General features: G+C 33.8%; 1 protein-coding gene and 1 pseudogene across 2 annotated transcripts; both read right to left on the reverse strand.

The window, feature by feature from the left end:
• Positions 1–21,463: 21,463 nt before the first annotated feature.
• LOC131183249 (ribonucleoside-diphosphate reductase small chain C-like) lies at positions 21,464–47,916 on the reverse strand (annotated as a pseudogene).
• Positions 47,917–51,114: 3,198 nt separating this feature from the next.
• LOC110651554 (thaumatin-like protein 1b) lies at positions 51,115–53,811 on the reverse strand. 2 transcript variants are annotated; one of them, XM_021806920.2, is made up of 4 exons: positions 53,483–53,811; positions 52,694–53,390; positions 51,626–51,729; positions 51,115–51,514 (listed from the first exon to the last, which is right to left on the reverse strand). In XM_021806920.2, exons 1-4 carry the CDS (start codon positions 53,544–53,546, stop codon positions 51,507–51,509), a joined length of 873 nt encoding a protein of 290 aa, XP_021662612.2. In that variant the 5' UTR covers positions 53,547–53,811; the 3' UTR covers positions 51,115–51,506. The 2 variants fall into 2 exon arrangements, with proteins under 2 accessions (XP_021662612.2, XP_021662611.2); XM_021806919.2 differs by having other exon boundaries at positions 51,115–51,729; positions 53,483–53,810.
• Positions 53,812–72,089: the final 18,278 nt, after the last annotated feature.

Genomic DNA, 72,089 nt, shown 5'->3' on the forward strand with positions numbered 1-72,089 from the left:
ACTTAGAAATTGTGTAAAATGAAACAAAATGATATGTTAAGGAACCTTATGAATTTCGGCCAGCCTAGGGTTGATGGGAATTAGAGTGTTTGATGAAGTTATAATATGATTTGGAGCTTGGGTAATGTTGAATATGTGATTAGTGTAATGATTTGATTAGGAATTAATCAATGGCATGAACTAGGGTTTTGGCACCTAGGGTTTGGAAGACAAAAATGTGAGAATATGTTAAATGGTGTGTTGGACTTGGTTTGAGGTGAGAAATGGTCATTTGTGACCAATTGGAGTATGTTAGAATTGTTGGAACCAAATGCAAATTCAGATTGCTTAGGGTCATGCTGCAGGCAGTAGGACCAAGGTCCATTTTTGGGACCAAAACTTAAAATTTACAAGTCCAATTGGTATGATACCTATTGGGAATAAAACTAGACACAAAATGACACATTTTTCATTTAGGAATCATGCCCAAAAAGTGACTAAAACCTAGTGAACAAATTGACCAAATCCGGATTAGGCAATCTGACCTGTACAAAAATGACTAAATGAACAATGTTTGTTCATTTATCCATAACTTGGGCTAAGTAGGTCTAAATGACCTGAAATTTTACCAGTAGAAAGCTGAGATATAGACCTAAAACTTTTATGAAGAACACAAATCCAAATTATGCACTTAACCAAGTCATTTAGCCACCTAAAGTTGGTGACTTAAAACTGCCAGAACCAGTTTTGGTGCCCATAAATCTGGGTAAGTCTAATCTGGCAGCCATGATTCAAATGGCTATAACTTGAGCTAAAAAACTCCAAATGGAGTGATTCAAAAAGGAGAATAAAGTTAAGACAATAAGGAATAATTTCTATGAAGAAAATTTTACCAAATTCTAATAGCAAAATGACCAATAGAATAGTGCAACATAAGACATCAAAACTAAAAATTTAAAATTTTGCCTAAAGGACTTAAAATTTGAGTAAACAACTAAAACCAACAAATTTAGTAACCAAAATGTGGTATGTGAGTGAAATTAGAATTTCCATACCTATTAAGCTTTAGAAAGTCAACAAATTGACTTGAATAGTGCAGTGAATAGTAACCCTGAAACACAAATTTTAAAGAATGTCAAGTTTAGCATATTAAAGCTAGGTAAAAGTAAATTTGAATTTATAATAAGTTATAATACTGAAACACTGTGAAACTGTGTGTTTCAATGAAAAAGAATACCGGGAAAGAATACCGGGAAAGAACCCGAGGTGTCGAGTCAAGGCCAAGATGCGACTCGTATAAGGTTTGTGCACAATATAGAATTTTTGTAAATTTTCTTTTGCACATCGTTTTGAATGAATTGAAATATTGAATTGTGATCTCATTGTCTTGAAATGTTTATTATGCTTTCAAATTAAATTGTTGAAAGTTTAATTGTATATATTTGAAATGGCATCAAATGTTTAGTAAATTATTAAGATAGTTTTGAAACCACAGTGTCATGACCATATATTTGAATACCTCACTAGCATGACTAGTGGGGGAAATCAGTTTCGAATTTTGATTCCTTCTCTGGCTGAAGTATTGAGGTGTGTGCCAATAGAAGAAGAAAAAGAATGGGTTCCCATATATTTGAGCTAGCTAGCTTTGTGATGTGATTTCTCCTTAGCCTCTAGCTATTGAGATTATATTTGTTTCGAATGGCATGATATAACTGTGTGTTTTTATGAAATGTGTTTTGAGACTTTTGAAATGAAATTGTTTGGATTAAAATTTTATAAGTCATGTTTTGAATGTATTGCTCATGTTCAATTTAAATTTTGAATAAATGTGATTTAAATTCCACATAAAGTTTATTTTAGTATGTTGTGCACCACTGAGTCCTAGTACTCAGCGATGGCTATTATTGCTGTCGCAGATATAGAGACTAGAGGAGCAGCAGATTGAGCTGCTAAGGATTGAGGAGCTACCTGCTTTGAAGTTATCGGGTATATTTTATACCCTGATTGTAAAAATTTATTTTGATGTATGTAATGTATGTAAATGTATGGACACGTAAAATTGGTTATGAGCAGTTGTATAAAGCTTGTAATAAATTTTGGTTTGGATTTCTCTTAATGTAAATTCTTGTAATGATGTATATAAATTGTTTTATCTTTAATGAAATATGAATGAAAGTATTTTATTTTAATCTGAATAGAATTGATTAATAGTATTTTGATGATTGTTGAATTTTGGGAATTGATAAATGATGTTGAAATTGATTGAGATGATTGTGAATTTGAAGAAGTTGTTGAGACAAATTATTGGAAGTGCTTTTTACAGGAATTTGAAGAACTGTTTTCTCAAAATACAGACGGCACTCTGCCGAAATTTTTATAAAATTTGCGAAAAAATAAAATGGGATAAAAATTTTACTAGTTTTAAAACTTTGAATAAATGATTTTAATATCTATTTAGAAATGCTCACCACTTATAAAAGTAAGAGAATTGTTTTAAAATCCCTTGTAGGGTACTTAATAAGTTATTGGAAGGTGAAGTTTGGTAGTTCATTAGGTATTCTACAGGATCATGTTATGCCTTACAGAGGGGTAAGGTGTGACATGTAGTCTTTGCACTAAAGATTTGGAGATATTACCTGTATAGTGAAGTGTGCGAGATATACACCGACCATAAGAGTTTGAAGTATATCTTCCAACAGAGGGATTTAAATTTGAGACAGAGGAGATGGATGGAGCTTCTGAAGGACTATGATTGTACCATTTAGTACCACCCTGGGAAGGCCAATGTAGTAGCAGATACTTTGAGCAAAAAATCTTCTGGCAGCTTGGCGCATATATCAGCAGAGAAGAGACTGCTGATTCAGGAAGTACATGAGTTGATGGATCAAGGTCTGATCTTAGATCTTTCAGATGAGGGGGTATTATTGGCCCATTTTTTAGTGAGATCAGGCCTGAGAGATAGAGTCAAAGTTTCCCAGCACAGAGACCAGCAATTGATGAAGATCATAGAAAGAGTGCAGCAGGGTGAAGGTGGTGAGTTTGGATTTGCCAATGATGGTGCCCTTATGCAAGGTTCCAGGATATGTGTGCCCGATGTGGATAATCTCAGAAATGAAATCATGCGAGAGGCACACTATACACTATACAATGTCCACCCAGGCTCCACTAAGATATACCATGATGTGAAAGATAGCTATTAGTGGAATGGCATGAAGATAGACATAGCAGACTTTGTGTCCAAGTGCTTGACATGTCAGAAGGTGAAATTTGAACACCAGAGGCCGTCAGGGAAGCTGCAAGAGCTCCCTATCCCAGAATGGAAGTGAGAAATGATTATTATGGATTTTGTGACTGGGTTACCTCGTACCACACAGGGATATGATTCGATACAGGTAATTGTAGACCATCTGACTAAATCAGCTCATTTCTTGCCTGTGAAGACCACATATTCTATTGCACAGTGCGCCCGGCTCTATATTCGAGAAATAGTCAGATTGCATGGAATTCCTACTTCCATAATATCTGACAGAGGGCCCCAGTTCACTTCTTGGTTTTGGAGGAAGTTGCAGGAGGCACTTAGCACACAGTTGAACTTTAGTACCGCTTTCCACCCTCAGACAGACGGACAGTTCGAAAGGACAATCCAAACACTGGAAGACATGCTTTGCATGTGTGTTTTGGATTTTGGAGGTCAATGGGATGATTACCTACCCTTGGTAGAGTTTGCCTACAACAACAGTTATCATTCCAGTATAGGGATGGCACCCTATGAGGCGCTATTTGGCAGAAAGTGTAGGTCTCCTTTGTGTTGGACGGAAATGGGAGAAGCGAGGGTGCATGATGTAGACCTAGTGTAGTACACTTCAGAGATAGTTCCTTTAATCAGGGAACAATTGAAAATAGCTTTCAGTAGGCAGAAGAGTTATGCAGATCCTAGACGGAGGGATGTAGAGTTTGCAGTAGGCGATCACGTATTCTTGAAGGTTTTATGGAGGAGCCAGTCAGTGGAAGAGTGCACTTGGGAGTCAGAGTGGGACATGCGTAGCAAGTACCCTTATCTATTCCATGTGTAATTCTGTACTTTATTCTGCCTTGTATAAAATTCGAGGATGAATTTTCTGTAAGGGGGGAAGAATGTAACACCCCTAATTTTAAATTTATTATTTTGTGAGTAAATATTAATATTTTATTTTATTTAAATTTTAGGAAATTATTTGAAATTTTTCGAATTTTAGAAATTGGGTTCGATTTTCTGAAAATATAAAACTTTGATAATTTCTAAAAATTAATTTAAAAACCATATGGCAAAATAAAAAATATATTTGGACTCTACGAATTTTTTTGGGTTTTCTAGAATTTTTTTGGAATTTTTGGGCATCGTTTTCAGTCCCAAGGCAGAGTAAAAATTCAAAATTTTGTATCTTGAATCAAACCGGCCGAATCAAACAGGATCGGATCGGACTGATCGAATTGGACCGGCCTTTTCTTTTTCTTCTTCTTTCTCCCTCGCGCGCGCCTGACGTCCCTCCTTCCCCTCCCGTTTTCTCTCTCCTCTCACCTCCCCTCGCTGGCCAGCCGCTACCCCAGCCTCCCCACCTCGCCGGCATACCCCCCTAACCCTTCCCTACTGCAGGCTAGCGCTCCAAGCGGCCGAAAACGACACGTGAAATCCTCCCCTGCTCACGTGCGCGGTTTCAGCTTCCCGGCCAAAATTCGGCCACCGATCGGACCGGGTCTTGTGTCAAACTTCATCTACACCTCGAGAGCTTTCCATAGACACCAAGAACATCAAAATCCATTGAGCGGTTTGCCTAATTTTTATTCGAGAAATTTTAGCCCATTTTGACTTTTGGGCTAGATTTCTCGCAAACCGTGAACCCCACTAGAAAACCGAGAGTACCAGAGCGCTCCACTCGTCGAGATCTTAGCGACAATATAAATTTCAAAATTTTCTTACAGTGTTTTTCGATGGGTCCCACAAAACTTCGCAGTGTTTTTTTGAGCACTAAATGAGCTTAGAAAATTTCGTAAAAATTATATACTAACCCTAGTGTTGTGGGCTTCGTGTAGGTACCTTCAATTCATGAAAATTCAACGATTACCCGGCTTTGTAAATTTTCGGCCAGACAGGCAAGCTACAGAAAAAGTCTTGGAATTGGGTCGAGATTCTGGCTACCCTACCATTTTCAGACATCTCGAGCTCGTCCCCGGGGTCGGAAAAGGCATAGGTAAACCCAAACCTTACTTTTTCTTAATTGTCTAGTGCTTGAATTGAATTAAAAATCCATAAAATATTGGTGGTAGCTTAGAAAATTATGATTCTTTTTGCATTTGCTTAGTAATATTGCTAAAGTCCGCGGGGCAAAGTTTTAGAATTTTTAGAGCTTATTTGAGTAGCATTTGCAAAAGGGTCAATTATAAGGACTAAACTGTAATTTTACATATTATGATTGATGACTGTTTGGATGCGCCCAGGAGGGACTGTGTGATGTGATTGAGTTGTGGATGCATGGTTTGTAGATATAGGAGTGCATTTTAAGCACTTTTGCAGGTTGGGTAGGTCCTAGGTATAGGGGAGACTCTGCTAGATTTTCAGCACGACTTAGGACATCTTTGGTTTTTTCTCAATTTGTATTGAGTAAAATGTATTAAATAATTATAATAAAATTATCAGGTGAGCCGGGACAGCCTTCCTCCTTCGCCCAGCCACCACAGTGACTGCGGTTAAATCTATGAGTAAAATATTAATGTTAATTGTAATTTCGATATTACTATACGTTCAAGCATGCTCATGCATCACTTATATGTATATATCTATTTAGTTAAATACTAGGCACATTTTATATTGCATTCTTAATTGATGAATTGCCATGGGTGTTGTTTGTGGCAATTTGGAGTAGTGTGCATGCGTTCGTGTGCGTGTGATATGGTACTGGATATGGACAGGACGGGTAGACACAACTTGAGATCTTTGCTGGGACCTGGTCCTTCGGGGTAGACACAGCTTGAGATCTTCGTTGGGACCCCGTATTTGGTTTATTAAGCGAAAGTTCGGCTTTAGATCTTCGCTGGCAGATGTTGGATTAAGAGGGCTGTATAGGGGATCAACTCCCATATATGTATTGTTTGACATTATCGGGTGTGTGAGTACTCCAAATTACCTTTTTGATGTGACTTATATGAAAATTATGATGATGTTGCATTTTACTTCACAGGGTGCATTAGCTTTAGATAGCTATAGAGATTATGGTTAAAATTGATATTTTACTCTCTGAGTCAAATGCTCACCCCTGTTCACCTTATTTTTCCAAGATACAGGTTTATTGTTGAGTTCTAACCTGCTTCTCTCATTCGCAGGTCGTCTATTAATGTTTGTATAATTCTGTTAACTCCTAGAATTTTGCATATGTTAGAAATATTTATTTGATTTGGGTCTGTAATATAATTTCCTTGTTAGACCTGTAAACTTATTAAATGCATATATGTTGGACTGGTGAGGGAGCCGAGCTCCCATTTATTTTTATGGCATCGTGATTATATAGAGGGTGAGCTGAGCTCCCCAGATGATTATATATTGTGTTTACAGGTCGAGTGAGTCAAAAACTCCCCGTTAAATGGTCCATTTTATGGCCAGACTCTGTCCGGTTCAATTCTTGAAATTGGGCCCAAATGGGCCTTAGAGTTGGGTTGAGGAATAGTTAGGCTTACTACGGGCCTCGGGGGCTTTAGGCTGGCCCAGGTCCTAGTGCCGGTTCGGCCCATAGGTTGGGTCATGACATATAGCTTGAATTACATGTGACTATCTTCACAAAAATGTTTTTACAAGCATTATTTTTGCAGATAATTTCAAAAAAGCCAATAGCTCCACGGCGATAATTCACCATTTTCAAGGAAACAATCTACCATGCTAAAAATAAGAGTGCTTATCCTATCCACGGTGATAGTTTGCCAGGCTAAATAAAGTGAGAATGTTTAACCCATCCAACGTGATATTCCGTTAGGCTAAATAAATTGAGGATGCTTAGCCCATCCACGACAATAATCCGCCAGGTTAAATAACTAAGGGTGCTTAGCCTATCTATGACGATAGTCCGCCAGAGCGAAAAAATAAAAGTGCTTAGCCTATTTAAGGCAATAATTCGCCAAGGTAAACAAATGAAAGTGCAAGCCCACCTAAGGCGATAGTCTGCTAGGATAAGTAAATGAAAAGTGAAAATCCAACTAAGGCAATAGTCCGTCATTATCAAGTTCAAGGTGATAATTCACACTCCAAAAATTGTAAGGCGATGGCAAAAACTTTATTGTCTAAGTACTACGAACCTAAAGATTCGTACTCAATGGGGGGACTAATGATATAGCTCCCCAAAAAAATATATCTCTATATATATATATTTGATCCAGTTACTAGAGTTTTCGGATAGCCCATGAGCCTAATCATGTTTAATGATTCAGCTATGAGATTTGTTTAGTTGATTCAACCACTGTAAGACCCACTCAATAAAAAGAAAGAACCTTGATTAAAAATATACAACAACTAAAATGCCCCTAATGTATTAACTATTTATGTGCATAATAAATTATTTATAGAATGCATGAGCATGCCAGATATATAATTAATATTGAAATTATAAAAATAATTAATATCCAACTCATAGACTGATCGACTTGATTGTAGCTGGTCCAGCTGAAAGGAGAAGATGGCCGGCACTGATCACTTAAATATACACATTGACCTTTATCAAAAGACTAACAAAATTAACCAATTAATTTAGTTAAAGAAGCAATAATAATTCCTAAGGTCATACCGAAATTTTGGCAGAGTTTTCTCTATAACTGGACCTAACCTCCGTGCAAGAAAAACACAACAACTGCAACAAACAGGGTCTCAGGCCCACAATAACAATTACAATGCCTATCCGGGGCCTACAAGGATTCTAATTTAGGTTCAAACCTCTAAACTCCAACTTAGGTCCCTAATTCCTCTATAGTCTAAATAATTATTCTTAGCACTTTGAAAAATTATAAAAATATTTTTAGAGGTCCTCTACATCATTCTTGTATTAATTAAAGTCATTTTACTTAATTTTACTAAGTCAGGAATATTTTACAGATTTTACCAGCTAGCTTAAACAAAGAAGAAACTATAAAATTTGAGTTAGGGACTACCTTTGCAAATTCTGCTACTTAGAACACGTTCGGAATGTTTGAAAATGCTAGGAACAACTGTAAACACGGCCCCTTTCTGAGACAGCTCATCGGACACTCAGACTGGGCTAAAAACTCGATCCTGAGTGTTGGTGAGGTAGTGCCGATCTAATTGCATCTAAATGAAGCTAAAAAATTATTAATAATTATCATATAATTATATTTAATTTTCAGGCATCCAGAAAAGTCAAAAATCTCACTAAGTGATTTGGACCATCTGATGATCATCTTTTTCAAATGTTGTCCGATCAGAGCAGGGTCAATCTCATCTCGAAGGTTTTGATGCACTGAGTTCATCAATGGTCTCGGATTGCTAATCAGACTGTCGGATTGGCCAGAATCGGCCCTAGAAGTTTCTATTTCTCTCCTAGGTTTGCCAGATTCCGGTGACGATAAGGGGTGGGGTTGGTCAAATCTGGTGGCCTAGAAGAAGAGGAGTTGAACGCTGGTGGTTTTTGTTCGATTCACTGTCGGAATCACCAGAAAAAGGTGAAAGACTATTCGCCTTCCTCCTTGTGTGCTTCACAGGAAAATCGTGCCATCCACCACCATTCATCATCCATGGAGGGTCGCCGGTGTAGCTGAGGGCCGCTAGAGGTTCGTCGGAGCTTTTTTGTCCATCACCCACCATTAGTCTGGCTAGAGACACAATGAACGGAGAGGGAGAGGGAGAGGGAGAGGGAGAGGGAGAGACGCGAGAGAAAAAGAGAGAGGTTTTGTTGGGGGGGGGGGGGGGTTGTTCTATTTGCAAATTAAAATTTATGGTTTTTTTTTTTTTTACTTTAAATTACGCTTTTCAGTCCCTGAACTTTTTGGGTATATTCAAATGGGTCCAAAATCCTTTTTAATTGGGTCCCTAAAATACAAATATAGATATAATTAAATAATAAAGAAAATACAATAATAATAATAATAATAATAATAATAATAATAATAATCACATTAATAACAATTAAATTAAATCTTAGAACTAAGGTTAACAATAATGTAATAATATATTTTGTTAATTGATTTAATATTAATATTTATAACTAATTATTTTAATTAAAATTAGACTATTAAATAATTTATAAAATATATTTAAAAATAACATTAAAAATATATAAATGAAAGTTTTATTAAAATTATAAATTAGTTAGATAATATTAAAATAATATTTAAATACCATATATGAAAATATAAAATTTATATTATTAAAATTCAGGTTATTACAATTATTATTATTTAAATTTATATATTTAATTAATAATTTATATAAAATATATTTTTATTAATAATTTTATTTTAAAACTAAATATTTAATTTTTTTTTATCAAAGATAAATATACACACACGCTTAGGGAAGGCCCGACAACAAAATATATAAAACAAATTATAAAGTATATTTAGTGTACTCCTATAAAAGCAATTACACTATAAAAATAAAAAAATGGGACACACTGTGTTGTGACTAATTAGTTTAAAATCTTTATTTATGTTTGACTTATTTAAAATAAAAATCATGCTTTTAAAGGCAGTTTAATGTTTTATAAACATTTACAATTATTTATTTATTTTATTAACATGTTATGTAAATATTATTGTTTTTCTTAAGAAAAATAAATAACATCATTATTTTAAGAAAAATAATATGATTTTTTATTTGTTTTAATTGAGAAATGAATTTTAAAATAATTTAAAAATTATATTTATGACCGCCTATCTATCAATAATAACTAACATGAAAAAATAATTATTAATGTATGACGTCAATTTTCACTAACAAGATAAGAGATAAAGTAGCAGTATTACATTAAAAAATTTTATTTCCTTAAATAATAAATTATGAAATTGGATAATACATTTTTAAATTACCCATGAAATTTGGCTTATGATATCCCAACTCACTCCAAAAGGCAACCAGCTACAGGTAGGCTTTTTTTTTTTTAAAAAAAAAAAAAAAAAAAAAAAAGAGAAGTTAGAGGTAGGGCTCACAGAAAATTTTAAGAAATTAATAATATTAATATAAAAAATTGTTTCATATTATCCACATAATTTGAGCTTTATATAAAATTTAAATAAATTTTAATTCCTTAAACTAATTTTTGGGTATAACTAAATTTGATTTATTTTTTCTATATAATATCATAATCTATCATATTTTAATATTAGATCACTCATAGCTATATTTACTTATAAATTTCATACACTAGATTTTCATATATGGGCGTGAGGGGGTGTGTTTTGTTCTAGATTAATTTGGAATGAAGTATTTAAGCTATATATAAAATTTGGATAAATCTCCTCTCCTAAAGTTACTTATTAAGTAAAGTTATGTCCAATCTATTTTCTCTACATTTATTCATGAAGTTGATGATTCTATTATAATTTATAAATTATTGCCTAAAATTTGAGGCGCATAATGTAATATTTTAAATTTTGTTATTTTAAAAAATTTTGTTGTTATTTTCAAATAAATTTATAGTATTTCTTTTAAAATATACAATATCATTAATTTAAGAAAATAATATAATAAAATATACATGTTTAATAGTAATAAAAACTGAAAAATTTATATCAACAAAAAATAATTTAAAAATGAAATACTTATTCATATTAAGAATAATAAAGAGTAAATATTTTATTGAAATTTTAATTTAAAATAAATACATACAATTAAATTTGACTTCATAAAAAATTTAAAAAATCAACTGAATAAATAAATTAATTAGCTAAGTAAATTTATTGAAATTAATTAACGACATTAATAAACAAAATGGAACAATATCCGTCCAATTTGTAATGGCATAAAATAATTTAGATGAGTTTTGTTTAGAAATATGCATAGTTTTATAGTATTATTAAATTCGATTCAAAGATTGATTCAATAAAGAGTTCAGCGAATATACCAGTAGTCTAATTAATCGATTAATTGTTCAAAAAGAGGAACATTAAAAATTAATTAAATACATATAATATAATTAAAAATTAATTAAATATAACACCTATTATATAATTAATTAATTAAATTTTAATTATTTAAAATAAAACATTAATATTTATTAAGTTATATATTTAAAAACTATTTTAATCTACATTTCAACCTATAATTAGTTTGCCATTTTATATTATAATATAAAATCATGGATATACAGTAAAATTACTCCTTTTAATGGTTTGATTTACTGTACACTCATTTATACTACTTTCCACTCATAAAAATAAATTTATTTTAAATTTTATATAGTTTAAAAAATATAATTAAATAATAATAAATTTTATTAAAATTTTTTTAAATATTCTTCATTCTGCTGCTCATCCTGTTCGGAGTATATATTCTTCTGAATCGATGGAAGGTGACAAGTCTAAACCCAGGAAAGACAAGCAACCCATATTTCCTAATTATCTCATAATAAATATTTATTTTAATTAGACAGTATGAGACAACAGAGGACGAGACAAATTTCTTATCAGAATTATAATATATTTTAAAACTAATAAATTTTTAATTTTTCAATGCATGTTAAATGAGTATAATGATACATCAATAAATAAACTAGCATTAAGCCCATAATTTAAGGAAAAAAAATTTCCATCTTTATGAACTGGAGATGATAGCTAGGGACGACAATTCAAATTAATAGATATGTCCATGTCATGTGAATACACGACACAAATAATATTAGGTTTAATATGAATATGATAAGATTAATGTAATATAATAAAATTTTAAATATAAATATGATCTTTTTATTATATAAATTACATAACATAATACCTATATTATAATTATTATTAAATCATTTCAGGTGGATTAGATATAATTTTATTCATTAAACATGCATTTAATACTTTTTGACATTATCCATCATAACTCGTTTAACATGTTTCAACATAATTTTTTGATATATTTTGGATACAATTCAAGAATTTTTTATATTTATGAAATAATATATATCATAAAATTTAATAATACGTAAAAAATAAAAAATGAAACAAGTAAACAATATTTGAACATTTAACTATTCAATATTTTAATTTATAAATAAAAAATAATTAATTATAATTTCAATTTGTTATATAAACACGCAAATTAATTAAATTTTAATTAAACAAATTCATTAATAAGATAACAAATACAAACCAATTAGAATAAAATAATAAATCTATAAATATTTATAAATTCACTAATGGATGATTATAGTCAAAATATTTTAACAGATCACGAATCGAGTCATGACATAATTAATAAAGCATATCATAGCATATCATAAATGTATCAAATTGAATTAGTGGATCAATCGATGACATGCAAAGTTGGAGCTACATGAGATTAGAGGGAACAATGGCTCCCAAACCCATGCCTCCTCGTCACCTTCAAATTTTTTAATTAAAATTTTTAAATTATACTTAAAATAATAATATTTATATAATTATAAAAATTTATTTATTAGTAACTATAAGATCAATTAAGTATAAATTGCGATTAAATATATTTATTATCTTTTATTAATTTGATTAATATTTTTATATATTGATTTTCTTGATTTAAAATAAAAATATTTAATTTTATTAAATTTTTCTTTATTTAAAATTATGTCTCACTATCTTTTTTTTTTTTTTTAAAGAATCAGTGAATAAAACAGATTGAACTAATAACTTAATGAACTTGTTATTAATTTTTAGGTGCAATGAAAATATTTTTTATATTATATTTAGGTATGTATAGAGGAGAAATTTGACATTTTATTAATAAGAATAATAAAATAAGCATAGTTTAATGTTCTCATAAACAAAATAATTAATGATGTCAAATTATATTGACATTTAAGGTTAACATTTATTGCATTTAGTTGGCATTTAGTCTCCTTTCATGTTTATTTTTATGTATTTTTAGTAATATTTTAGAAAACATGTTAATTCAACTCAATTCATTGACTTTTATATTTTATCAAATGTTTTTATGTGGTTCTAGAATCAAAGATGAGTTTGGAAGAGATTTGGGGGTCAAAACATGAAGAATATAGAGCCAAAAACATTACATGGTCCATGTAAACACACCCGTGTAATTTCATGCACCCCGTATAACCTTATGGATGAAAGAACGCTGAAAAAGTGAAGTGGCAGAAAGTTACACGGGGTGGAGCATGTAACACTACACGCCCCATGTAAAATGCCCTGACAGCAATTCTGATATGACTTTTCTTGCTTCTAACCCGACTCGGATGGACTCCTGAGGCTTCTAAGACTCTGAAATTAGGGTTTTTATACCAGATATAAATATAATAAGTCAAGAATTAAGAGGGAGAGCCAATTTATATTCAAGGAGGCACATCAACTTCAAGGGAGGCAAGGGAGAAACAAGATCTGCAAGATTGCTAGAGGAGATTTTTAGCTGAAGAGTCCAAGGCTGCAATTCTCCTTCTGGGTTCTTTCACTCTATTTTCTTCTTATGTCTTTTCTTTATCTTTTTATAAACTTGATTGTAAAACTCACTATGTGTGAGTAGTTTCTTTACTCTAGGGTTAGGGTGTAACACTCTCAATTTAAGTATGGATCTTGTTTGATTTTATTTAATACATTGGGAATTTTATTTTTTGATTTAATCTCTTGTGTTCTTATTGCATGCTATGTGTTGGTACCCTTCTAAGATACTGATTGATGAACTGAGAGGTGAAGATTGGTATTGAAAAATTAAGATTTTGAACTTAGAAAATCTGACCTAGAGATAGGCTGATAACCTTTATGGAGTTTCAAAATTAATCATAGATCTTAAAGGGTTTTGATTAGGACTCATCACCAACAAAAGTAGGGTTTGGCTCTAATTGAAATTCACCTTAGATATCTTGAGAGAGGATCTAGGATACCTTAGGATTAATTTCCATCAAAGTAATAATCTCCCATTTATTGAATGAATTGGATTGATTTTATAATTGATTGAAATGTGAACCCCTAACTCTAGGTTGTTTTCATCCATTGGTATTTTAGTTTAGATAATTGTTTTAGACTTTATTTCTTTTAGTTTAGATTTAATTATCATTTCTCTATAACTCGATCGTCTAGATAATTAAAATCACTTCAGTTTGGTACTCAACACGGTCCTCGTAGGAATGATACTCTACTCATCAATTTATTACTTATTAGCGATTCATGCATTTGCGGTGGTTGTAAAATCAACAAACAAGTTTTTGGCGCCATTGCTAGGGATCGGTGCTTGATATCGAATGATTAGTGATTTGATTATTCTAAACATTCTTATTTCTTTTATAGTTTATTTCTTGTCTAATTTTATTTTTACTTGTTTTTTTTGTGAGGTACATTGAGATGTTTCATCAACAAATCTTTACAAGTTTTATTCAACAACAGAGTGAACCTTTTTATAATGCTTAGAGAAGATTCAATGAATTGGTAGAGCAATTTGCCAATCATAGTCTTTCAAATTATAAACTCACTCTCAATTTCTACAATGGTTTGGATGAAGCAGTAAGGAATTGGGTAGATTATGGAGCTTGGGCTACCAGTGATCATGTTCTTCAAAGAGACCATGAGGATGCCATTCACTTGTTAAATGACATGACAGATTTTATATATCATTGGTATTGGGATCCTTCATTGCAGGGTTGGAGTCACTAATGCCCTCTAGACATTTATCAACCTAATATTTCACACTAACCATTCGAGCTGTAATTAGAGAAGGGAGTGGGACTTGAAGATATGGTAGCTCCATTGGAAAATTTTGACAATCTAATGGTAAATAATGAACTATTTCTTTATGAGGAGGAATCAAATGAACAAAGTTGGGAAAATGAAGAAGCTTCATGGGAATTTGAAACTGTAGAAGAAGTTGAACCTTAGGAACAAAATTCCTATAAAGATAACTTACTAGTAGAGTTTCCACAAGAACAGAAGTTACTGAAAGAAGAAGTGGAACCTAGAGATGAAGGAAATAACTCATTTATAGTTGGGGGGTCATTGGAAAGTTACCTACATGAAGACAAATTAGGAGTAAAGGTGGTAAATGAAGAAATTGATAAAACTATCAATTTGAGTTCATTAATGATGTTTACACATACACCACCAAAAGACCCTTTTCTATCATGGACACCTCCTACATCATCATATGTCCTCCATGAGCTAAAGCAGTCTTCATCCCAAGCATATCACTCTAAACTATGTGTTGTTCATGCTACGTGCAATCTTATTTCAGATCTTGCCAATCTTAAGGGTACCACAAATCAAGACCCATATGTGGTGTTACATGACAACTATTATGGGCGAAAACTGCTTTTTGATTAGCAATTCTAAAATGGGTCAAGCCAATGACCTTAAATTAGCGCTTCTTGGGAGGCAACCCAAGTTTTAAATTTAATCTTTGTATTTGTTTATTTCTTTTATTTTATCACCCTCCCAATCTTAATTTCGATGTTTGTTCACTTTGTAGGTTCAAGAAGCACTTGAAGGGAGCAATGGAGATCAAACTCACAAATTTTTAAGGGAAGACAAGCTTCAAGGGGGAGTATTTTATATCCATTAGCTTTTCCTTGTTATTTCATTTATAATGTTGCTCTTGACCTGATTGTGATATCTTGATAACATTGAGGACAATGTCAAATTTGAGTTTGAGGTTGCATTTCATGCATTACATTCATATATTGCATTACATCACCTTATTATGTCTATATTATATTTTTGTATCGAAAATCTAGAAAATTTTTGCAAATTTTGTAAATTTTGGACTTTTTCAAAAGGCTTTTAACTTAGAATTATAACTATAACCTTGATGAGCTAATGATTGGACTCTCTGAGAAGGAGGAATAAATGTAACTGGATAGGCAAAAAGGCTTCAATATGTTATTTGTGAAAAATTAAATCACCTAAGTGGAGTTAAACCAGTTAAACCCTTTCATAGCCATTAATCTGTAATATTGAACTTGCAAAATTAGGAGAAAATTTTTAAAATACAAGAAACCTAAAAATGCCTCACCGGCTCTATAACATGCTTTTTGGACCTATCGAGGCAAAATCCTAGTTTATGCTTGGTGAAGAGATAATTAAGGCATTCCTTGGTATAGCTTTACTAAGTCTTGGCCACCCCTAATTAAAATATATATCCCTTGCAGTCAACTTGTAGTATATATTTATCCCTTAGAATTTATTGTTTACCCATATTATTTACCTAGCCCCTAGCCTAATCACCTACCTTACCCTTTTGAGGAAGCCTAATGAACAAAGTAAAAAGCATGCTAGATGCCAAAGAAAATAAGGAGAGAGGATGTAAAACTTAAGAAAGAGTGCAAGTATGCAATTGAAATATAAAAAAAAAAGAAAAAGAAGAAAAAAAAATTCCCTCTCCAACCTAGCAAAAGCAATGGGTTTGGGGGAGAGGTTTGATTCAAAAAAAAGGAAGTACCACGGAGGCATACTTGGCACTATAAAAACCAAAAACCCCTCTTCTCCATACAAAATCAGTAGAAACAAACTTAGTATACTTAGTATTTTATGCATAAAGGCTATCCTCATATTTGCATTCCCTAAAAACCTTTCATTGGCAATTAAGTCATTATCCCTTTAGCTCCATTACAACCCTTTTTAAAGACCTTTTGATCTTTTGAAAAGTGTATGCTATATTAGTGGAGATAAGAAATTGAGATATACCTATGGAGTTGGAATTGAGTAACTTCATCACAATTACCTATAATAGAGGCAAATTTGGGGAGTAAGTGTTTCTTAAGTCTATCCTGATGAAACATGTTATTTGTGACTAATTAATGGCTTTGTATAGAAGAATAATTAGTTGAAATAACCTAAAGAGGGTGAGGTTCTAGCAGGCAATTATTAAGGCTTTATGCCTTAAAAGTGGGAATTTGGTATGAAGATTGAAGAGTGTTCAATTATGCGCCAGTTAAGTTTTTGGTTATGTTTCTAGGTACCCCAATGAGTTTTTTTTTTTAAGTTTTGCTTTGGTTGAGGGCAAGCAAAGGTTTGAGTTTGGGAGTATTTGATGATGTGAAATTATATAGACATTTAAGGTTAACATTCATTGCATTTAGTTAGCATTTAGTCTCCTTTTATGTTTATTTTTACGTGTTTTTAGTATTATTTTAGAAAACATGTTAATCCAACTCAATTCATTGATTTTTTATATTTTATCAGATATTTTTATGTGGTTCTAGAATCAAAGATGAGTTTAGAAGAGATTTGGAGGTCAAAACATGAAGAATATAGGGCCAAAAACATTGCACGGCCCATGTAAATACAACCGTGTAATTTCCTGCACCCTGTGTAACCTTCTGGATGAAAGAACGCTAAAAAACTAAAGTGGCAAAAAGTTATACAAGGTGGGGCATGTAACACTACACGCCCCGTGTAAAATGCCCTGACAGCAATTCTGATGCTACTTTTCTTTCTTTCAACCCGACCCAAATGGACTCCTAAGGTTTTTAAGACTCTGAAACTAGGGTTTTTACACGAGATATAAATATAACAAGTCAAGAATTGAGAGGGGGAGCCAATTTACATTCAAGGAGGCACATCAACTTCAAGGGAGGCAAGGGAGAAACAAGATCTGCAAGATTGCTAGAGGGGATTTTCAGCTGAAGTTCCAAAAGTCCAAGGCGCAATTCTCCTTATGGGTTCTTTCACTCTATTTTTTTCTTATGTCTTCTCTTTATCTTTTTATAAACTTGATTGTAAAACTCACAATGTGTGAGCAGTTTCTTTATTCTAGGGTTAGAGTATAGCACTCTCAATTTAATTATGAATCTTATTTGATTTTATTTAATACATTGAGAATTTTATTCTTTGATTTAATCTTTTGTGTTCTTATTGCATGCTATGTGTTGGTACCCACCTAGCCATGATCTAAGATACTGATTGATGAACTGAGATGTGAAGATTAGAATTGGAAAATCAAGATTTTGAACCTAGGAAATCTGACCTAGAGATAGGCTGATAACTTTTGTGGAGTTTCAAAATTAATCATAGATCTCAAAGGGTTTTGATTAGGACTAATCACAAATGAAAGTAGAGTTTGGCTCTAATTGAAATACACTTTAGATACTTTGAGAGAGGATCTAGGATACCTTATGATTAATTTCCATCAAATTAATAATCACCCATTTATTGAATGAATTAGATTAATTTCATAATTGATTGAAGTGTGAACCCCTAACTCTGGGTTGTTTTCACCCATTGATATTTTAGTTTAGATAATTGTTTTGGACTTTATTTCTTTTAGTTTAGATTTAATTATTATTTCTCTATAACTCGATTGTCTAGATAATTAAAATCATTATAGTTTAGTACTAAACACGGTCCTCGTGGAAACGATACTCTACTCATCACTTTATTATTTGTTAGCGATCCGTGCACTTACGGTGATTGTAAAACAATAATCAATAAGAAATCAATAATTTACGTTATATTTTAAATTATCAAATTATACATTCAAATATTGAAAAAAATAAATAAAATTTTACCAAGGGATAAAAATAAAATATCACTAAGGGGAAAAAAATAAAACCTATATAATAAGGAAAAGTAGGACTTTAATATTGAGGAAAAAATCTCAAATCCATTTTTAAAAGACACAAATTTAAGGAGAAAAACTTAGATCTATTCTAAATGAATCTAGATTTGAGAAATTATTAGAAAAAAAAAAAACAAGAAAATAATAAAATAAAAAGAAAATCGATATAAAAGTAGTCACGAGTAACTGCATGAAAAAAGAGATAATTTATTTAAGTATTTATAAATATAAGAAAATATATATTTTTTTAATTATTCTTTTAGATATTATCTTCAAGCTCTGTCCGATGACACGGCATAACAATTAATATGTCATAAAGTGATTTATACAATAGAAATGTGGATAAACATAACAATCATCCTTTATTTTTGTTTACATGTCTAAAATTATCATCTAATAATAGCTATTGAATGCACTTAAAAAATAATAATTAAAAAAAATCTGTAAAACATGGTAAGAAGAATAGCTTTTAAATGAAAAATCCAATGACGGATGGATCCCATTGAATTTTTTAAAATTTTTTTTGTCTGCAATTAAAATTGTAGCAAAAGAAGAGATGTGGGTCTAAACAATAATTACCAAAATTCTTAAAAATACTTTATCATCTTCAAAGAACAAACATCATACGGAGGCTTCAATTAGATAAATAGAGTATATTAGATTAGAGGATAGAAAGAAAAAAAAGAGTAGACCTAAATTGATTTGGAGGAGAGTAGTACAACATGACCTAGAAGCATTACATATTTCTGAGAATTTAATCCAAAATCGTTTAGAGTGGAGAAAGCGAATCAATATAGCCGATCCCAAATCTTTGGAATAAAGGCTTAGTTAAGTTGAGTTGAGTTTAATAATAATAATAATTATTATTATTATTATTAATCTTTAAACTATATTAAAAAAATTTTACTTATTTGTTAAAAAAAATTACATAATTATCGAATATATATTTTTATTAAATACAAAATAATTGCTATAATAAATATTTGTTAATAATATTAACAAATATAAAATAATGAATTTAAAATATATATATATATATATATATATATATATATATATATTTATATTTACATAAACAAGTTAAATATTAGATTAACAAATATTTTTCTTAAAAATTTATAAATTGTACATTACATTTATGTACAATTATGTATTGTTAAAATAAATTATGTTAAATCAAATATAAAAATAGCTTTCTTGTATAATTATTTTTCTCGAAAAATGACATTAAAGGAGTTTTTCTAATTATTTATTTGATATCGCTATAAGTTAAATAATTTATTTACAAAATTATAGACTGCAACAAAAATTAAGAATTTAGAAAAGCATATTATTTTGTAATTAATTATTTTTATTTTTATATTTAAATAATTATATGTTATTTAAGTTATTAAATAATTATATTATTTTAATTATATAGTTATTTATAATATATAACTATTTATGATTAAAATATAATTATTTCTAGTATTTTAAATATAATATAGATAATTTCTTAGATATAAAATTTAAATGAAGAAACCATTATGTTAATAAAATAAATTTTAAAAGACGTAATTGTTTTAAATTAAAAAGATGGTAAGCAAATTAATAACAAATTTGAAAGAAGGGACCATTCTTTTGATGGAATCAAATATCAAAGATTAAATATTTCTCATAAAAATACGAAAATATATTAAAGTTTTTAATTTATATGTTTTAAGGACTAATTTATGATTAATTCTAATAAAAAATTATATGAAAAGGGAATGATTTATACTTTTGTCTTCCTCTTATTGCAAAAGGTTTACCTTGAAGGAAAATGAAAAGTAAATTTTTGAAGAATTAAAATGCAACAGAATTATTTTGGATGGTATGTACTAAATGGGAAATAAATAGGTGGCAGAGGAAATGTACTATTGAATTGATTTGGGGACACATGGTGGTGCTCATGTTTCTCAAATTTCAAAAGTTGTTTGTTCTATATGAGATTTTGGACTCTCTCTCTCTCTCTCTCTCTCTCTCTCTCTCTCTCTCTCTCTCTCTCTCTCTTACTTTCCAACCTAAAATTTGTTACTATTACAAGGTAAAAGCCTCAGGCATACAATTTTCTCCTTAAAAATGTAATCATCGGCAAATTCAATATCCTTGTGTTTGATGAAAAATTTAAAATATGAAATTTAAATCTAATAAAATTATAATTTTTTAATTAATAAAAGTCATGAATTTATATATGGACTTATAAATATGAAGAGCATCTTACACTGTTTAAATAATAAAAATGACAACTATAAAGATGATATAATTTTTAATTTTAATTTTTAATTTATAGAGACGAATTTTATTATCATCTCCTTGGTAAGAAATTCTTGAAGTGTTTACGAAAGAGGAAAGATTTCTTTTAGTGATAAAAGATACTGGCCAAATACATAAATTTATCTCTAAATTTTATAAAAAAAATTAGTAACATCCGCAAATTTATTTTCATCTTGTCGCACACTTCAACTTATATTTTATGGCATTATTAAACTCATATTAGCGTTAAACATGAGAGCGTGTAAAAATACGCATACTTACGTGTCAAATATTACTAACATGAATTAATGATATGGGTCTTATGTATTATATCCATTAAGTACATGAGTCTTACAATTTCTATTAAATACTTGTATCTCATCCATGTTAAAATTTTTGGTCCCATCATATTCATTACATACATGTATCTCATTCATCTTAAAATTTTTGGATCCCATCATTTCCATTAAAGCTAGACATAATCGTTGCCTTCTAATACTACTTTCTATTCACACAAAAAAAGTGACTTTTTGTGTTTAAGCTCATTATTAATTAAATTAAATTTTTATTAAATTAATTTAATTAATTAAAAGTATGAGATAAATTAGTGGATAAATCTTTGTGGAGATAAATATCAAAAGAAGTTAGTCAATATGGGTGATTAGCTAGGAAAGCAATTAAAGAAGGTTATGAGAAGTTAAGAGAGGTTATAGTCCTACAAATAGTGGGCGGATAACTTTCATCAATTGTAGAACATGAAGATGAATCTTTCAGACTCTTCTAGGTACTTGTAAGAAGAACTGTAAATATCAAATAGCTAGCAACGTGAAAGCCTCCCACTCAACTAAGGGTGAGAATTCGGTTCAAACCGAATCGAACTGAACCGAATCAAATTAAATTATAAAAACTGAATTATATATTTTAGAAATTGAACCGAATCGAAATGGATGAAAAATCAAATCAAACCGAACTGTTTATTTCAGTTCGATTCTGTTCAAATCGATCGGTTTTGATTTTTAATTAATTTTTTAATTTAGACTTGATTTTTCAAGTTATTTGATCTAATTTTAACTTTGATTTGAACCTAATAACTATTAATCAATGAAATTAAACAATATATATATATATATATATATATATATATATATATATATATATATATATATATCAAATTAAATTATAAAAACTGAATTATATATTTTAGAAATTGAACCGAATCGAAATGGATGAAAAATCAAATCAAACCGAACTGCTCTATTTCAGTTCGATTCTGTTCAAATCGATCGGTTTTGATTTTTAATTAATTTTTTAATTTAGACTTGATTTTCAAGTTATTTGGTCTAATTTTGACTTTGGTTTGAACCTAATAACTATTAATCAATGAAATTAAACAATTTATATATATATAATTAAATATAATTCATAAATTCTCCATAAAAATAAATCAATTTAAAAATCGATTTGGTTCGATTTGATTCGATTTGAATATATAAAATTACTATTCAATTCTATTCGGTTTAACTGATTTTTTTTCTAGTCAAAACAAAATGAAATCGAAATAATTGGAATTTTTATAATTAAAATCAAACCGAACCGATTGAATTTTAAAATCGAACCGATTGAATTTTAAAATCGAACCGATTGAACCGAATTGATTCTATTCGGTTTGATTTTTCAATTTGAGCCGAAATCTGCTCACTCCTACACTGAACCAATCAATCAAATCTGACTCTAATAGTCAATCTATCCTTTACTTTTATCAGCATTTAATTTTTCAACTATCGCATTTAATTTACAAAAGCCTTATATTTACTTTTCAAAAGCATTGTATTCATTGTTCAAGCAATCAAACCAACCTTTTATATTCAATTAATTGTGTGATTGACGAAGCTGCGTACAGTAAAATCAGTTTTCACAATGTTTGATTTCAGAGGTCAAAAGTACAAACTAGGTAATACACTCAATATCTGACATACCAAAAAATCACAAGCTGTCAGCTCGTCAAAATTATTTTTCTAAGGAATCACTTTCTTCTAAAAGAAATTCATGTTTCACTTTCTTCTAAAAGAAATTCATCTTTCTTTCTAGCAAAATTTACTCCATCAATCAAATAGGTTAGCCATATTGTAGATCTTCCCATACCCAAGCAAACCCAACAATCTATCCACCAGAAACTCAATGTATTAGCTCATCAGCTCTCCATTTATCCCCACCAATGCATAAGGAGGTGCACTATCCCCTTCACATGCTCCTTACTCAACTTCTTCCTCAACAACTTGTATAGCAAGTAAGCAAAATTGCAACGCAAGCCTCTGTCTTGCGAGATCATTCGTTTGAGAATGTTAATCCCATCATTGACTCGCACCTTTTTAGCCAAAATATCACGTAGAAACTATTAGAGAAAAATTATCCTTTCCACATAGGCAAAAACGATCAATCTCTCAATGAAAATCTTTGGGTCATCGATCTATCTGACCATCCACTCAAGCTTTTTAGTGACACAAGGGATAGTCTTGATCACATGAAACAAGTGATTTTACTCATTGTAGTCTTTGATATAGGTCTCTAGCAAAAGACTATTTGATATAGTTGATGGTTAATAAGGAAAAACAATCTAACATGAAGAAAAATGTGAGCTTATCTCTGGTTTGAGAAGATGAGAGGGAAAAATTACAATTCTCTGCAGCAATGGTGGTAAGGGATTTTAAATCCCTAGGAGAGAGAAGATGTAGGAGAAAGGAGCTAAATTTTAGTATTTTTTTTTTTTTAATTTATCAATGCCATGTCATATTTTTTTTTTTAACTTTTCAATCGCTCAACTGGATGTTAATTCATGCACATTGCTACCTAGAACAGTAGGGGTTTAATAATACCACAAAATAAAAGTCGGAGTGTGTGATGGGACTAAATAAAGTTTGGGGTTAAACTTCACTAAAAAAAAAAAAAAGACAAGTATTAGAGATAAATTTAGCGGTAAATTAAAATTTTATCAAATATTATTGATTGTCAATACAGGATGTCATGTGTTAGTCACGTGACAGTATTATAAAAAAGAATATCACGTGACATTCTCTTAAAAATATCTTCTTGCAATATATATATATATTAACCTTTTATATTCATTTTTTTAAATTATAGATTGGAAAACTTTCAAACAAAATAATATTAAAATTATTTAATATTATTATTATTAACCGGGCAACAAAATTCTGTTACATGTGCATCAAATATCATTATTAACTAGTTCACATGAAAGATATAAATTTATTAGCTTTAAGGAAATTGTGACACACTGTTATGAGATAACGAACTACAGATATCTAAATTAATTAACAAACACTATAAAAAATAATTAGTTTTGTAATCAATTATTATAACTGACTGAAATCGGTTGCTATTAACAATTAATTTATAATTTATTTTTTTTTAAATAGTTAGTTTTTAATTTAGCGACCGATTATTTTTTTTAAAATAGTTAATTTTTAATTTAGTAACAAATTCAAGAATATGTTGCTAAATCGATTTTTATCAGTTATTATTAACAACCGATTTATAATTGATTGCTAATCAATATTAGAAAAATTTTAAATATACTGTTATTTTTGTGACTTGAATTTTAGATATGTTTCATGGACCCGAATTATGACTCGACCCCAAAGTTTAGCACTGCGACCCGATTAGGATAAAAAGTAAGATCTGTGGTAGTAGCGGAGGCACGGGCTGATAGGCCTGGGCCCAAAGCCCACCAATAATCTCCTTGGGGTTGCGGGAGCAACGCTCCCACAGTATAGACTAGTGTAAATATTGTAATATTTTACCATTTGTGATAGAGTTGTGAGATATTTGAGAAACACACTGAGTTAGGGTTTGAGAGTTTTGAATGATTGTATCTTGCTATTTTCATCATAGTGAAACTTTTTTCTCTTGTCTTGCCCATGGACGTAGACATTACGGTTTAACTACGTTAAATTCTATATTATTCTTCTTCTCTTTTCTATACTATGTGATTGTGTGATTTATGAATGTGCCTTAAATTTGCTTGCCTGTCATAATATATACGATAGAGAATCGATTGTTAAATTAAAGAATTATTTTAATTGGCTCCAGAATTAGCAAATGATTTGTAATCGATTGCAAAAATAGGTTATTATTAGCAACCGATTTGCAATCGGTCGTTAAAATCAATTATTATTTACAAACGATTCCTTATCGATTGCTAATAGTAACCGATTTTTGCAACTAAATTCAAACCAGTTTCTAAATTTTTCTCCCAAAAATTCCCACCCAAGTTTTTGTTTTCTTTTTTCTGATTTATAACTAATTTACAAATTAGTTGCTAATAAGAACTAATTTTTACAACTAGTTTTTTCCCCTAAAAATTTCTGCCTAATTTTTTATTTTCTTTTTTTTATTTGCAATCAATTTGCAAATTGGTTGCTAAAAACAATTGATTTTTGAAACCGATAGCAACTGATTTTACAACCGATTTTTCCCCTAAAAAATTTTCGCCCTTTTTTTTTGTTTTTTATTTTGATTTGCAATCAATTTTCGAATTGGTTGTTGTTTTGAAATCAATTTTGTCCCCCAAAAAAATTTCAGTGCTTTTTTTTTTATTTTAATTTGCAACCGATTTGCTAATTGGTTACTAATAGGAATTGATTTTTGCAACCGATTATGAATCGGTTGCAAAATCATCTCCCCCAAAAATTTTCGTCCAATTTTTAAAAGAAATTAGCAACCAATAATTGATTGCTAAAATCGGTTGCTAATTCATTTATATATACTACTACTCATTTTCTTTCCCAACTACTTATTTTCTTTCTTCACTTATCATTTTCTTTTTCTCTATTAGCAACCGATAATCGATTGCTAAAATAAGTTGCTAATTCATTTATATAAACTACTACTTATTTTCTTTCCCCATTACTTATTTTCTTTCTCTACTTCTCATTTTTTTTTCTCTTTTTCTTCTCTTTTCTCTCATTTTCTTCGTTATCTTTTTTATTCTTATATATTTTATTTATCTTTTCATTTCTAACATATTTTTTCATAATTTTTTCTTTCTTATCTATTTTATTTATCTTTTTTTTTTCTCATCTATTTTATTTTTTATCTTTTTCTTTATCATATATTTTCTTCTTTATTATCTTTTTCTTTCTTCTCTATTTTCTTTTTTATCATTTTTTTCTTTCTCCACTATTTTTTTTATCACCGTTTTCTTTCTCATATTTTTTCTTTTTTTTAATGAACCCTACACAATTTAATGATAGGATCAATTAGAGGATCGACTAGAGAGCTAGGGATGCAATTGCAAATTCTACGATACATATGAAGTATGTGCTTTTTCGCTCATGTAGATGTAGAATTCATTTATTATGATTTTATGAAAAAACTCATATTTTTATGAATGTAAGGAATTCTAAAATTAAGTGCTCAAGTACACCTAATAATTTTTTCAAATCTAATTGTGAAATTTCACCCACCAATTCCAAATTTGTCACAAGCGGCCAAAGCCTCTTTATTTTATTATTCATTCATTATGGCTTGTATTGTTGCATTAACCAACATCAATGTTTTGGAATATTTTGCCAAGGAATGATTATGGCATTCCTTTGACTCTTTGCATCTTTCTCTATTTTATTTATTCATGTCTTCATTTGCCCAACTTGGTTGGTACTTGCTAGGTTACTAGGTTTATGATAGTTCCATAGAATTTTATGAGAAATTGAAGGTCAGAAATTTACGTGTTAAGTGTTTTGAGCTGCTCAATTATTTGTAGTATGTTATTCTTTTCTAAGAATGTGTTTGGTACAAGATTAAACAATTAATGGGGTGTTTGATACAAGATTAACAAGAGAAAATATTTATTACTGATATAGCTGCCCGATATATATATATATATATATATATATATATCCAGTTACTCGAGTTTTCAAATAGTCTATGAGTCTGATCATATTTAATGGTTCAGCTATGAGATTCGTTTAGTTGGTTCAACTACGGTAAGACCCACTCAATAAAAGAAAAAAAATCTTAATTAAAGACAATCAATATTGATAGAATTGTCCCTATAAATACAAATATAATCCTATAATTATGTTAGCTAATAATATTCATATAATTATATAATTGACTTATCATAACTAACTATTGTTTATATCCTATATAAAGAGATCAGATCATCTATAGAGGTATGTTCTTTTCCTAATCAATTTGATACACTATTATCTCATATTAGCTCAGCTCTAACTTGAGCGTCGGAGGTCTCACTGGGTTCATACCTAGTGAATCTCTGACCAATTTATTTTTTATTTTGCAGGTCCACACCCACATGGAGTTTCCATGGACCGCAACAGTGGCACCGTCTGTAGGGATCAGCACAAAAAGTCATGTCTTTTCTTCATTTTTTTTTTCACATTTTACATTGAGATTGTTAGAATGGTATCAGATAAGTGGATGGCTTGTAGTTTGCGACAACCCAGCCAATAAAGTTTATCACACTGTTTAAGAATCTTTAAAAATAATTAGAGGTTTGTTCATTATTTCTTATCTATCTTATTTCTTATTTGTCCAAGTGAGATTGAAAAAAAATAATTTCTACTTGTATGTTTTAATTTCTTTCTTTTTGAAGTTTTAAATTTATGAAAAATGTTGATCTTCGAAATATTAAGATGAGGCAATTAGGGGTGCTCCTATTGCTCTCGGTCATCCTTTATATGTAGAGAAGTACTCTACATTGTTAATTTTGGCTCGAGCCATTGATTCATTGATGATGAAAAGGCTATTTTTTGCTCAAAATTACAAAATGGGCGACTGATTAATGGGCTCACATGATTAAGCTAAATTCTACAATATTTTTTTTAGCAGCTAAATTCTACAATATTACCACCTATTGTTGTTTTATTTTTACCTAGAATTATGTAACATGCCACCTTTTTACTGATATTGAATGGCCTTAAAGTTTGGTCAATTTCACAAATTTGTCATCATTATTTATGCCTTATTTTGCGATCATATTTACAAGAATACTGTTAGCTACATGAGATTTTATTGTCATTTACAAAATTTGACACTAACTGATTTGTTACTCAAGAGAAGCTCTTAAATGTGCCATTAGCAATGAGTACTCGAATAATTATTCTGTTTGTCATATATATATATATATGTGTACAAATGCCTATTGGAAAAATGCTTTTAATTTTTTACATAGCCTATCAGGTACACATCATCAAATTTCTTTACTCTTAATTATTTTTATTCTACTTCTAAGTAAATCTTCTATTTGTATTCATCCATGTGCATATATATTTAGGATTTTAAATTGCCTACTGAGCATCAATTGTATGCATGAAGTAATTTTATGTTGTCCACTTGACAATGTTTTAATTATTTTGAGAACTTAATAACTTCACTTTTAATGATTTTTACCATTTCTTTACAAGAGCTTATTTTACTTAAAAAGTTCATATAACTTTATATATGGTTTTTTTTATCCCATTCCAGACATCCAATTTCATTCCCAAAAAAAAAAAAAAAAACCACTAAATGTGAGAAAAACTTCTTCCTCCAAACTCTCAAGCAATCAGTTTTGGTTAAAAGTTAGAAATGCAAGCCATGCAAGCCTTAATCCTTGATTAAAATTAAATTTATTTTGAAGATTAAATTGCTTAGAATTAATTTCTACAAATTAACATTTAGAATTAATTAAGAGCATTTGTACAATTTTAATTGGATTAAATTATTTAGTCCATATGACTTTCTACTATTTTCTAAGCATCTAAATTTATCTTAGAATTTATTTCTATAAATATAGATGTGCCAATATTGCCCTTGATCTTATATTTTAAGTTTACTTATCATGCTCCAAGTTTTAGCCTTTAATTAAATTCATCTAATAAATGCACATGCATCAAACTACTGCAACTGAAGTATGACACATCATTTTCATGTCTTCCTTGAATTTGAAGGCGTTTATATTCAGTTAAAAATAAGTGTACATATCTCTTTGACATAAACAATATACATATGATATACTGCATTATTATTAAGAAATGTCAAATAAATTTATAACTTGAATTACATGTGATTATCTTCACAAAAATGTTTTTACAAGCATTATTTTTGTAGATAATTTCAAAAAAGCCAATAGCTCCATGGCGATAATTCACCATTTTCAAGGAAACAATCTACCATGCTAAAAATAAGAGTGCTTATTCTATCCACGACGATAGTTTACCAGGCTAAATAAACTGAGAATGTTTAATCCATCCACGGCAATAATCCGCTAGGCTAAATAACTAAGGGTGCTTAGCTTATCTATGATGATAGTCCGCCAGAGCGAAAAAATAAAAGTGCTTAGCCTATTCAAGGCAATAATTTGCCAAGGTAAACAAATGAAAGTGCAAACCTACCTAAGGCGATAGTATGCCAGGATAAGTAAATGAAAAGTGAAAATCTAACTAAGGCAATAGTCCGCCATTATCAAGTTCAAGGTGATAGTTCACACTCCAAAAATTGTAAGGCGATGGCAAAAACTTTATTGTCTAAGTACTACGAACCTAAAGATTCGTACTCAATGGGGAGGACTAATGATATAGCATATATATATATATGATCCAGTTACTCAAGTTTTCGGATAGCCCATGAGCCTAATCATGTTTAATGATTCAGCTATGAGATTCATTTAGTTGATTCAACGACTGTATGACCCACTCAATAAAAAGAAAGAATCTTTATTAAGGATAATCAATATTAGTAGGATTGCCACTATAAATACAAATATAATTCTATAATTATGCTAGCTAATAATATTTATATAATTACATAATTGACTTACCATAATTAACTATTATCTATATCCTATATAAAGAGATCAAATCATCAATGGGATTATGTTCTTCTCCCTAATCGATCTAATAAACTATTCTCTCATATTAGCTCTAATTTGAGCGTCGAAGGGTCCTCACCGGGTCAATACCTAGTGGGCCTTTGACTCATTTATTTTTTATTTTGCAGATCCATACCCACAAGAAATTTTGATGGACCTCAACAATTACCCTTGTAACTTTTAATCTCTTATTAATATTATTTAGATGTTTAAAAAGACTATTAATTTTGAACCTAATTAAATTTATTTGGAAGTTAAGGTTAAATGTTGACCTTGGGGGCTAAGTTAATAATTGCTCTTATTAGGGTTAAAACTTACAAGTGTAACACATAATCCTGAATTTTTTAAACTTGTACAAAACGCATTATTAAGGGTTAAGTATTACTCTTATAAGTTTTAACATCTAAAAATGGCAATTATTAATCTAGTCCTCCCAAGATTAACATTTAACCTCTATATAATAATAATAATAATAATAATAATAATAATAATAATAATAATAATAATAATAATAATAATAATAATAATAATAATAATAATAATAATAATAATCTAGGAACAATTATCAAAATAAGCCAAACTAAACTCTGATCATTAGATCAAACCGTATACAACTAACTTAAGGAGGATAAATTTTAACAACTATCCCAGAACTTATATGGTTATAACACTATAGTTCTTCAACTTTAAAATGTAATATGAAACCCCCTAAACTTTCAAATTTTGCACAGTAAAATCCCTCTCACTTTCAAATATTGATTTTCTTGTTAGAAACTAATGTGAACAGCTCCTGCATGACACTTAGTTAATATTTTTCTCTCATTTCTTATGCAAAATGTAGAATTATTCTCTATATACCTAAAAAATTATTCTGTCTACAAAGAGGAGAATGATTCAATTTACACGTAGCTTGAGAGAGAAAAGAGAAATACTGATTGAGCTCTACGCTGGAATTGTCCATATCAGCATTTAACTAAAAAACTTGTAATTAGAGGTTAGAGAGATTTTACTGTGTAAAATTTGAAAGTTGATAAGATTTTATATTACATTTTTAATTTAAGAGACTGTAATGTTATAACTAGATAAGTTCAGAGATGGTTATCAAAATTTATCCAACTTAAGCTTGTAGTGTTTGTAGCAGTATGTTTATATGCAAAACAACGTTGGCTATGACATTATTATTGGGAACTATTTATAGGTACAATGTACAAAAGTCACACAAAAGATAGAATTATGATGTGGCCCAACCACAAGTGCATGAGTTTTTAAGTAGTATAGAAAGGATATCGTTCTCTCAAAGAGTTATGTTTTAAATTGAATTTTTGATATGAAAATATACTAAACTAAATTTGGATTGACAATTAATTAAATGAATAGATTGGGAAATAAAGGGTATATTTGTAAATTCAATGAAGAAATTGCTTGAATAAAAAATTTTACTAAAATTATAAGAAATGGATTGAGCTAAATGCAATATGGTAAGAATAAAGGTGCAAGTAATTAAAATCAATTACAATTAACAATGGTAAAAAGCAATTTCGGAGTTATAGGGTTCATATTTAAGCTATTTTGGGATTTTGATTGGTTAACCAAACATATAAAAATTATGTGTATCAAGGAGATTAATTCTCATATCCTTTGAATTCTCTTTCGAGTGAGACAAAGAGTGCCTTAATGAATTTAATCCTACTTTCGTGAAGTTAAAATTAACCAAGACCCATTTGATTCTTTAATCAATCTATTAATCCTCTTAATCTTTAGTCTATTTCTAAATCTAAGTTAATTAAGTCGAATTTCTTGATTATCTATCACTAGGTTTTCTCTTTTCGGTACTTCAACCAAGGATTAAAAATATAACTTAATGGGATCCTATACTAAGTATGTCATTATACACACAAGAAATGAATGAAACTCATAATAACCATAAAATCTGGTCTAACCAGTTCATATCCACAAAATATCTTAAATATTATATACCCAACTTTAGAATCTTAAAAGAACTACTCACTATTCATGTTTAATGTTAACAAAAGAAGAAGTAAAAGATGAAAAGAAAGCTAAAACTAAAGAAATCCGATGAAGGAAATGCAGAAAATGGCAGAAAATGAAGAAGAATCAAAGCTTCAGGTGGGAATAATTAGGTTGTTGGCTCTTGCTCTCCTTCTTTCTAAATCTTTCTTCTTACAACAAAAATGAGGTAATAATGTTTTTATACCCCCTGACATAAACCCTAAAATGGACTAAAAATGGTATGTGATGAGATCATACACGTATAACAAAATCTTGCTCCATCAACTAATTAATGAGAGAGTGCATGGTTAGAACTGCGCCCATCCAGTGCCTTATGCGAAGTGAGAACTGGAGAAAATAAGTAAAGATAGGTTTGCATGGCCATACAAGTCTTTATGCATGTTTTGTTAAGTTTCAGAGAATTTTTGTTAAGGTGCATAAGCAGGTGCATAGGCTATGCGAAAGATTATGCACATTTTGGCAAGTTTGAAAGATTTTTTGGTCAGCTACATAGGCTATTGCATAACCTATGCATGAAGCTATGCGGGTTTCGGCAGGGTTAAGTTCATTCTTTGTGAAGGTGCATAGGCTATGCATGAAGCTATGCACATTTTAACAGACTTACGACATTTCTCTGGTCTCTTGCATAAGATGGTGTATAGCCTATGCACTAGGCTATGCAACTTTCGACAGCTTAAGAATTTCTTGTATTTTCTGCACACAAACTGCATAGGCTATGCAGCTCCTTATGCAACTTTCGGCAACTTTCTAAATCTTTAATTCTTAGGCTTCATTTTTGGCATTTTTGGATTTGGAATTTACTCCTCACTCACACAATTACCTTTTACTCCTTTAAGAATATCATTTTACCTACAAAATGAAATAAAATTACAAATTAATCCAAATTTTGATAATTATGAAAAATTAACTAAATAACTAATAAAATTAACTAAAATGGCTAACAAAAGAATAAAATAACTTTGAAACTTAACCTACATGACTATATGAAATGCTTATATCAAATTCTTATGATACAAGAGATATAAGAGTTCTGTACAAGAGATACAAGAGTCCTATACAACAGGTACAAGTAGATAATCCTTATCACGCCCCCTTAATTCGACCCAAGTGTTGGTCAAATTGTAAGACCATTCCAAAGCTGCAGATGGCGAGACTTGGAGACTGCTTTAGTGAGTAAATCAACAATTTTATCTTTAGAGGTGATGAATCGAACAATGAGCTTTTTCTTTTGAACTTTATAATGCACAAAATGGAAATCAACCTCAATGTGTTTATTGCAGGCTTGGAAAACAGGATTAACTATTAAATATGTTGCTACAATATAGTCATACCATAAGATAAGCACTTGTTTAGGAAGATAACCAAGTTCATGAAGCAAACTTTGAAGCCAAGTAGCTTTAGTAGTAGCCATACCAGTTGCCCTATATTCTATTTCTATGGATGATTTTGCAACTGTACTATGTTTTTTAGTGCTTTAGGAGACTAAATTACATCCCATATAAATTACAGAACCCAATGTAGACTTATGGTTATCAATGCTACTTGCCCAGTCGGCATCAGTATATATGTTGATGTTTGTGTGAGTGGATTGTGATAAGAACAAACCATAGTTTTTAGTTGAGTTAAAGTACCTTAAGATTCATTTGACTACTATCCATTGATTCTTTGTAGGTTCCTTTAAAAATTGAGACACCTTTTGAACAGCATATGTAATAACCCGAATTTTTTAAAAATATAAATTTTATATTTTTATATGGTATTTAAATATTATCCTAACATTATTTTGTTATTTTAATAAATTTTATAAGATTATTATGAAGTTAGATTTAATATTTTGGATTATTGAATTTAAATTATAATTTTAGGTTTTGATATTTTTAAATTTGGTATAATGACAACTATTATTATCATTAATGCTATTATGTTTGATTAAATTATTAACTAAGAGTTATTCTAAATATTAATAATAATAATAAAATATTATTTTAAATTGGGGTTTAATAAAGTTGTTTTAATAAAATATTATGTATTTTAAAAGTTAAGATATATATATATATATATATATATATATATATATATATATATATATAGAGAGAGAGAGAGAGAGAGAGAGAGAGAGAGAGAGAGAGAGAGAGAGATGAAAATTGATGGAAGTGACAACTTCCATCTTGGGCAGTGTGTGGGCAGTGCCAGATTTAAAAAAAAAAGAAAAAAGAAAAAAGTTGAAACAAAAATTGGAGGAACCTCCCCCCCTCCCCCTTTTCCTCTCTCATCTTCTCCTCTAATCTTCTTCTTTCTTTTTTTGGTGACCTTGGACCACCGTCTAGCGGCGCACAAGCGGCACCAGAGGCTGGACGACAGTGAGGGGTGGCGATAGCAATAGGATTTTTTGGTAGAGAGAGAGAGAGAAAGAGGAGAGAGAAAGTGATGGCAGCCACTTTTTGGCCTTTTTTTTTGGTGATCTGACCATCGGATCAGAAATCTGAGACCACCAACGCACTCCATTTGATGAAAGCTTTGAGGCAATATAAATTTTAAAATTTTTCGATACTGTTTTTCGGTGGGCCCCACGGAACTTCACAATATTTTTTCGAGCTCTAAATGAGCTTAATAAATTTTGTAAAAATAATGTACTAACCCTCGTGTTATGGGCTTCACATAAATACATTCAATTTACAAAAATTCGATTGTCGATCAGATCTACATTTTCGGGCCGTACAGACGGGCAGCCGAAAAAACTTCAGAACCGGGTCAAGATTATATGTTACCCCACTATTTTCAGACGTTTCAGACACGTGTCCAACATTAGAATTGGCGTAGATAAGCCTGAACTCTAAGTTTCCTTAATTATTTAGTTTCAAGTTTACATTAAAAATCCATAAAATATTCATGGATAGTTAGAAAATTATAATTCCTTTTGTATTAGCTTGGTAATATTGCTAAGGACTGCGGGGCAAAATTTTAGAATTTTTAAAGCTTATTTAGGTAGTTTTTGCAAAAAAGTTAGTTGTAGGGATGAAGTGGTAATTTTCTAAATTATGGTTGTTGACTATTTGGATGGGCCTAGGAGGGGCCATATGATATGATTGAGCTATGGTTGTGTGACTTGCAGATATAGAAATATATTTTGAGCTCTTTTGTAGGTTGGATAGGTCCTAGGAATAGGAAAAACTCTGCCAGATTTTCGGCATGACTTAGGATGTCTTTGGTTCTTTTTAAGCTTGTATTGAGTCAATTATATTAAATAATTATAATGAAATTATTAGGTGAGCTAGGACAACCTTCCTCCTCCGCCTAGCCGCTACAGTGACCTCGGTTCACGTCTGTGAATAAAATATTGATTTTACTTAAAATTTCAATATTATTATATGTTCAGGCATGCCCATACATCACTTATAAATATATATTTATGAATGTTAAATACTAGGCACATTTTATATTGCATCTTTATTTAATGAAATATTATAGATATTATTTTATGATAATTTGGAGTAGTGTGCGTGTGTTGGCGTGCGTGTGATGTGTGATATTGGTTATGGACAGGACGGATAGATGCGGCTAGAGCTTGAATTGCTGGGACCTGATCCTTTATGGATAAGTTGGGGTAGGCACAGCTCGAGATGATCTCGCTAGCCCCCGCATTTGATCTATTAAGAGAAAGTCTGGCTTGAGATGTACTTGCTGGCAGATGTTGGATTTAAGAGAGCTGTATAGGAGATCAGCTCCCATATATATGTATATTGTTTGAACACTATATGGGTGTGTGAGTGCTCCAAACTACTTTTTGTTGTTTATGATGTGATTTGTATGAAAATTATGAAGGTATTGCATTCCACTCTTTATGATGCATTAGCTTTAGATAGCTATAGAAATTATACTTAAAATCAGTATTTTACTTTCTAAGTCGAACGCTCACTCCTGTTCACCCTATTTTTCCAAGCTATAGGAGGAGACCTTTTTCAGAATAACCTGCTTCTTTTCTCGCCGGTTATCAATAATTACTTAATTATATTATTATTTTCTAAATTTGTAATTTAAAACTCTGCATGTACTAGCAGTAGCATTAATCTTGTTAAGGATTGTGTGAATTTAAGTTTTTGTATTAATAAATGAAAATTTTTTATGATTTTTAAATAGTTTGTAAATGATGTAATAGGGTTGAGTTGGGCCCCCCTAATTTTAGTTCCTGATAATCATTGGGTTAAGTTAACCCAATATAAAATTATAATAGTTTAATTTAATTTATTTTATATGCATGTTGGGCCTAAATTGTGGGCCTGGTCATGGGTTTAGGAACAGTAAGACTTACTATGGGCCTTGAGGGCTTTATACCAGCCCAGGTCCTAGTGTTAGACCAGCCTATAGGTTTGATCGTGACAATTATGGTATCAGAGCTTAGGCTCCAGATTCATGGGAAAGAGTATATTTGGGAGTGTAAAAGGAGTCTTGTTAGGATGTTACATGTGGAGTATGGGATTCTGTTTCGTCTTCTTTTGTAATTCTTTACTTCTAGATTCTGCGTTATTCCTCGATTAGTATAAGAGTGCTTCAGTTTAGCATCTCGATTTTGTGAAGTACATGGTGACGTGAAATAGATTTAGCAGATGTGTTGAGGTCTGCCATGGAAATACGTACTCTAAGAAATACTATGTTTTATCAATATGGGTTTAAGTGGTATGCCTATCTAATGCAAGGCACGAGTACATAAGGGTGAGTTTTGAAAGTACAGTTGCCCTAGATAAGGGTGAGGATACCACTGCTGGCAGTCGTTAGTGGATGACCCAGTCAGAGTAAGTTTATGATATCAGTAGATTCAAGAGAGATAAGAGATTAAAAAAAAAAAAACCTAGTCTGTTAAGACGTACCGTAGTAACTATGCAATGTTCTTGATGTTTATATTGTAAGCTGCAGATTATAGTACCAATATGGGATTATTGTGTAGAGCTACGTGCTTCTTCGTGATGCATTATGATGAGGGTGTAGACTGTCTTTGTTTTGGTACAGTTATGCTAGAACAGGGCTCTATTACTGTAAAGGAGTTTGGAAATCCTAGTTAGGGGTTTAGAGCTAGAATATTGAAAGGTCACAGTTGGGTGGTAATTAGAGTCAGTGACTCGGTTACCCTAGCATGAGCTAGAGTTATATCAAGAGTTTCCATCAAACCAGAGGTTTCGGATTAGTTGCAAAGTAAAGGTGACACCTATAGAGTGAGACCATCTAGTCTTTAGTATGGGATTTTGGATTGTTTTTGTAGTACGATGGATGTTTTACCTAAAGTGTAGTGAGAATAGTATCTCCCTTGCATGGCAACAAGTTGCATAATATGACTTTGCTTCTAAAAGGAGATAAGATGCTATGAATGATATTTATAGCCTGTGAAGTAACATTTTAAGAAGTTTGCAGTGTGATAAGAGAGTAGATGGCCTGGCATAGTTTTGGCAAGGTGGTAGGTGCAGTACTCTTTTTGCAGTCAGTTGTGATATAAGACAGAAGATTACTACTAGTGATGGTGACGTAAAGAATAGTGTTCTAGATGAGACTGTAGAGTGTGGTAGAGAGTAGTAGGCTCAAGTATCTTGAAGAGGGTATAAGTTTCATTATAGGAATTATAAGTGATTAGATCATGATGGATGCTGAGCTTTTGAGTAGCAAGGGAAAAAGGAAATCCTGTAAATTCCTTCCTTGAGGTATTAGAAGGTAGTTTATAATTAAACAGAAGAGAGGACAATGATTTCAAATTAGCAAAAATAAGTCATAGGATATTAATAGATAAAAAGGAAATATAGAAATAAAAATTTGAATAGTTAGCTTAAATGTAGTAGAGAAATGACACGAATGTAAGTGGGAGTGCTGGCTAGAGTGGTCAGAGGACCAATTCAGAGTAACATTGAAGTGTAGATGACTTATTGGAGACAGTAAAAAGGTATAAGCCTCTGACACAACAGTCAGGTCAAGCAAGAGAATAAGACTAAAGAATAAAGTAGCCAAAGTTGAGTGTGGGTGAAATAAAGGAGTTGGTTAAGGAACAAATTGAAAAGGCCATACTAGGATAAGATTAGGAAAAATAGAGTCAAGATTTAAAGAAGGCAAATATAGTCCCAAGAAAGGTAAAAGAGGTAAACAGAAAAGTAAGGATAAAGTGCTTAGAAAGGGATGACACTAGGGAGAATGTTTATCACGGTATGGAATCCAGAAGTGCAGAACTTAGAGCAAGTCAAGTGGGGCAGTGTCAGGAGCCAAACCATGGAATTCAGAGTTAGAGGATATGGGTCAAATTCTATCAATTCCTATTTCTAAGATGGAGTAGGTAACACTGGGACAAGATCCATTTAAGTTTATAACAGTACAAGAAAAGTTAGTTGAGGAACGCAACTAGAGCAAGCAAACATTATACGATGTACAATGGTGTCCTGAACTGTTCCATCAGGCAAAGGAGTGAATTAATAAGTAGTAAGTTAAATAAAAGTAAACCTAATGGTTCAAATAGGCTTGACGAGCAAAAATGGGTGATGGAAAATGGCACATGGGCCTAGGTCATTAGTAAAGATGGTGAGATAGCAGTTATGGGGTCTGTGGCCAAGGGTTAGGTAAGCGTTTTCAGCATGGTTAATAGGGTTACTTTATAAGGAAACATGAATAAAAATAAATGGCAGAATGACAGTAGGAGATAAAGTAGGAAGAGATATGTATGAGTGGTAGTCACAAGTCACTGAGAAGTACAAGGATGAGAGTTATGGCAGTAAGTATGATTGGAATCTGTTCTGGAGGAGTCTGTTAATGAGAGTTATCTTCTAGAATACAGTAAGATGTAGGGATGCAAGGAGCGAGGGTAGGCATAAAAAGGTAGAAATGGAGTACAAGTAGAGATAGTAAACTTCAAGATAATATGTTAGGCAAATCGATGGTACAACAGAAGGATTATTACAACTGAAGGATTATTACAACTGATATCTTATAGAAGAGATGATAAAATTTCAAGAAGAAGACCAAGAGACATGGGTTAAGCTTTATTCTACAGACAATAGTGTGCTGATGACTATAGGAGGATACTTCTCCTTCTCTTTTAGTTTAGATCGTACTTTTGGCTCTGAAAATCTACATAAGTAAGGGAAATAATATTGAGATGACCTAGTATTTAAGAACCTGATAGGCACCAGTTTGTACACATTCTTCTTAAAAGAAAATAACGGTAAGTGTGTACCTGATGTTATGTATTAAAGGACGATCAGAATAGTGACAGGAATTAAGTTGAGTTAGTTACTAGGGCTTACAACCCTTCTGAATTGTAAGCTGGAGGAAGTGCTAGCTGTGGATAAGTTTTAGTGGATGAAATTGTTGCTGATGGATAAATTTAAAGCTAAAGTTTGGAAAGTTGTGGGCAGTATATGTGGTTATATTAGGAGGAATGAACACGTGAAGTATCTTATCTGGAATTAAGGCATAGCACATATTTCCCACAACTATATTAGTTCAGATGAAACTTATAGTTTCTGAAGCTCCTATCTAACTAGGATGAGTAATTTCCTACTAAGAGTAGTATGTTCTAATGGTTAAGCTGGGAAGGAGGTACAAGAAGAATTTTCTAAGGTTAATTATAAGTATATCATAATGTGAAAGAAGTGCTAGTAGGAGCCAATAATAAGGTTAGAATTTTAAAAGTAATGGAACTAATATTCAAGATAAGGTTAAGAAATAAGTACAGTAGGTGGGAAGAATATCAACAATAACAAAAATAGGAGAAAGAAATGAATAAGATTCAAAGGATAAGAGAAAGGCTCGGTAGAGTTAGTTACAATGATAAGAATAAGGTGAAATAAGTATGCTAGGGATACGCTAAGGGATGGTTAAAACAAGCTATGGTGAGTTGATAGATTAAAGGAGTAGTGTAGCCTCGACTTAAGTGACAATGTGTTAGCCAGTATGCCATATAGTAAGAAGCTTTAGGAAAAAAAAAAAGTCAAGACATTTCCATTCTAGAGGAGGAGTGGGAAATGATAAAATCGCATGAACTGGGGTATCAGGGAATATAAACACTTTTATCATGTGAGAGAAGAGACCCAATTCACTTTCCAATATTGATAGATGGTGTAGGGTATACTTGGCACTTGGAGGGAACTCCATTTGACTAGATGCATAAGATAGACAAGAGTTGGTCTAAGGACCTTATTCATGACTCGAAGTAGATTGGAAATTTGAAGCATCATAAGCGACGCACAGGTGTTGACCATTGAGGTCATAAGACGAGTAAAGATATCGAACAAGATGCCTAAATTAGGTGCTACAGGAAAGCCTCATAGGATGCCTTAGGATAAAGAACATAAGTCTTGTCCTTGGGAAACAGAAATTGTTAAAAAGGAAGAATAAGGACTAAAATCAATAAGAGACATGTAAGGACTAAAATCAATAAGAGACATGTTGCAGCGCAATGTAAGAGAGGTAAGCACCAAAGTTGATTGAAGTTATGAGACATCAAGTCAAGAGCAGTGAGGTATAACGAATACTTGAAATGTCAGAAAAATAGTCAATGAAAGGCTACAAGATGAGAGCCCCCTAGGAAGAGATGATGACAATTAGGACATTAATAGAATAAGAGAGCAATAGAATGTGAACTATAATATACGAAGAGTTTGAAGAATAAATGTTTTACCAATCTCTGCATGGCTGAAGGAGTAATGCTCGCACTTGATCTAATAATCTTCTTTTTATATCCCTTGTTTATTCAAAAATTCGAGGACGAATTTTTCTTAAGGGGTGAAGATTGTAATAACCCAAATTTTTTAAAAATATAAATTTTATATTTTTATATGGTATTCAAATATTATCCTAACATTATTTTGTTATTTTAATAAATTTTATAAGATTATTATGAAGTTAGATTTAATATTTTGGATTATTGAATTTAAATAATAATTTTAGGTTTTGATATTTTTAAATTTGGTATAATGACTACTATTATTATCATTAATGCTATTATGTTTAATTAAATTATTAAGTAAGAGTTATTCTAAATGTCACACCTTATCCCTTGTAAGGCATGACATGTTCCCGTAGCATACCTAATGAATTACCGAACTACACCAACTGATAACCCATTAAATATATTACAAGAGATTTTAAACAAATCATAGCCTTTTATCTTATCCTTATTTTGTGGAAAACTGCATGGTGATAGTTAAAATTTTAGCAAAACCCAAATATATAACTTGTTGAAAGCATAATATAAGTCAAGTCAAAGATTTTCTTCAATCTATTTCACAAACATAAAATTTTTACATTTACATTTCAAGTAAATATTTGATTTTCGAAAGTTTCATTCATTAGAGATAATGAACTTAGCATTATCAAAATCTACAATTATATAAGTCTCAAAATAAAATACAAATATTTACAAACTCAAAATGTTATAGCAATATAATGCTTTTTAATACAAACTGCTCAATATCTGTACATCCATACATATAGCTACAAAATACATCAAAAGGAAATTTTAGGGGTATACCTACTATATATACCCACAGTCAATACAAAATGTTGCTTCCAAGTCTCTCACTCGGCAGCCTTCTTCTTTTCCTTACCTGCAACAACATAAATAAGCTATCGCTGAGTATATCACTCAGTGGTGCACAACTAATAACTTTAAAACTTAAAATAAAGCACAACTTGTCAAAACATGATAAATCATATTTTCCATAAGCATGAGAACATCACAATAGTTCTAAGTCCATAAGAACCATTTATTGAAATCACCTTTCAAATAAGAAATCATACTTCACAAATCATAATTTATAAAGCATAAGTGTTGCCAATATCAATACACAGTTTAGGCCATGACACGAAATTTCACGATTAATACCGTGTTGTACACCATGACAAAGCAAATCAACCTCACTAACCGTTATTAATGAGATAAGGGCTAGCTAGCTAATGAGTACTCATATAGTCTTTCCCCACTAACCGTTATTAATGGGGGACATAATTATAATCAAATATCAAACCCCAAATAGCCGTTACTACTGGAGAGTTCTGAAAGGGACTGTCAATTTTCAACAATTTTCAAAAGTTTCTCAATCCACAATCACATTTGCAAATCAATAAACACATTCAAATTATCATAAGGCCCATATAGAGGTGGCAACACACAAATTTCTTAAATGCAAGAGAAAAATCTATCTCATTCAAAATAAACTCATTCAAATCAATTTACAAGGTTAAAACAAAGAAAAATGTTAATTGTGCACAAACCTTCAATAAACCTCCTTTCTCTTTACTTACTTCTCCTTGCTCGTCCCAACCTCTTTTTCTACTGAAAACACAAAAGTAGAATGTCTCAATACTTATCCATACTATTGCCAAAAACTCATTACACAAATGTCTAATGCATCCCTAAGTTAACTTTGTAACTTTAATGAGTTTTGGAAATCTGGACAGCATAATGGCCTAATTTTTGAACCTAATTTTTACCTCGTTCTAGTCATAATTTGATGAGGTGTTCCTCATGAAAATTGTTCTTCTAAGTCTCATCTTTATTTTCCTTTTTGAATCACCTCATTTGGAGTTTTGTAGCTCAAGTTATAGTCAAATTAAAATTACTATTTACGTAGGGTAACCCTGCAGATTTCAGGTTTTTAGAATTCTGCCTAATTTTGTATCTAACATCCGGGCCTCTTATGTTCATAATTTGATCTAGGTCTTTGAAACAATATTGTAAGTCTCTATCTTAGGTTTCCAAATCATTTTGAATCACTTTAATTGGAGCTTTTTAGAGAAAGTTATGACCTGATAACCATACTAGGGTCATAAGGCCAATTTGCTAGATTTCAGGAATTCTAACTTTGTCATCCTAACTTTTCCTAATAATTTCTTTAAGTTGCTCTAGGATTTGGGTTCTGCTCAAAATACAAAAATTTTAGTTCTATGTATTATGAGAATTTTGGCTTTGGAATCATTGCATTTTCTATTTTGTAGACCAAGTTATGGCAAATTTATCAAAACTAGTCAGATGGCCCTTTTTCCAGAATTTCAAGACTGTCTAGGTTTAGGCAGATTTGTTGACCCAACTTTGCCTCGCAATTTGATTTAGTTAAGTTTATAATTTGGCCTTAGGTTCTTCATATGAAATGTTCTACTATGTTTCAGGTTTCCATTGGTTTAAGAATCACCTAATTTAGAGTTTTCTAGAGTGAGTTATGACAATTCAAAAATTACTGTTCACATGGGTCTCTCTGCCAGGTGCAGATTTCCACATCCGGATTCAAGCCAAGTTTAAGGCAATTTGTGGGCAGTTTCAAGGTTAGGTCTCTTCATGAAAATTCTAGCCCTATGTCTTATGTTTTATGTCTAATTAGTTTTACACAAATTGGAGTTGTGTAGCTCAACTTATGAGCTGCCAAGCACACTGGACTCAGTGTCCAGAAATTTCAGCAGCTCACCCCTTTCAATTCCCTTAGCTCCTCCAACCAACCAACATCAAACCACATTCAATTTATACCAAATGGCCATACTTAAACATTAAACACATCAATGGCACTTTCTAGTACAAAACCCCTAATTTTTTAAAATCCTATTTTGCAATTTCCCCAATCCATACCATTTTACTAATTCCTTTCCTCAATCCAATGTCAATTTACATTCAAGAAACTTCAAATGACCATAATTTGTTATTATAAACACTAATTACACTTCATACTATAAAAGCCTTAATTTGCCCATGAACCCTAATCTTCCATTTTCCAATTTATGCAATTTCCATGAAATTTCACTATCCCAATTATGTATACCACTTCAACTAAACCTGAATTCATCATCAATTAAATTAAAACACATCAAACCCTAAGTTTTTCATGATTCGCCAAAAATTCCCTTCCCCATGAATGCATGATTCTCATACTTTTTCATATAATTTTCATCATAATTTAACTTGATTCAAAGCTTGTATAACTAATTAAGCATGAAAGAAGCTTACCTCTTATGGAGATTTTCAAATCTCCAAATTTCTTCAAGATTAATTGTCTCACTTGCTTGTAATCTTCTTATCAATGTCCAAGGTCAAGTTTTTATTCTAATAGCTAGGGGATTTATGGAGGAAATCCAAGGAAATCAAAAGCTTGGAAGGGCTTCAATGGTGGAAGAATGAAGAAGAAGAGAGAAAGAGAGAGTGAGAGAGACTGGGGGAAGGTGGCGGCCCAAGGTAGACAGAGAGAGAAAAATGTTTTTTTTTTATTATTATTTTTAGTGTAATTGTCTCCTTTATATATTTATCCCAAAATTTAATTTATTTTAATTATAAATTTTAATTGTGTCATAAATGTAATTAAACTTAAATTTTATTTCGTTTCTTTTCTTTTCACTTTATACTTAAAATTTTCCTCAAAAATTTTCTTCATAATTCAATATCTTAATTTCATTTAATTTAATTAACATTTTGATTAAAAATCAATTCTTGAAGTGAATTGACTAAAATGCCCCTCATCGGGTTATAATCCATCTCTTTCCTAATGCCCGATGAGTCCTTAAAAATTTTTTTTTGTTCACTTGAATTTTTATTGTGTCTATCTCAATTAATTTTCCCTTTATTTTTGGTACCTAAGGTGACTTTAAATAGTACTATCCACATACAAAAAATGGTACTATTTCGAGCCAGGAGATTCGGGGTGTTACACTAAATAATAATAATAATAATAATAATAATAATAATAATAATAATAATAATAATAATAATAATAATATATTATTTTAAATTGGGGTTTAATAAAGTTGTTTTAATAAAATATTATGTATTTTAAAAGTTAAGAATTATTGTATTATATATGTGTGTGTGTGTGTGTGTGAAGAGAGAGATGAAAAGTGATGGAAGTGACAACTTCCATCTTGGGCAGTGTGTGGGCAGTGCCAGATTTAAAAAAAAAAAAAGAGAAAAATGTTGAAACAAAAATCGAGAGAACCTCCCCCCCTCCCCCCTTTCCTCTCTCATCTTCTCCTCCTCTAATCTTCTTCTTCCTTTTTCCGTTGAGCTTGGACCACCAGCCGGTGCACAAGCAGCACCAGAGGTTGGACGACAGCGAGGGGTGGTGGCAGCAGTTGGATTTTTCGACAGAGAGAGAGAGGGAGAGAGGAAGAGAGAGAGAAAAAGGAGAGAGAAAGTGATGGCAGCTACTTTTCGACCTTTTTTCTAGGGATCCGACTGTTAGATCGGAAATCTGAGACCACCAACGCACTCCATTCAACGAGAGCTTCGCGACAATATAAATTTTAAAATTTTCCAACACCGTTTTTTGATGGGCTCTACAAAACTTCACAGTATTTTTTCAAGCTATAAATGAGCTTAATAAATTCTGTAAAAATAATGTACTAACCCCCGTGTTATGAGCTTCACATAGATACATTCGATTCACGAAAATTCGATTGATCAGGTCTGCATTTTTGGGCCAGACAGACAGGCAGCCAAAACTACTTCAGAACCGAGTCAAGATTATAGGCTACCCCATCGTTTTCAGATGTTCCGAACACGTGTCCAGCATCAGAATTGATGTAGGTAAGCCTGAACCCTAAGTTTCCTTAATTATTTAGTTTCGGATTTAGATTAAAAATCCATAAAATATTCGTGGGTAGTTAGAAAATTATAATTCCTTTTGTATTAGCTTAGTAATATTGCTAAGGACCGCAGGACAAAATTTTAGAATTTTTAGAGCTTATTTGGGTAGTTTTTGCAAAAGGGTTAGTTGTAAGGACTAAGTGGTAATTTTTCAAATTATAGTTGTTGACTGTTTGGATGGGCCCAGGAGAGGCCATATAATATGATTAAGATATTGTTGTGTGACTTGCAGATATAAAAGTGTATTTTGAGCCCTTTTGCAGGTTGGGTAGATCTCAGGTATAGGGAGAACTCTGTCGGATTTTCGACACGACTTAGGATGTCTTTGATTCTTTTTAAGTTTGTATTGAGTCAATTATATTAAATAATTGTAATGAAATTGTCAGGTGAGTCATAGCCTTCCTCCTCCACCCAGCTGCCACAGTGACCTCTGTTTACGTCTATGAGTAAAATATTAATTTTACTTATAATTTCAATATTATTATATATTCAAGCATGTCCATGCATTATTTATAAATATATATTTATGTAGTTAAATATTAGGCACGTTTTTTATTATATTTTTATTTGATGAAATATTATGGATGTTGTTTTATGATAATTTGAAGCAGTGTGCGTGTGTTGGAGTGTCTGTGGTGTGTGATATTAGTTATGGACATGACGGGTAAACGCGGCTGGAGCTTGACTTGCCGAGATCTGATCCTTTATGGATAAGTCGAGGTAGGCAAGGCTCAAGATGATCTCGCTGGCCCCGCATTTGGTCTATTAAGAGAAAGTTCGAATTAAGATGTACTCGCTGGTAGAGGTTGGATTTAAGAGAGCTGTATATGGGATCAGCTCCCATATATATATATATTGTTTGAACACTATATGGGTGTGTGAATGCTCCAAACTACTTTTTGTCGTTTATGATGTGATTTATATGAAAATTATGAAGGTGTTGCATTCCACTCTTTATGATGCATTAGTTTTAGATAGCTATAGAAATTGTACTTAAAATCATTATTTTGCTCTCTGAGTCGAATGCTCACTCCTATTCACCCTATTTTTCCAAGCTATAGGATGAGACATTTTTTAGAATAATCTGCTTCTTTCCTCGCAGGTTATCAATAATTACTTAATTGTATTATTATTCTCTAAATTTATAATTTAGAATTTCGCGTGTACTAGCAATAGTATTAATCTTGTCAGGGACTGTATAAATTTAAGTTTTTGTATTAATAAATGAAAAATTTTTATGATTTTTAAATAGTTTGTAAATGATGTAACAGGGTTGAGCTGCGTTCCTCTAATTTTAGTTCTAAGTTGGTCAAAAATAAAATTATAATAGTTTAATTTATTTTATTTTATATACATGTTCAGCCTAAATTGTGGGCCTGGTCATGGGTTTAAGAACAGTAAGGTTTACTATGGGCCTTGGGGGCTTTATTCCGGCCCAGGTCCTAGTGCCGGTCTGGTCCATAGGTTGGATCGTGACAGCATAAGAGACATTTAGTCTAGTAATGGAGAGGTATTGAAGGCCACCAACTGTGCTTCTGTACAGCGTTGGGTCATCAAATAACACACTGTCATGATTAATTTTATACTAGTACAAGCCGGCGTTGAGATGCCATTGCAGGAGGTCATACTTGCCTTGGCTAGAAGATCGATGATATATTTGCTTTGAGATAAATGAAGATGGACTGCCTCAACACCGAGAAAATAGTCGAGTTGTCCTAGATCCCGTAGCATGAAATCATTTTATAAAGCATTAACTAGTTGTTGCAGTAGGTCCATATCACTGCCTGTAAGGACAATATCATCAACATAGACAAGACAAAATGCTCTTTTGTTACCTTGAGCATAATATAAAAGAGCAGAATCAGCTGTAGATGCGCGAAAGTGGAGCTTGATCAAGGATTCTTTAAGTTTCTGGTACCATTGCCTAAAGTAATATCATTACTGCCGGTGTAAGATGTTGAGCGTTGGATATTTCCATGATCAGTTGTGAGATGGTAATTAAGCCCCGAAATCTACTGTCCAATTTTACACTTGACCCTTACCCGTGGATGCAAAATTTGTTATTGGTTGGGATTGAGTGTTGGTGAAGATGGATTTGGGGGATGGACATTGTCTTGTAATGTGGCCATGGCCATGGCAGTTGTGATAAATAATTGAGCCATTATTTTGCAGTTGATTTGTTAAATTGTAATTGCGTCGTCCACGTCCTCTCCCATTATGTGGAGGTCCTTGGCCCGATTATGGGAGGACTTTTGGGCTTGGCTGAATAGAAGTATCTATGGAAAGTGTTTCGATCTTCAATTGATTTTCCTTACTAAGAAGGAGAGCGTACAAGTCATCGAAGGACAAAGGAGCATTGCGAGCTTTGATAGCTCTTGTAAAGGGCCTGTAAATTATTCCAAGACCCTCTAAAACATTGCTTACTAGTGCCTCTTCACTCATCAGACACTATAACACTGCAAGTTGATCACTTATGGATTGTGCACGATGCATGTACACGTTTATGGTGTCATTACCTTCTTAAGCTACTTGCGTAGTTGTTGAACTTGCTTGCATGATCCTGATGAATAGATGGTAGCAAGTTTTTGCCATGCCTCCCTTGCCATATGGAGGCCAATAATTTAGGGTAGGATCATCTCAAAGATGGAACAAAACAGCTAACTTAAGATCGTTTGATCTTGGCGAGACCAATGAGTGTATTCCGAGTTTGGTGTTCCATCATTAAAGGTCTGTGAAGGAATGGAAGGTGGTCCAAGGACATGATTGGCTAGATTGTGACAATGAGAAGTGGCATGAACTGCGCCTACCAGAGAAGAAAATTACTAGAGGTCAGCTTAATGGATAGAAAATTAGAAGCATTGGGAAGAAAGAGCGAAACAGGCATTGGAGCTATTTGTGTGGTGGTTGGGGTTGGAGAAGACAAATCTGTAGAGGTAGAGGACAAATCCATAATGTTATGGCTATTAGGCCTGGGCGTGGGCTTCTGATGCCATGTAACAGTACGTTTATATGCAGAACAACGTGGGCTATGACATTATTATTTTGAAGTATTTAAAGGTACAATGCACAGGAGTCACATAGACGATAGAATTCTTATGATACAAGAGATACAAGAGTCCTATGAAACAGGTACAAGTAGATAATCCTTATCAGTGTTAAGTGAAAAAAACCTGAAATACATGTCCATAGCAAGGGAGCAAGAAATCTAATAGCAAATGAAAAGTAGAGGGCACAGATACAAAAACATAAGGAAAATAGATTAAGCTAATTGAAACCATAAGCCAAAAGTTCCATAGAAAATATGAAAATAAGGCAAATTCCCCAAAGTTTTAAGTCCTAAGCACATGTAGGATTATTAAATAACCACCAAAACCATCATGGCAAGGTTGTCAATACCATAAGTTCAGCCCACAATAAGAAGCATAAATATTAACTAGAATAAAAATTAACTTAATATAATTTCTTTAAGTTTCCAAATGAAGAGGGTAAAAATTATTAAACTCAATAAATTCTCAATAAATTAGTTATTCTCGATAAACAATATTAATAAGGGGTAAAGGTAAAAGTTACCCATGTTAATCTTGTACCAAACCCTTATAAGGAAATATGATATTAGAGCCAATACAAAAGAGATTAAACTTAGCCACATACCTTTAATTAGTACCATTAGAATACGTAAATTGGGGACAATATATTTTCATTCTTCATAATTTTTTTTAGTATATTTAGTTTCAATTGAGAATCACATTAAAAATTGAAATCTCACAATATTAGAGACGATTCTAGTACTACCAAGTTAAAACTCATCGGTTATTCTAGATAAAATTTTGAGAGATCCCAATGCACTCTAGTTGATGGATGGTAATAAAATCTGAAGAGAAGGTTATCAAGTGGGCGTCGGGATAGTAACAACAAATCAATTTAAATTTTACCATAAAAATCTCTAAATAATTTTAAATAAATAATTTTAATATAAAATGTGTTAAATAATAATTTAAGATTGGATATATTATTTCGCTAATGGAAGAGATAAAGAAAAAAACTATATACAATTTCAATTTATATAAAAAAATATATCAATGTGCTTAATTATAGTTAAAATATCATTAACATAAAATAAAAGAATATATGTTATTAAAATTTTCTTACATTAAAATAAAATAAAAGGAATTAAGGTAAATTAATTGAGAATTCTTTAAACATTAATCTAAAATCAATTAAAAGTAATAAATGACCTTATTAATTTTTCTTTAAGGAAACAATAATAAATATATAGTTTCTAATAAGATAAAGTAAATCAATGAACGAATAATTGTATATATTGATAAAGATATTATATTATTTTTATTTTAAATAAGTTAAAAATAAATAAAAATTTAAACTAACTATAAAAATTTGAAAGAAAATGAAATAATCATAATTTATAATTTATTATAAATATTTTTATAAAAATTTCAAAAAAATATATAATATTAAAACTTAGAAATTTTTATAAAGCAAATTGTAGATGAGGAAGATAGTATTACATTCGACTAAAATGAGGGACGATAAGTGAATTTAGATATAAATTAATTTATAAACTTATGATATCAAAACACATAAATTTTAATAATATTAAAATTGGAAATTTGAAATTTTACAATATAAATTAAATTTGAGAAATGAGACTAATGCAAACATTAGGTTAAGAGAGGATTAGTGAAATTAAACCTTTTTATGATCCAGTGCTGTATCCTTCTATTATTCGATCTCTTGGCACAAATAAATTCTGCACCATCGGCCTCAAGCCCAAGCTAAGAGACGATATATATATATATATATATATATATATATATATTCAATAATTTCAATCTAAATATACATTTTAAATCTAATTAAAATGTTACTTGGCTTAGTTTATATAAGCCATATTTTCAAGCTGGCATTTATGTTTAAGATATTTTTGGAGTTTGTAAGTTGTGTTTATTATAAGCGTAAAAATAAGAATGAAAGAAAAAGTTTTCATTTCGATACTTAAAAATTGAGTGTTTATAAATTAATTTAATAAAATATTTTATTATATTACTCTTATTTAATTTTATAACTGTAATAAATACCCTTATTCTCATACTCACGTTAAAAAATTTATCTTCTTACAATAATTTAAATAAGTTATTTATATTAATTTTAATAAATTTAAATTTTATTTTTTATTAATTTAATAGAATAATTATCTCTAAAATAATAATTTATTTAAAATTAAAACTATATAATAATATATTTTGTAATATTAAAATAAAATTTAAATTAATATAATTTTTTATTTAAAAAAACAATTTAATACCTTATCATATTTTATAAATCGTATCAATTACTTATCAATCGTTTATAATCACCTAACCGTTTCAATTTTTAAATGCTTCAAAACACTTACAAGAAACTAATCCAAACATTCTCTAAATACAAGAAACGAACGCAGTAATAAGTCGGTTACAATTCTGCAAATATAATACATTTTTAGTAAGAACTAAAAAGAAATAGTAAAAACACCTATCCAAATCAATCCAGTCAAAACAAAAGAAAAAGAAACGAAGATTGAAGAAAAAAGATTGTTGCTGGGATTTGTAGAGTGGGGAAAAAATAACCATAAAGATTTTGATAGATGAAAGATAGGCGATGCATTCAACCATTCAAATAATGCAAGAAAAGCAGTCACAACAAATCAAAAGAAAACTGCCAAAATTCCTTTGTACTAAAATTGATCCAAAACCTATATGTACTAAAATTTATGTATAACAGGAATGGAAATACAACATTCCAAAAAAAATCAATGACATGTATTCCCAATTACAAAAATCTAGCAAAGATAAAGAGGAAGGAATATACACTCTTGATTTTTATTTATTTATTTATTTTTTTATAAGTTCCTCCAGGCATTGCCATTTTGCAGCACTTCAGTCATTTGATCTCCCAACCCGTCCACAATGCCAGGTGACAGAGGCTGGCACTGCATTGACAAAGATAACTCTGTTCTCCAGCTGGAATTTGTGCTACTATCTGTCTGGAATTGTCCAGGCCAATGTTAGTTACAAGGGTAATAAACTCGGCCAATAGAGCAAAACTGCCATTACAATAGAGGCTGCACCAGCAATTAGCTGTACTGGAACCACACCTGAGGATGATGCGCTGCTTGCATGTTTGCTTGATATGTACATCATAGTCTTATTCACCAGGGGAAGCGTCGCTCCATCCTTTCGTCTACCCAGCAATTTCTGGCTGCAATTTCCATAACAAAAAAAAAATCATTAATCCAGGAAAGCAATAACGTGCCTAACATTGTTCAATGCAGCAAAGCTTGCACATAAGCATGAGCTCAATACTTACACAAACATTACATTGTTTTCAACTTATGAATTTAATCATACGCTAACTTAAACTATGGAGCAAAAATATTACTATCCATTAGCAATGGCTCAGTAAACAGATTGCAAGGCTAGAAGTTCCAACCCAAAAAGAGCGCTGGCAAACCATTTCAAATAACTTGAAAAACCAATCTTTTAAACTATGGTTTACATTTGATTAAGACCCATTCATGAATTTAAATTGGACTATAATTTGACAATCATCTTGACGCTCATACTAACAAAAGCAGCAAGTCATCTAAACATTTCCTAAAGCAATATCTATGATATCAACAACAAAAGATGCAACGCACACTAGCTAGATTTTAATTTGAACGAGTTCTACCCATTAAAATTAATACATGAAAAAGAAGAGTGCTAAATGTCAGGATTTCTGGTGCATTTAATATAAGCCAACCATTAAATAAAAATATTTATATTAAGATATGTATAGAATTAATTAAAATATGTACATTAAGTGAATGAATTTATATGTAAATCTAACAGAGAAGCTCTCAAGTTTATAATAGCCTCACCTTTGGAATAATGCTTGAGCATGGTAAGTATGTCCGCATTGAATTATTATTCTATATTGGCAGATTTGTGTAGCATCATTATTTATGGTTACTTGAAGAGTGTCACCTTTCGATTATTTATTTTGCTACTAATCTATCAATATCACACCTCAATTATTCTCTACTTCAGCATCACCCGAAATTTCTGGACCCTGCCAGCATGTCAATTCTGTTTACGGCTAAAAATACTAAATTACCCCCCCACATTTCTGCAATATGAACAGAAAAAGAGATGCACCTCTTGAGGTTAATTAGTAATTTTACCTGGAATACGGTGGCGGGCAAAACATTATAACATAATCGGTGTTGGCACATGTGTACGTACTGGTCTTGTCATCGTACGCGTAGCTATATGCGCGTGGGCAAGCGTGTTTGAAAAACTGTGAATAAACAGACGGCGAGCACGTGTCAGGCGTAGAATAGGCCTCACTGCAACAAAACTGCGGTTGCCCAAATGCCTCGCACGCGCTCCTACAAGCGATTCCAACTTGCCCATTCTCACGCGCTGCCAATTTCAACTCCTTCGGGCACGCGCCGTTTAGGTCTATCAAACACCCCGTGGCACCGCAGAGGCCGTTTGTGGTTTTCTTGGGGATCAAGAGCATAGGGAGGTTGTAGCCGTCGACTAAGCTGACGTCATAAAAATCCAAGCCCCCGGCGCCGTTAAGCGTGAACTCTGCTAAAGTGGCAGGAGGAATAGCCCCGCTGCCGCCACATTCTAGCTTCCCTGACCCACAATCACCAGTTTGACAGGAAAACTTACCAGAGGAATCTTGGGCACAGGTAGTCCGACCCCATATCCGACCTGACCACGATCTGGGTATGTTTATGGTTTTTGATTTGCCGCTATTAAGTGCAAAGCCCGTGGTGGGAAGCTGTGCGGTGCCGGCGCCGGATAGCAAGCCAGGCCACACCGTGTAGCGGCACTTGTTGATGAGCTTGAAAGATGCTGGTTCAACATCTGCGAGAATTGGAATGAAAAGAAGAAGAAATAATCAATTTTAATGAAATCGCAAGGTGTTTATAAACCGTAGTGATGAGTATTTACTGTACCTGAGAGAGAAGAAAGCGAGAGGAGAATAAGAAAGGTGGCAGAGAGAGAGAAAAGACGATCCATTATTGATGAAGAGAAATGAGAAAGATGAATTGAATTGAATGAGGAGAAGTTAGCGTTGAGAGTGAACAAAGAACTTTACTTTTCTTGTTAAGAGGGAAGCCAGTTGGGGATATCTGCTTTTCCCTGTTTGGACTTTGGTTCGTAAATCAAAGACTTGGTTCAATTTTACTAAAATAGTCTTAAGATTGAAAGATTAGAGTTCAAACCCAGCCAAAACCCAACAAAAATCACAAAATCAACCCAGCAAAAACTAATCATACAAATACTTGGTGGGAGCAACCCATGAAAGTGAGTATTTTACCTTGCCGAGGACGGCCAAACGTCACCGTATAATGTCATACGCGTAGCTATACGATCTAGGACATGCAGCCTTAAACATCTCCGAATAAAACCGACAGTTCACCGTCGCGGGTGTGTTGAACGCGCCGCTACGACAGTATTCTGTCTCCCAAACGCCTTGCACGCGCTTTTGCATGCGTCACCGTAACCCACCCTTGGCTGTGGTGGACACTATCTTTTCAGGTCTGTTGAGCAACCGTCGAAGCGCACATAACCGACCGGCCACACCCTTCAACAAGCATAGGGAGATTGTAGCCGTCAACGAGGCTGACATCGTAGAAATCCTGCCCACCTGACCCAAGTGTGAACTCATCCAGGGTAGCGGGCGGGGCGGCTCCCAGTCCGTTGCATTCGACTTGGCCCGAACCACAGTCTCCAGTCAGACAGGATCCGGATTCAGAGTCGTCAAAGTTGCAGCCAGTTCGGGCCCAGAAGCGGCCGGACCAACCGGTTGGAGTTTGAAAAGAACGGGAAGTGTCCTTTGGGAGCTCGAATCCGCTGCTTCGGGTCTAGGACTGCCGGCATTGGCTAGAATGCCGGGCCGGATAGTGTAGTCGCATCCCGTTAAGAACTTTGGCCAATGCAAGTGAAAATTGCGAAGAAAGAAGTCGGACACCCATGAAAAACGTTTTCCTTGGACGATTCCTAGAACAACAATGGCAAAGCAACAGCAAGGAACACCATATTCAGGGCCCATTAAGGAAAAAACAAAAAGGTTTCAAATTTGCAATTTGAAGAGAAAAGGTTGTAGAAAATAGTATGCGAGGAAGACCAGAAGTTAGAGGACAAGCAAATAATAGAGTGCATTTGGTACATTTACCTCTAGAAGTCACAAGCAGAACAACAAGGATGAGAATAAGGATGGAGGAGCGGCAAGAGAAGTGATCCATGGAGGTTACTTTGCCGTTCTGCTTCTCTTTTGTTATTAGGGGTTTTGCTGTTTTGGCTTTAGATGTTGTGGGAATGTTGATGCTGGTGCATTGAGATTGTAATTAAGGAGGAGGAGGAGGAGGAGGAGAAGAGGACAATGTAGGGCCTGACGCACTTGAAGGAGGCAACAATAGTAAGAGATGAATGGAGAAGGGTTTGTGATTGGGAGCTCAACAACCATAAATTCTGGGAAGTAGCAGTGAGTGTGAGGACAATGAATGACTAGAGAGAGATACAAATTAGCTTTGAAAATTGAGACAATAGTGCTCTTTCCAGCCTTTGCTTGGCCCTCTCTGTCTCTTCACTGTACCGGAGATTATCAAAAATTAATTCGTTCTTTCCCCCTCGGCTCCTCCACTGCGCAAATATGGGCTGATTCAGAATGGGGCCACTTTTCACATGAATAGGTATATGCCAGTCTTACCTAGGCAGCCTGTTACCAGGTCCAATTGACATGGAACTCATAAAAATGGTACTCATCTAGCAAAGCTGATTTAGATATGCATGGCTGAATTACACGCCATAAAAACAATAAATTAAAATTTAACTTATTTAAAAATAAAAAAAAAATTTGATAAAATGAAAGAGTTATCCCTATTTTTCAATCACAATTAGAGATTATTATTTTTACATGATAAAAAGAGAAATTATTTTACTGTATCTGATTTCATTATATCGAATTTTGGTGATATAAAATATAACTAGTGCATTAAAAATTAGTGTATTGTATATTCATGTAAAAATAATTATATTATAAAAGTAGAAAAATGGGGCATACTATTTTATAAGTGAAAATACATAATATGCTGAATATATTTAATAATTTGTCACAAAATATAATAAAGGAATAAGTTGAATGCAATTGAAATCACTAACGAAAGAGAATATTTCATGTTGTAAGGGGAAAAATGCATATGAAATTGCAAGTGCGAAGGAAGATTTCAGATGCTTGAGGCAATATGAAGTCCTCTTGGGTCCAGAGACAATTTAGGTTAATATACATTTTATGTTTGAATCATTTGATAATTTTTATAAAATAATATAACTATTCCTTTATTTCTTTTGAAAATGTTTAAACTTCTAAATCATAAAATCATTAACTTTAATAATTAAATATGGATTAATTCATGTGGGCCTGGCCATTAGTTTGGTCTAGATGGTTCGGATTAAAATCGGTGATTTTGGTCTTCAAGAGAAAGTGAATTGAAATTAAATCACATTAATTCGGTTCAATCATTTCAATTCTTAATTCATTTTGATTTTGGTTTAAAGGTGATTTCGATTTTTATTTATTATAATTTCAAACCTAAATATATTTCAAATTTAATAATATATATTATTCAAACTCATCCTATTAGAATCAAGTTACCACCGGTTACTTAGCACTTAATTTTAAAATAATATGAAAATAAAAAAAAATCTCAAAATAATGGAAATGAGAAATATTCAAATAATGTGAGGATCCATAGTGAATGAGATTTTTTTTTTTTTTTAAATATGGCATTGGAATTGCTTGAAAGAAGATTTCTTTGCAAAGAAAGACAAGAAAAAGAATTTTTTTTTTAATCAAAGATAAATATATACACACACACGCTTAGGGAAGGTTCGGACAACAAAATAGAATAAATTATAGAGTATATTTGGTGCACTAAAAATTAGTGCACCTTACACTCACATAAAAATAATTACATTATAAAAATAGAAAAATAAAATACATTATTTTATAAATGAATATGTATATTGTAACACCCCTAAATTTTAAATTTATTATTTTATGGGTAATTATTTATATTTTGTTTTATTTAAATTTTGAAAAATTATTTGAAATTTTTCGAATTTTAGAAATCGGGTTCGATTTTCCAAAAATATAAAACTTTGATGATTTTTAAAAATTCATTTAAAGACCACGTGGTAATACTAAAAATATATTTGGACTCTACGAATTTTTCTGAGTTTTTTAGAATTTTTTCAGAATTTTTGGACCTCGTTTTCGATCCCAAGGCAAAGTAAAAATTCAAATTTTTGTATATTGAATCGAACCGGCCGAATCCAATCGGATCGAGTCAGACCGGTCAAATCGGACTGGCCCTTCCCTTTTTCTTTTCTCCTCTTGCGTCGCGCTACCCTCTCCCCTTCTCTCTTCGTTTTCTCTCTCCTCCCTCCACCCCTCGCCAGCCAATCGCCACCCAGCCTTCCCCCACACTCCGGTGCACCTCCCCCGCACTCCGGTGCACCTCCCCCGCCCCTCACCTGCCGCCGGCAAGCCTCCAAGCCGCTGGAAAAGTCGCGCGAAATCCAACCAGCTTGCGCGCGCCGTTTTGCCTTCCCGGTCAAAATCCAATCGATCTAGCCACCGATCGAACCAGGTCTTGTGTCAAAACCCATCTACACCTCGCGAGCTTTCCATAGACACCAAGAATACCAAAATCCATCAAGCGGTTTGCCTAATTTTTGTCCGGAAAGTTTTAGTCTATTTCGACTTTTGGGCTAAATTTTTCGCAAACCGTGAACCCTACGAGAAAACCGAGAGTACTGGAGTGCTCCACTCGTCGAGAGTTTCGCGGCAATACCAATTTCAAAATTTTTCGACATCATTTTTCAATGAGTCCCACGAAACTTCGTAGTGTTTTTCTGAGCACTAAATGAGCTTAGAAAATTCCGTAAAAATTATATACTAACCCCCGTGTTGTGGGCTTCGTGCAGGTACCTTCAATTCGCCGAAATTCAACGGTTGCCCGGATTTGTAAATTTCAGGCCCGGCAGACAGGCTACCGAAAAAGTCTCGGAATTGGGTCGAGATTTTGGCTATCCCACTGTTGTCAAACGTCACGAGCGCGTTCCTAGGGTCGAAATCGGCATAGATAAACCCGAACCTTACTTTTCTTAATTATCTACTGCTTGAATTCGATTAAAAATCTATAAAATATTCGTGGTAGCTTAGAAAATTATAATTCCTTTTGCATTAGCTAGTAATAATGCTAAGGATTGTGAGGCAAAGTTTTAGAATTTTTAGAGTTCATTTGGGTAGTTTCTGCAAAAATGGTTAATTATAAGGACTAAACTATAATTTTTCACATTGTGATTGTTAACTGTTTGGATGGGCCCAGGAGGGGCTATGTGATGTGATTGGGTTGTGGATGTGTGATTTGTGGATGTGTGATTTGTGGATATAGAAGTGCATTTTGAGCCCTTTTGCAGGTTGGGTAGATCCTAGGTATAGGGGAGACTCTGCCGGATTTTCGGCACGACTTAGGACATCTTTGGTCTTTTCTTAGTTTGTATTGAGTCAAATGTATTAAATAATTTTAATAAAATTGTCAGGTGAGCCGGGACAGCCTTCCTCCTCCGCCCAGTCGCCGCAGTGACCTCAATTTAAGTCTGTGAGTAAAATATTAATTTTAATTGTAATTTCGATATTATTATATGTTCAAGCATGCCCATGCATCACTTATAAATATGTATCTATGTAGTTAAACACTAGGCACGTTTTATATTGCATTCATAATTGTTGAAGTGCCATGGATGTTGTTTGTGGTAATTTAGAGCAGTGTGTGTGCATGGCGTGCATGTGGTATGGTATTGGATATGGACAGGACAGGTAGACACGGCTTGAGAGACACTCGCTGGGACCCAGTCCTTCAGGGTAGACTGAGAGACACTCGCTGGGACCTCATATTTGGTTTCTTAAGCGAAAGTCCGGCTTGAGAGACACTCGCTGGCAGAGGTTGGATTAAGAGGGTTGTATAGGGGATCAGCTCCCATATATGTATTTCTTGACAGTGTTGGGTGTGTGAGTGCTCCAAATTACCTTTTTGCTGTTATGATATGAAAATTATGACGATGTTGCATTTCACTCCACAGGGTGCATTAGCTTTAGATAGTTATAGAGATTATGATTAAAATTGGTATTTTACTCTCTGAGTCAAACGCTCACTCTTGTTCATCTACTTTTCCACGCTACAGGAGGATTGTTTGTTGTGGCTAACCTGCTCTTCTTCTTCGCAGGTCCATTAATAGTATTTAATGTATTTTGTACAATTGAGTTAAATTTTAGACTCCGCATATGTTAGAAACACTTATTTTTATTTTGGGCCTGTATTATAAAAGTTATGTTGGACCTATAAAATTATTAACTGTATGCATGATGGGATTGGATGAGGGAGCTGAGCTCCCTTTGAGTTATGACATTTTGATTATGTGGAAGGTGAGCTGAGCTCTCCAATTTATTATATATTATGTTTATAGGTCGAGCGGGTCAAAAACTCCCCGTTGAATGGTCCATTTTATGGCCAGACTCTATCCGGTTGATTTCTTGAAATTGAGCCCAAATGGGCCTTAGAGTTGGGTTGAGGAATAGTTAGGCTTACTATGGCCTTGGGGGCTTTAAGCTGGCCCAGGTCCTAGTGCTGGTCTAGCCCATAGGTTGGGTCATGACAAATGTGGTATCAAAGCTTAGGCTCCAGATTCATAGGGAATATAAGTCTAAAGTTTTGCGAAGAGTCTAATAGGAGTCACATGCGGAGAATAGAGTCCACATTCGTCCTTGCATTGTCATCTTTGTTTCTAGTTTCTGCTTTGTACAATTGTGTGTAAATATGAGTCTATAGAGCTGTGTAACATGCCGTTTTAAAATTTTATGGGCTAATGCTGTTGAATTTCAGGAAAATGCGTAGAAGCAGAAGAGCTACCACTACACCAGAACCAAATGTGCCTGATGAGGTGTCGGCACAGGATGAGGCGCCTACCCCTAGGAGACAGGGTAGAAGACCTAGAGCTGCTCAAGTAGAAGAGCAGCTGCCACCAGTTCAGGAACAGTCTTTTATGGCCCAGGGTCCCATGGACCCAATGGCAGTTACCTTAGCCGGGTTGCAGAGAACCATCGATATGATGGCACAGTATATGGTCCACCCTTCCCAACAGCAGCAGTCCACTGCACCAAGAGGGGAACCTTACAAATAAATAATTAATTTCAAGAGATTGGTGCCTGGTAATTATGATGTGTCAAATGATGCCTATCGGTTTTTGGATTCCTGCAAACAGGCAGGGATGGAGTTGCAGTTGACTGATAGGAGGCTTATAGACTGTGTGCAGTATGTCATGGGGACTTTGCCCAGGCAATGGATGAATGACTACATATTACCTCAGATTGAAGATTTATCTTAGACTCAGTTTGTGGAACTGTTTATCAACAAGTTTGTGCCAGAAAGCTTTAGAGACCAAAAACAGTGGGCCTTTGAGGCCTTAAGACAGAGTGGCAGATTCGTAGATGAATATGCTACAGAATTTTTAGAACTAAGCAGGTATGCCCCCACAGCAGTGGCTACAGAAAGTATGAAGGTAAAGAGGTTCCTAAAGGGGCTGCACAGGAGGTATGTAAACCTGGCCATGATGTCTGATCAGTCTTTTGATATGGTAGTTGATCGAGCCCAATAGATTGAGATTAGCTATACAGGAAACGATAGTGGAAGGGCAAAGAAGAATAAAGCAAAAGGTTCTTCAGGTGTTCCCTACACGAGTACCATGGATAGTGGTGGCCAAAGTCATTACAGAGGAAGAGGTAGAAGCAACAAGAATGGTGGTTTTAAACACAAATCTCGAGGATTCAGACCAAGGTACGGATCTAGCAGTGGTCATAGTTCGGGTTATTGCAGTTTTGGGTCTGGTTCAGGATCCTCCTTGGCACCTCACACAAATGTGAAAGAGGACATTCAGGACCTTGTATGATGGATTCAGGAGTATGTTTCTTGTGTGGCCAGCAAGGTCACTTTGCTAGAGAATGTTCAGTGTTCAGTGAGCCACAGATGGGGTCACAGGGTTCTATTGCAAATGTTCATCGTCAATTGTATCTGGTGCTTCCAGCATGGCAGGCAGTCAGTTCAGTGGCCACAGGGCCGAGGACAAGGAGGACGTGGATTTAGAGGCAGGTCAGGAGGTAGAAGTCAATTTCAGGGCTCTGTAACACACGGTAGGAATCAAGCTCGGGTTTTTACCTTGACCCACCAGGATGCTCAGGCTTCCAATGCAGTTGTGGCAGGTTCTTCTTGTCTGTTCCTATGAGGCTCGTGTTTTGATAGATTCGAGTACTACGCACTCATTTGTCTCCCTTATTTTTACCATGAGATTGGGTAGGAACCCTACAACTTTAGAATGTCCTTTGTCTGTAGCTACCCCGCTTAGTGACAGCATAGATGTGGATATGGTTTTTCCGGGTAGCCCAGTAGTAGTGGATGGAACGATCCTCCTAGCAAACTTGGTTTCTCTACCAGTAATGGATTTTGATGTAATTTTGGGAATGGATTGGTTGGCAACTTATTATGCCACTTTAGATTATAGGAACAAAAAGGTGTATTTCCACATACCTAGTGTGGAAGAGTTTAGCTTTGATGGTGACAGGAGCATGGCTCTATATAATTTGGTGTCAGCAATTAGTGCTAGAAAAATGTTGAGGCATGGATGTCAAGGGTATTTGGCATTGGTGAGAGATACATCTGTAGAAGGTGTTAACATGGAAAATGTTCCTGTTGTCAGAGAATTCATGGATGTCTTCCCTGAGGAGCTTCCAGGGTTGCCACCAGGAAGGGAAATAGAGTTCTGCATTGATATTGTGCCAGGTACAAACCCCCTATCAATGCCACCTTACAAGATGGCACCACCAAAATTGAAAGAGCTAAAGGAGTAACTACAGGAGCTTTTGGACAAGGGTTTCATACGTCCAAGCACTTCACCCTAGGGCACTCTTGTTCTATTTGTGAGAAAGAAAGAGGGGTCCTTGAGGTTGTGTATTGATTATAGACAGCTGAACAAAGTGACTGTGAAGAACAAGTATCCACTTCCTCGGATCGATGATCTGTTTGATTAGCTCCAAGCGGCTAGATTCTTTTCCAAAATAGACCTATGATTAGGCTACCATCAGTTGAGAATTAAGAATGAGGATGTGTCCAAGACAGCATTCAGGACAAGATATGGTCATTATGAGTTCTTAGTAATGTCTTTTGAACTCACTAATGCACCAGCGGCCTTCATGGACTTGATGAACAGGGTGTTTAGGCCATTCCTGGACCGTTTTGTCATCGTATTCATAGATGACATTTTGGTATACTCTCAGACTGAGGAAGAACACGTGTGGCATTTGAGGATGGTGTTGTAGACTTTGAGAGAGCACCAGCTATATGCCAAAATTTCAAAATGTGAATTTTGGCTAGAAAGCATCTCATTCTTAGGACACGTGGTTTCTAGTGAAGGCATTCAAGTGGATCCCAAGAAAATTGAGGCTGTAATTGATTGGCTTAGGCTTACAACAGTCACTGAGGTGCAAAGTTTTCTAGGCCTAGCTGGCTACTATAAGCGTTTTGTGCAGGATTTTTCCAAGATAGCAGCTCCCCTAACTAAGTTAACTCAGAAGAATGTTCCATTCATTTGGACAGATGATTGTGAGGAGAGCTTCTAGAAGCTTAAGGAGTATCTAACCACCGCCCCTGTGTTTACATTACCGATGAGTGGTGAAGGATATACCGTGTACTGTGATGCCTCCAGAGTTGGCTTAGGGTGTGTTTTGATGCAGAATGGAAAAGTAGTGGCTTATGCTTCAAGGCAGCTAAAGAGGCATGAGCATAACTACCCCACCCATGATTTGAAAATGGCAGCTATAGTCTTTGCACTAAAGATCTGAAGACACTACCTGTATGGTGAAATGTGCGAGATATACACTGACCACAAGAGTTTGAAGTACATCTTCCAATAAAGGGATTTAAATTTGAGACAGAGGACATGGATGGAGCTTCTGAAGGACTATGATTGTACCATCCAGTACCACCCTGGGAAGGCCAATGTAGTAGCAGATGCTTTGAGCAGAAAATTTTCTGGCAACTTGGCACACATATTAGCGGAGAAGAGACCGTTGATTCAGGAAGTACATGAGTTGATGGATCAAGGTCTGATCTTAGATCTTTCAGATGAGGGGGTATTGTTGGCCCATTTTTTAGTGAGACCAAACTTGCGAGATAGAGTCAGAGTTTCCCAGCTCAGATACTAACAATTGATGAAGATCATAGAAAGAGTATAGCAGGGTGAAGGTGGTGAGTTTGGATTTGCCAATGATGGCGCCCTTATGCAAGGTTCCAGGATATGTGTGCTCGACGTGGACAATCTCAGAAATGAAATCATGCAAGAGGCATATTATACACTGTACAATGTCCACCCAGGCTTCACCAAGATGTACCATGATGTAAAAGATAGCTACTGGTGGAATGGCATGAAGAGAGACATAGCAGACTTTGTGTTCAAGTGCTTGACTTGTCAGAAGGTAAAGTTTGAACACCAGAGGCTGTCAGGGAAGCTGCAAGAGCTCCCTATCCCAGAATGGAAGTGGAAAATGATTACTATGGATTTTGTAACTAGGTTGCCTCATACCACATGGGGATATGATTTGATATGGGTAATTGTAGATCGTCTGACCCAATCAGCTTATTTCTTGCCTGTGAAAATCACATATTCTATTGCACAGTACGTCCGGCTCTATGTTCTAGAAATAGTTAGATTGCATGGAGTTCCTGCTTCCATAATATCTGACAGAGGGCCCCAGTTCACTTCTCAGTTTTGGAGGAAGTTGCAGGAGGCACTTGGCACAGAGTTAAACTTCAGTACTGTCTTCCACCCTCAGATAGACGGGCAGTCCAAAAGGACAATCCAAACACTGGAAGACATGCTTCGCATGTGTGTTTTGGATTTTGGAGGTCAATGGGATGATCAGCTACCCTTAGTGGTGTTTGTCTACAATAACAGTTATCATTCCAACATAGGGATGGCACCCTATGAGGAGCTATATGGCAGAAAGTGTAGGTCTCCTTTGTGTTGGATGGAAATGGGAGAAGCGAAGGTGCATGATGTAGACCTAGTGCAGTACACTTCAGAGATGATTCCTTTAATCGGGGAACGATTGAAAACAGCTTTTAGTAGGCGGAAGAGTTATGCAGATCCCAGACGAAGGGATGTAGAGTTTGCAGTAGGCGATTACATATTCCTAAAGGTTTCTTCGATGAAGGGAGTTATGAGATTTGGAAAGAATCGCAAGTTGGCACCTCGGTATATTGGACCTTTTGAGGTTACTAATAGAGTTGGAGCAGTTGCCTACCAGTTGGAGTTACCACCCAACCTTTCTCATGTTCATCCTGTATTTCACATCTCCATGCTTAGGAAATACATACCTGATCCTTCTCATGTGTTACAGCCGGATGTAGTAGAGCTGAAAGAAGACTTGACGTTTGAGGAGTAACTTGTAGCTATAGTGGACTACCAAGTGAGGCAGCTAAGATCAAAACAGATCCTTATGGTTAAGGTTTTGTGGAGGAGCCAGTCAGTTGAAGAGTGCACCTGGGAGTCAGAGCGGGACATGCGTAGCAAGTACCCTTATTTATTCAATATGTAATTCTGATCTTTTATTATGCCTCATGTAAAATTCGAGGACGAATTTTCTGTAAGGGGGGAAGAATGTAACACCCCTAAATTTTAAATTTATTATTTTATGGGTAATTATTTATATTTTGTTTTATTTAAATTTTGGAAAATTATTTGAAATTTTTTGAATTTTAGAAATCAGGTTCGATTTTTCGAAAATATAAAACTTTGATAATTTTTAAAAATTAATTTAAAGACCACGTGGTAAAACTAAAAATATATTTGGACTCTATGAATTTTTTTAAGTTTTTTAGAATTTGTTGAAATTTTTGGGCCTCATTTTCGGTCCCAAAGTAGAGTAAAAATTCAAAATTTTGTATATTGAATCGAACCGACTGAATCGAACCAGATCGGGTCGAACCGGTCGAATCGGACCGGCCCTTCCCTTTTCTTTTCTCCTCCCGCGTCGCACGACCCTCTCCCCCTCTCTCTTTGTTTTCTCTCTCCCCCCTTTGCCCCTAGCCGGCCAGCCGCCACCCAGCCCTCCCCCACACGCACCTCCCCCGCCCCTCCCCTACCGCTGGTAAGCCTCGAGGCCGCCAGAAAAGTCACGTGAAACCCACCCAGCGCATGTGCGCCGTTTCGCCTTCCCGGTCAAAATCCAGCCGTTCCGGTCACCAATCGAACCAAGTCTTGTGTCAAAACTCATCTACACCTCGAGAGCTTTCCATAGATACCAAGAACACCAAAATCCATCTAGAGATTTGCTCAATTTTTATCCAGAAAGTTTTAGCCAATTTTGACTTTTGAGCTAAATTTCTCGCAAACCGTGAATCCCATGAGAAAATCGAGAGTACCGGAGTGCTCCACTGGTCGAGAGCTTCACGGCAATACCAATTTCAAAATTTTTTGACACCGTTTTTTGGTGGGACCCGTGAAATTTTGTAGTATTTTTCCGAATATTAAATGAGCTTAGAAAATTTCATAAAAATTATGTACTAACCCCCGTGTTGTGGGCTTCGTGTAGGTACCTTCAATTCGAGTAAATTCAACGGTTGCCCGGGTCTGTAAATTTCGGGCCGGGCAGACAGGCTATCGAAAAAGTTTCGGAATTGGGTCGAGATTTTGGCTACCCCACCGTTATTAGACGTCCCGAGCGCGTTCCCGAGGTCAGAATCGACATAGGTAAACCCGAATCTTACTTTTTCTTAATTATTTAGTGCTTGAATTTGATTAAAAATCTATAAAATATTCGTGGTAGCTTAGAAAATTATAATTCCTTTTGCATTAGCTTAGTAATAATGCTAAGAACCGCGGGGCAAAGTTTTAGAATTTTTAGAGTTCATTTGGGTAGTTTTTGCAAAAAGGGTTAATTATAAGGACTAAACTGTAATTTTTAACATTGTGATTGTTGACTATTTGGATAGGCCTAGGAGGGGCTATGTGATGTGATTGAATTGTGAATGTGTGATTTGTGGATATAGAAGTGCATTTTGAGCCCTTTTACAGGTTGGGTAGGTCCTAGGTATAAGGAAGACTCTGCCGGATTTTCGGCACGACTTAGGACATCTTTGATCTTTTCTTAGTTTGTATTGAGTCAAATGCATTAAATGATTATAATAAAATTGTCAGGTGAGCCGGGACAGCCTTCCTCCTCCGCTCAGCCCTGCAGTGACCTCAATTTAAGTCTGTGAGTAAAATATTAATTTTAATTGTAATTTCGTTATTATTATATGTTCAAGCATGCCCATGCATCACTTATAAATATGTATCTATGTAGTTAAATACTAGGCACGTTTTATATTGCATTCATAATTGTTAAAGTTTCATGGATGTTGTTTGTGGTAATTTGGAGCAGTGTGTGTGCATGGCGTGCGTGTGGTATGGTATTGGATATGGACAGGACGGGTAGACACGGCTTGAGAGATACTCGCTGAGACCCAGTCCTTCAGGGTAGACATGGCTTGAGAGACACTTGCTGGGATCTGGCATTTGGTTTATTAAGCGAAATTCCAGCTTGAGAGACACTCGCTGGCAGAGGTTGGATTAAGAGGGCTGTTTAGGGGATCAGCTCCCATATATGTATTGCTTGACAGTATTGGGTGTGTGAGTGCTCCAAATTACCTTTTTGCCGTTATGATATAAAAATTATGACGATATTGCATTTCACTCCACAGAGTGCATTAGCTTTAGATAGTTATAGAGATTATGATTAAAATTGGTATTTTACTCTCTGAGTCTAACGCTCACTCTTGTTCATCTATTTTTCTAGGCTATAAGAGGATTATTTGTTGTGGCTAACCTGCTCTTCTTCTTCGCAGGTCCATCAATAGTATTTAATGTATTTTGTACAATTGGGTTAAATTTTAGACTCCACATGTGTTAGAAACACTTATTTTTATTTTGGGCCTGTATTATAAAAGTTATGTTGGACCTATAAAATTATTAACTGTATGCATGATGGGATTGGATGAGGGAGCTGAGCTCCCATTTGAGTTATGACATTTTGATTATGTGGAGGGTGAGCTTAGCTCCCCAATTTATTATATATTGTGTGTAACACCCCTAATTTTTAAATTTATTATTTTGTGGGTAAATATTAATATTTTATTTTATTTAAATTTTAGAAAATTATTTGAAATTTTTTGGATTTTAGAAATCGGGTTCGATTTTCTGAAAATATAAAACTTTGATGATTTTTAAAAATTAATTAAAGTCCACGTGGCAAAACTAAAAATATATTTGAACTCTACGAATTTTTCTGAGTTTTCTAGAATTTTTTCAGAATTTTTGGGCCTCGTTTTCGGTCCCAATGCAAAGTAAAAATTTAAAATTTTGTATCCTGAATCGGACAGGCCGAATCGAACTAGACCGGATCGGACCGGTCGAATCGGACCGGCCTTTTCTTTTCTTCTTCTTCCCTTCCCCGCGTGTCCCGTCCCTCTTCCTCTCTCTCCCATTTTCTCTCTCCTCCCTCCTCTCTACGCCGCGCCGCCGCCACCCAGCCCTCCCCACCTCATCGGCGTTCCGCCCCACCCTTCCCCCACCGCCGGTCGGCCTTCCAGGAGGCCGAAAATGACGTGCGAAGAGGAGCGACGCGCAACGCATCGTTTTGGCTTCCCAGCCGAAATTCGACCAATCCGGCCACCGATTGGGTGGGTCTTGTGTCTAAACTCATCTACACCTATAGAGATTTCCATAGACACCAACAACACCAAAATCCATCCAGCGGTTTGTCCAATTTTTGTTTGGGAAGTTTTAGCCCATTTTGATTTTTGGGCTAGATTTCTCACAAATCGTGAACCCCACAAGAAAACCGAGAGTACCAGAGCGCTCCACTCATCGAGAGTTTCGTGGCAATATAAATTTCAAAATTTTCCGACACCGTTTTTCGGTGGGTCCCACGAAACTTCGTAGTATTTTTTCGAGCACCAAATGAGCTTAGAAAATTTCGTAAAAATTTTGTACTAACCTCCGTGTTGTGGGCTTCTTGTAGGTACCTTCAATTTGCGGAAATTGGACGGTTGCCCAGGTTTGTGAATTTCTAACCAGACAGACAGGCTACCAAAAAAGTCTCAGAATTGGGTCGAGATTTTAGCTACCCCACCATTGTCAGATGCCTCGAGCGCGTTCCCGAGATCGGAATCGGCATAGGTAAACCCAAACCTTACTTTTTCTTAATTTTCTAGTACTTGAATGGGATTAAAAATCCATAAAATATTCATGGTAGCTCAGAAAATTATGATTCTTTTTGCATTAGCTTAGTAATATTGCTAAGGACCGCAGGGCAAAGTTTTAGAATTTTTAGAGCTTATTTGGGTAGTTTTTGCAAAAATGGTCAATTATAAGGATTAAACTGTAATTTTACATATTGTGATTGATGACTATTTGGATGGGCCCAGGAGAGGCTGTGTGATGTGATTAAGTTGTGGATATATGGTTTGTGGATATAGAAGTGTGTTTTAAGCCCTTTTACAGGTTGGGTAGGTCCTAAGTATAGGGAAGACTCTGCCGGATTTTCGGTACGACTTAGAACATTTTTGGTCTTTTCTTAGTTTGTATTGAGTCAAATGTACTAAATAATTGTAATAAAATTGTCAGATGAGCCGGAACATCCTTCTTCCTCCGCCCAGCTGCCACAGTAACTTCTGTTGAGTCTGTGAGTAAAATATTAATTTTAATTGTAATTTCGATATTATTATATATTCAAGCATGTCCATGCATCACTTATAAATATGTATTTATGTAGTTAAACACTAGGCACATTTTATGTTGCATTCATAATTGTTAAAGTGCCATGGATGTGGTTGTGGTAATTTAGAGCAGTGTGAGTGAGTTGGCGTGCGTGTGATATGGTATTGACTATGGAAAGGACTGGTAGACACGGCTTGAGATCTTCGCTGGGACCCGGTCCTTCGAGGTAGGCACGGCTTGAGTTCTTCGCTGGGATCCCGATTTGGTTTATTAAGCGAAAGTCCGGCTTAAGTTCTTCGCTGGCACAGGTTGGATTAAGAGGGCTGTATAGGGGATCAGCTCCCATATATGTATTGTTTGACCTTATCGGGTGTGTGAGTGCTCCAAATTGCCTTTCTGATGTGATTTGTATGAAATTTATGACGATGTTGTATTTCACTCTACAGGGTAAACTAGTTTTAGATAGCTATAGAGATTATGGTTAAAATTGATATTTTACTCTCTGAGTCGAACGCTCACTCCTGTTCATTATTTTTCCAGGCTACAGGAGGATTATTATTGTGGTTAACCTGCTTTTCTTCTTCGCAGGTCATCTATTAATGTCTGTAATATTTGTATAATTTTGTTAACTCCTAGAATTTCTGCATGTGTTAGAAATATTTATTTGATTTAGGTCTGTAATATAAATTGCAAGTTAGACCTGTAAACTTATTATATGCATGTATGTTAGACTGGATGAGGGAGCTGAGCTCCCATTTGACTTTATGTTATTATGAGTATGTGTGTCACGACCCAACCTATGGGCAGGACCGGCACTAGGACCTGGGCCAGCCTAAAGCCCCCGAGGCCCGTAGTAAGCCTAACTGTTCATTAACCCAACTCTAAGGCCCATTTGGGCCCAAATTCAAGAAAACAAACGGACAGAGTCCGGCCATAAAATGGACTTCCCAACGGGGAGTTTTCGACTCACCCGACCTGTAAACATAATAATACTCAATTGGGGAGCTCAGCTCACCCTCCACATACTCATAGCATCATAAAAGAAATGGGAGCTCAGCTCCCTCATCCAATCCATCAAACAGACATAGAATATTAAGTTTACAGGTCCAACATGATAATAATATTACAGACCAAATTCAAATAATTACTGCTAACACATGCGGAAATTCTAGGAGTAAATAAAATTACACAAATATTGATAAACAACCTGTGAAGTAGAAAAGCAGGTTAACCCAGAATAAAATATCCTCTTGTGGCCTGAAAAAAATTTTTGAACAGGAGTGAGCGTTCGACTCAGAGAGTAAAATATCAATTTTAACCATAATCTCTATAACTATCTAAAACTAATGCAACCTGTGGAATGAAATGCAACATCAGCAATAAATTCACATCATAGCATCAAAAAAGGTCATGTGCAGCACTCACGCACTCGTAGCATCAATCATAATATGGGAGCCGATCCCTATACGACTCTCTTAAATCCAACTCAGTGCCAAGAACTCAGCTCGGACTTCCACTTAATAACCAAATCGAGGGTCCCAGCGAAGAACTCAAGCCGTGACTACCCCTCAAAGGATCGGGTCCCAGCGAAGAACTCAAGCCGTGACTACCCGTCCTATCCATAGTCCACACCACATCACACGCACGCCAACGCACACACACTGCTCCAAATTACCGCAACAACATTCATGGCACTTTAACAGTTATCAATGCAACATAAATCGTGCCTAGAGTTTAACTACATAATTATATGCATATAAGTGATGCATGGGCATGCTGAACATATAATAATATCGAAATTACAATTAAAATTAATATTTTACTCACGGACTGACGACAATCACCGTATGGGCGGAGGAAGAAGGTCATCCTGCTCACCGACAATTTTATTACAATCATTTAATAAATCTGACTCAATACAAACAAAGAAAAAGACCAATACGTCCTAAGTCGTGCCGAAAATCCGGCAGAGTCTCCCCTATACCTAGGACCTACCCAACCTGCAAAAGGGCTCAAAACACACTTCTATATCCACAATCCATATGTCCACAACTCAATCACATCACACAGCCCCTCCTGGGCCCATCAAATCAATCATCCGTTACAATATGTAAAATTTCAATTTAGTCCTTATAATTGACCATTTTTGCAAAAACTGCCCAAATAAGTTCTAAAATTTCTAAAACTTTGCCCCGCGGTCCTTAGCAACATCACTAAGCTATTGCAAAAAGAATCATAATTTTCTAAGCTACCATGAATATTTTATGGATTTTTAATCCCATTCAAGCACTAGAAAATTACGAAAAAGTAAGGTTCGGGTTTACCTTTGCCGATTCCGACTTCGGGGACGCGCTCGGGACGTCTGACAATGGGGGGCCAGCCAAAACCTCGGTCTAATTCGGAGACTTTTCCGGTAACGGGTCTGTCTGGCCAGAATTTCGCAGACCCGGTCAACTGTCGAATTTCCGCGAATCGAGGATACCTACACGAAGCCCATAACACGGGGGTTAGTACATAAATTTTTCAGAATTTTCTAAACTCATTAAAGGCTCGGAAAAACACTGCGAAGTTCCGTGGGACCCACCGAAAAACGGTGTCGAAAAAATTTGAAATTTATGTCGCCGCGAAGCTCTCGACGAGTGGAGCGTGTTGGTACCCTCGATTTTCTCGTGGGATTCACGATTTTCGAGAAATCTAGCCCAAAATTCGAAATGGGCTAAAATCTTTCCGAGCAAAAATCGGACAAACTGCTCGATGGATTTCGGCGTTCTTGTTGTCTATGGAAAGCTCTCGCCGAGTAGATGATTTTAGACACAAGACCCGGTCCAATTGGTGGCCGGATCGGCCGGATTTTGGCCGGAGAAACTGAAACACCGCGCACGCGAGGGATGGGATTCGAGCGCGGTTCCCGCTTCGGGCGCGGCCGGGGTGGCAGTGGTGGCGCCACCGACTGGGTGGGGAGGTGGTGGGCGTGGGGGAGGGAGGAGAGAGAAAAGAGAGAGAGAAGGAAGAGGGAACGTCGCGCGCGGGAGGAAGAAAAAGAGAAGAAGACCGGTCCGATCCGGTCCGGTTCGATTCGGCCGGTTCGAATCAGAATACAAAATTTTGAATTTTTACTCTGCCTCGGGACCGAAAACGAGGTCCAAAAATTCTGAAAAAATTTCAGAAAACTCAAAAAAATACGTAGACTCCAAATATATTTTTAGTTTTACCACGTGGTCTTTAAATTAATTTTTAAAATTCATCAAAGTTTATATTTTCGAAAAATCGAACCCGATTTTTAAAATCCGAAAAATCTCAAAAAAATTCCTAAAATTTAAATAAAATTAAAATACCAAAAATGCTCATAAAATTTAAAATTTTGGGGTGTTACAATGTGGAGGGTGAGCTGAGCTCCCCAATTGATTATATATCATATTTATCAAAAACTCCCCGTTGAAAGATCTACTTTATAGCCGGACTCTGTCCGATTGAATTCTTGAAATTGGGCCCAAATAGGCCTTAGAGTTGGGTTGAGGAATAGTTAGGCTTACTACGGGCCTCGGGGGCTTTAGGCTGGCTCAGGTCCTAGTGTCGGTCTGGCCCATAGGTTGGGTCGTGACATTGTGTTTACAGGTCGGGCGGGTCAAAAACTCCCTATTGAATGGTCCATTTTATGGCCGGACTCTGTCCGGTTGAATTCTTAAA

This window comes from Hevea brasiliensis, chromosome 1 (genome assembly GCF_030052815.1).
Source record: "Hevea brasiliensis isolate MT/VB/25A 57/8 chromosome 1, ASM3005281v1, whole genome shotgun sequence".
Lineage (NCBI taxonomy): Eukaryota > Viridiplantae > Streptophyta > Magnoliopsida > Malpighiales > Euphorbiaceae > Hevea > Hevea brasiliensis.

What these genes read in the sequence shown, in the direction of transcription:
- LOC110651554 (XM_021806919.2), bottom strand. Translation starts at nt 53,546, where the DNA reads ATGGATCGTCTTTTCTCTCTCTCTGCCACCTTTCTTATTCTCCTCTCG. An exon ending in CTCGCTTTCTTCTCTCTCAG is followed by an intron (nt 53,391 to 53,482) that starts GTACAGTAAATA and finishes CAATTCTCGCAG; the next exon opens with ATGTTGAACCAGCATCTTTC. An exon ending in TGCCCGCCACCGTATTCCAG is followed by an intron (nt 51,730 to 52,693) that starts GTAAAATTACTA and finishes TGGAAATTGCAG; the next exon opens with CCAGAAATTGCTGGGTAGAC.